This window comes from Macaca mulatta, chromosome 17, assembly GCF_049350105.2.
Source record: "Macaca mulatta isolate MMU2019108-1 chromosome 17, T2T-MMU8v2.0, whole genome shotgun sequence".
Taxonomy (NCBI): domain Eukaryota; kingdom Metazoa; phylum Chordata; class Mammalia; order Primates; family Cercopithecidae; genus Macaca; species Macaca mulatta.
In genome coordinates this window covers 2,789,598-2,861,686 of record NC_133422.1, presented here as the reverse complement: position 1 = coordinate 2,861,686, position 72,089 = coordinate 2,789,598, and the positions used below count along the sequence as shown (strand labels likewise).

The 72,089-nt window shown below is 46.1% G+C and overlaps 2 long non-coding RNA genes across 2 annotated transcripts; both read right to left on the bottom strand.

The window, feature by feature from the left end:
• Positions 1 to 15,741: 15,741 nt before the first annotated feature.
• Positions 15,742 to 24,218, bottom strand: LOC144336205 (uncharacterized). The gene is made up of 3 exons (XR_013407794.1): positions 23,892 to 24,218; positions 16,505 to 16,558; positions 15,742 to 15,873 (listed from the first exon to the last, which is right to left on the bottom strand). It is a non-coding gene; the product is annotated as an uncharacterized LOC144336205 (long non-coding RNA).
• Positions 24,219 to 38,151: 13,933 nt separating this feature from the next.
• Positions 38,152 to 53,849, bottom strand: LOC106994200 (uncharacterized). Its single transcript, XR_003724200.2, has 3 exons — positions 53,686 to 53,849; positions 45,214 to 45,527; positions 38,152 to 40,639 (listed from the first exon to the last, which is right to left on the bottom strand). It is a non-coding gene; the product is annotated as an uncharacterized LOC106994200 (long non-coding RNA).
• Between the last annotated feature and the right edge of the window lie 18,240 nt (positions 53,850 to 72,089).

Sequence of the window (72,089 nt, the reverse complement as noted above, 5' to 3'; positions counted from 1 at the left end):
ATTATCCAAAGAGCTTAAATACAATACATATCAGGGCCAGGCTCCACTGGCCCCACTGGCCCCACTGAATGTGAAGTGACCCATCTGAGAAAATGCTACCATCTCCTGTCATGGCTGGCATTTAGCTAGGAGTAAATGAGTACCCAGGCAGAGTAGGATGAGCCCGTACACCCTACAGTGCATAAATCTGCAGCGAGCTGCAAGCTGCAGATTGAAATATACATTCCTCACGCTGTCATCACTGCAGAGCTCATGAGTCCCCCCTCCCCTGGCTGACTGGAGTCTACAGAACTGAAGCCAAGAAATATGCCTTTGCAGAAAGTCTTGTACAGATTCTGACCACAGCCACTGGGTCAACGCCCTAAGGATTCCACTCAGAATTTGTATGACTGCACCAGTGTGGGTTGGAATAATCCTGGTTCTGGGTCACTCTGAACCTGATCAGGAAGTGCCTGAGTGGCCACCAAGGCACTCCTCAAAGGTCACTGTGGGCTGACAGCCACAGATGTTGACAACCAAGACAGGAGGCTGACTCCAGTACAGCCACCAGGAGCTCGACAGGTTTTTGAATAGCAGGAGGAAGCACTCCAAAGCTATAGACCAGCAAAGTGGGTTTACATCCCCTGTAATGTTTCAATGTCTTTAGGTTCCAACAAATAGTATAATTATATGAGGTAGGGAGCAAAGAGTCATGTGAGAAAAGAGTAACTAAAACCTTTAAAAAAAATCCTCTTCCCAGGACTTTGGGAGGCCGAGACGGGCAGATCACGAGGTCAGGAGATCGAGACCATCCGGCTAACACGGTGAAACCCCGTCTCTACTAAAAAATACAAAAAAATAGCCGGACGAGGTGGCGGGCGCCTGTAGTCCCAGCTACTAGGGAGGCTGAGGCAGGAGAATGGCGTAAACCTGGGAGGCGGAGCTTGCAGTGAGCTGAGATCCGGCCACTGCACTCCAGCCTGGGCGACAGAGCAAGACTCCATCTCACAAAAAACAAAAAACAAAAAACAACAACAAAAAAAGGTCATGCCCATTGGGAACGATAGTATGGGGAGTTAAAAACAAAAATTCACACCCAAACAACGTTCTGAGGAAGTACCAAGCACTCATTTTTTGCTTTGTTTCCCAAGAAAATACAATTTTAGTCAGATATTTAAGCCCTTTTGGAAAAAGACTCCATCCCAGTTGGCGCAGCCATGTACGAGGCACTTTTAACATAAAAATATAAATGCAATAAAAGTCTGATACAGAATTCGAGGATATTTCTGAAGATGATTCCTCAGGAAAGCTTTCAAGAACCATAAAATTATAGGTGACTCATACTCTCAATCCTTATAGCTAAAAAGAAGCACGTGGCCAGCAGTAGGCAACCAGCACTGCACAGAATCCCTGCCATACTCACAGGTTTCTTTGAATTGGAAGAAATCCTTGCTCATTTAGTTAACATAAGTTTGAATGTTTGAGCACTTCGTGGTTGTCAGAAGCTATATGACAAACCTAAAATAAAGAATTAGTTTGTATTCCAGAGGGTTTTTTTTTTGTCTATGAAAATAAAACCAAACCACAAAATCTTTTCAGATTCTTGAGGCCAGAAGGCCTCATCGAAACCAAAGCGAGGGTTCTCTTATAAATCTCTATCCAAAAATTGTTCTGATGAATGATAAATTGCAGCCAGTCTCTCTCCAATGCCAAAACAGTAAGAAGAAAATTCATTACTTGTCTAGTCTTCTGAATCAACAAGGCCCATCCTGGTCTCCCAGCCTGCAGTGAACACTTGATCCTGATGAGGTCCTGGGTCTCTTCAAACCCTGGCTCACTATGGTCCCTCACACAGTTGGTACCTCCTTGATATGGTTCAACTCTGTGTCCTCACCCAAATCTCACCTTGAATTGTAATCCCTATAATCCCCACATGTCAAGGGCAGGACCAGGTGGAGGTAATCGGATCATGGGGGTGGTTCCCCCATGCTGTTCTCATTATACTAAGTCTCATGATATCTGATGGTTTTATAAGCATCTGGCATTTCCCCTGCTTGCACTCATTCTCTCTCCTGCCACCCTGTGAAGAGGTGCCTTCTGCCGTGATTGTAAGTTTCCTGAGGCCTCCCCAGCATGTGGAATTGTGAGTCAATTAAAACTTTTTTCTTTATAAATTGGAACTGAAATACTCAGTCTTGGGTATTCATAGAAGCGTGAGAACAGACTAATACAGTAAATTGGTACCAAGAGTGGGATTCTGTTGTAAAGATACCTGAAAATGTCAAAATGACTTTTGAACTGGGTAACACGCAGAGGTGGGAACATTTTGGAGGGCTCAGAAGAAAACAGGAAAATGTGGGAAAGTTTGGAACTTCCTAGAGACTTGAATAGCTTTGACCAAAATGCTGATAGTGATCCAGACAATGAAGTTCAGGCTGAGGTGGCCTTAGATGAAGATGAGGAACTTCTTGGTAACTAGAGTAAAGGTCACTCTTGCTATGTTTTAGCAAAGAGACTGGTGATATTTTGCCCCTGCCCTAGAGATCTGTGGAACTTTGAACTTGAAAGAGATGATTTAGGGTATCTGGCAGAAGAAATTTCTAAGTGGCAAAGTGTTTAACAGGAAGCAGAGCTTAAAAGTTTGGAAAATTTGCAGCTTGACAATGCAATGAAAAAGAAAAACCCATTTTCTAGGGAAAAACTCAAGCCCACTATAGAAATTTGTATAAGTAATGAGGAGCTGAATGTTAATCACCAATACAATAAGAAAAATGTCTCCAGGGCATGTCAGACACTTCCAAGGCAGCCCCTACCATCACAGGCCTGGAGGCCTAGGAGGAAAAAGTAGTTTTGAGGGCAGGGCCCAGGGCCCTCCTGATCTATGCAGCTTCAGGACATGGTGCCCTGTATCCCAGCTGCTTCAGTGCGCCAGTTGTGGATAAAAGGGGCCAAGGTATAGCTCAGGCCGTTGCTTCAGAGAGTGCAAGCCCCAAACCTTGGTGGCTTCCATGTGGTGTTGAGCCTGTGGGTGCACAGAAGTCAAAAACGGAGGTTTGGGAGCCTCCACCTAGATTTCAGATGATGTATGGAAATGCCTGGATGTCCAGGTAGAAGTTGTCTCCCTCACGGAGAACTTCTGCTAGGGCAGTGCTGAAGGGAAATGTGGGGTTGGAGCCCCCACACAGAGTACCAATGGGGGAACTGCCTAGTAGAACTGTGAGAAGAAGGCCACCATTTTCCAGACCCAAGAATGGTAGGGTAGATTCACTGACAGTTTGCACTGTGTACCTGGAAAAGCAATACTCTCAAAGCCAGCCCATGAAAGTAGCTTGAGAGGGGAGTTGTACCCTGCCAATTCACAGAGGTGAAACTGTCCAAGGCCGTGGAAGCCCACTTCTTGCATCAGCATGATCTGGATGTGAGACATGGAGTCAAAGGAGATCATTTTGGAACTTTAAGGTTTAATGACTGCCCTATTGGATTTCAAACTTGCCTAGGGCCTTTATTTTGGCCAATTTCTCCCATTTGGAATGGCTGTATTTACCCAATGCCTGTACCCCCATTGTATCTAGGGAGTAACTAACTTGCTTTTGATTTTACAGGCTCCTAGACAGAAGAGACTTACCTTGTCTCAGATGAGACTTTGGACTTGGACTTTCCGGTTAATGCTGGAATGAGTTAAGACTAACACTTTGAGGACCGTTGGAAAGGCATGATTGTGTTTTGAAATGTGAGGACATGAGATTTGGGAGGGGCCGGGGGCATAATGATACGATTTGGCTCTGTGTCCCCACCCTTGAACTATAATCCACATAATCCCCACATGTCAAGGATGGGACCAGGTGGAGGCAATGGGGTCATGGGGGCAGTTCCCCCATGCTGTTCTAATGATAGTGAGTGAGTCTCACAAGATCTGATGGTTTTATAAGCATCTAGCATTTCCCCTTCTTGCACCCATTCTCTCTTCTGCTGCCCTGTGAAGAGACGTGCCTGCACCATGATTGTAAGTTTGCTGAGGCCTCCCCATCCATGCAGAACTATGAGTCAATTAAACCTTTTTCTTTATAAATTATCCAGTCTTGGGTATTTCTTCATCAGGGCATGAGAACAAACTGATACACTCCTTTCCATTGAACCTAGAACAATGTCACCTGATGGCAGCCTTGCTCCAAAGGCCTTCACATAGGCGGTGTGGCCTAAGGAATCTGTGCTGACTTCATTCATGATATATGACATCTAACATCACAGTGTTCTCAAGTATCTAGTTTACTCGTGTTTCCCAACTCACATAATGCCATGTGAATTATATGTGAGTAAAAATTTGAGTCCAGATTCATACCTACTGCTTGTACCACCAGTATGGACTCAACTCACTCTGACATGGGGAGAATTAGGGCAAACCTTAGCTCTCTTAAATCTTCTGGGACTTCCTGCATACCTTACTTTCCCTCTCTTCTCTACACAGGACTAGCCTTAACTGGAATTTCCCTGAAAGTTCTTATTTCAAGTATGACACAGGCAGGGAGGGTTGGTTGCCTTAATGACAGGAGATTTCAGTAAAATAAACTCCAGAAGGCCTTCTCCTTAAAGGAGATACTTCACCTAGCTGCCCATCGTATGGTATTCAGCAGCACATCCCACTATTTGCCCTTCTGTACTTGTGTTGCATGTAATTAATTGGCACTCAGCATTCACTCTCAACCCTTTCTAGGGTGCTTTCCAGCACTGTAGACCCTGAGAGGCTAAAAACTACATTTCCTAGACTTCTTTTCAGCTAAAGATCCTGAGAATATTAAAAGTCACTGAGATTTTAATGGGGGAAGCCAGGTAGAGGAGAGATTGGTGCCCTTTGGCTTCTTATCTGCTGATAACAATGTCTTAGGAACATGAGGTTTCTTCCTGTGGCTGTGCTCCAGTGCCCCATCTCCAGCTTCTAGGGTAATTAGAGGCAGTTACAGGTGAGACAGGGACCTCATTCTGCTTCTGAAAGTCCATCTCCAGCTTTGTGGGTGTAGGGAGGCCACTGTAGCCCCAGCAATAGGGGCTTCCCAATCTATCTATGGCTGTCAGCCTTAACGGTGTGTTCCTGAATCTTACAGGCCCAGAGGTCAGCACCAGACTCTCTGGCACCTGGGCATTATTTTCAGAGTTCTAGACTGGAACTTGCTTCTCCAGCCTTTCCAACAATTGTGTGAGCACTCAATTCATTAAAATACAGTCATTTCTGCTTAAGATACCTTAAGTAGATTCTGCATTCTACCCTGAACCTTGACTGGCACAGGAAATAGAACAAATTCCACATCTGTAATGTTGTAATGTTTTATTGGCTGTCTTGTTGGTCAGTTTGTGCAGCACCAAGCTTGAATACGCCAGGCATCACTGTGGAGCCTAAAGCCCCACTCCTTGGATCTGATCCACGATGCTGGCTTCTGATTAATCCCTGTTCCAGGAACGCCTCTAAAACTTCTGCTTTATCTACCGTCACCATCAATCCTGCCCTTAGGTCAAAAAAAGAACGTTGACTGGACAGGCACGGTGGCTCACGCCTGTAATCCCAGCACTTTGGGAGGCCAAGGCAAGCAGATCACCTGAGGTCAGGAGTTCAAGACCAGCCTGGCCAACATGGTGAAACCCCATCTCTACTAAAAACATGAAATTAGCCAGGCGTGATGGTGGGTGCATAATGGCCCAGCTATTCAGGGGGCTAAGGTAGGAGAATCACTTGAACCCAGGAGGCGGAGGTTGCAGTGAGCCGAGATCACACCACTGCACTCCAGCCTGGGTGACAAGAGCGAGACTCCGTCTAAAAAAACAAAAACAAAACCAACCAAACAAACAAACAAAAAAACCTTGACCATAAATCCTGCTGTTAGGCAGATTCATACAGCACTCTCGCCTTTCCCTGAGGGGTCGCTCTGGTGTATAAGCCCTGGCTCTGGGGGGTGATGGCACAGGGATCCATCATCCTGTCTGGCCACCACCCGAGACCCTGGCTTCTGTTCCTAAGTCCCCATTAAGTGTTTGTTTCTGAGAAAATGGATGTGTCAGCCTCTTCCTTCAGCCTCTCCGCTTCCTTGGACTTTGGTGGTAGGTTTGCATAGCCCTACTCACTGTGGAACAACTGTAGACTGTTTAAATAGGCAGGTTTTTAGTGACCATGCCATGGTTTGCCAAACACCGAAGTCCCAGGAACCATCTTGGAAAATGCACACCAGGTAGTAGCCATGTTGTGAGGACTCTTTTTTTCTTTTTCCTTTTTTTTTTAGAAGAAGGAAAAAGAAGTATGGAATAAGCTAGTAAATTTTGAGAAGATAAGTGTTAGGTTTTCAAAAATCAGAATAACACAGTCAAGTGCTATCAATACCAGATTTAAAAGCCCGACTTAAAAGCAAGTTAGTAAAAAAAAAAAGAAAGAAAGAAAGAAAAAAGAAAGTTAAGCCAAAGCCTTGGTGAAGCCTTGTATGTCTTTGTGAGAAAATAAAAAGCTAAAATCACTTCCTACAGCTAGACTGATCCTAACAAATGGTAGGTGCATCATGCATTTCTATAGCGTAAGAAACTCAGTTCACTGAAGTAAAATATTGCCTGACAGAATAAGAGACTGCAGATAAACTCCATTACTTAGTGTCCATATATTTATAGGACAAAGATTTTGTTTCTTCTTTCTATTCCCAGAGCCTATCATTATGCAAGGCACAGAACAGACCTTCAATAAATATTTAATTAGGGAAGGATGCTGGAGATCAATAAGGGAAGAGGAGAAATCAATACATTTATTTTGAATTTATATTCACCCAAACTCCAAAGTACAATGGAAGTTTCGTAAGAACTAAACATATGTAAACAGAACAATTTAAAATAAAAATCTAATGAAAGTAAGTTTAGAAGAGAGATGTGGGATCAGGCCAATTCACTGAAATTCATTGAAATGACCAACTTATGGAATGCTGAAGATGAGTAAAGTAAGGAATGACCTAGAAATAAACAATAACAGCAACGGCAAATACCACATCCAAATGAATTTTGCTGTCAAATCTTGGAAATAAAGGAAACTTGATGTGCTACTTGAGAAACTGAAAAAAATCCTAAAAATTCCAAAACTTTGGCAAGCTAAGAAATGACATCAACATAAAGTCAAAGGAAATTGTCATATACTGAAAAAGGTCAGATGAAATGTTGAAATTGTGGTTGCTGATAATAAAAATCGACTTTTCTGAACATTGAATATATTCATAAGAAGTCTAAGTTACCTCAGGACTCTTTGCAATCAATAAATTAAATATTCCTTAAAATGGTACCCTGAAGATGTAACAAAAAGAGTCAAGTGCAACTGCTGAGATATCTTCAGAAGGTGGCCAAGAGCCGTGGAGTCCATCCTCTACCCCAGCCACACTGGTTTCCTTCTGGATGCTTGCAGGCAAGCTCCTCACTTCCCAGAGATGCCTCCCCATTAGGTGGTTCCCTCCCCCTCCTCCTACCTCCCTCACCTGACCTAATGCAGTATCATTAATTCATTGCTTCTGTAACTTGCACACACATTGTAAGATCCCTGAGAGCCGCCACTGCATGCCCCCTCTGTATCCCCAGCGCTGATTGGAAGGCCTGGTTCTCAGCAGCCTCTCAACATTTGTTCAATGAAAGGATGAATGAATGAACAGACAAGATCCCTACTGAGGGATAGGAAGCGGGTGGGAACTACAGGGTCTAGGACAACGTCTGGCCCAGTGGGGAGGGTGGTGAGGTCCCAGGTACACCTTAACAAGATCTGAGCACCTGGAGAAAAGTCTCCAAAGAAACCAGTGTTATAACTTTGACTGGAGCCTACCTTAGGTGTAACCAACGCCAAAACTGCAACAGGCTCTGAAGTTGTAAATACATCTAACGACATCCCTAGAAATGGGAAATAGGGAAAAGATCTCAGAGAAATTCTTTTCATGAGATTCTGTGCTCAGAGCACCTTCCATGGGCTTCATTATGTAACATATATCAAAACTCAGCTTCAACTGCTGAAGCCCCAAGTAAGGTAGGGCTGCTCCAGGAGCTACAGTGCTTCCTAATAAACAGAACCATGACAGGCAAATGATCTGGACCCCCAGCTGTCCCCTCAACACTGTGTGGATGGTTTCAATACGGTGTTTTTAAAAGCATATTTTACATTTTAGATAAAAGACAGTCCAGATGCCCACTTTCATCTGGTCCCCCTTGCCCAGAATAACAAAAGGAAGACGAATTCCCTCAGTGGCCAGGATAAATATAGGAATGCTGTTTGACCATTAGACCTGCAAGGACTTCCCAAAAGAGGTCAGCTTTAAGGAGAATTTAGAAAACCAGGAGTGTGACTTAGACAGACTCCAAAGTCAAATGCCTAGAGAAACATGAAAGAAAGTAAAAAGCAAAGATAAAGACACAAGTATTTAAAGAGCTGTTTGAAGGCTTAAATAGGAGCATTAAACAAGGGCGATCCCTTAGGATTATGGTATTATTTCTGGCTTGGATAGTGCAAGATATTAAATGAACTCATGCTAATTTCGCTTTCTTAAAAATAAAATGGCCAGATCAAGCAGAGAATATTTAATTTAGGATGGGCTGTCCATGGCTGTGCCCATCACTCATTTGTGTCTAAAGCCCTCTCCTCCAAAAACAACTGAGGGACCTCGCAGATCAAAACGCGCCGATATTCCATAAATAAAAAGCCATCAAAATAGACATTAAAGATAACTGATACAGGCTTCAATGCTTCTCTCCTCACACAGACAAGTTATTATTTTAACAGAGTTGTGCAGTGGATGCTTTCACCTGTCCAAACAGCAAAAGCAAGTCTCAGCAAAGCACAAACCGGAGTTAACGTGAACAGACGCTCTGAAGATTAACTGTACGGAAATGGAGCTGTCTGGTGGCCGACACGCACAGCTTTCTGTATTCAGGCATCAAAGTGACAGTCCTTTTGTTTGTAAATGTGCATCGCCTCAGATTAAACACGTTAACACCACCCAGGGACAAAGCTAAACTTTCAGATTTTCTAACCTATCTCAGGAGTGTGCGTGTGTGTGTGCGCGTGCGTGTGTGTGTGTGTGGTGTGCTCACATGTGCCTCCACACACTTAGCTGTGCTCCAGTATCAAGAGGCATAACCTGGACTAACTACATGTTCAAAAGAGGAACGTGACACCTTACGGTGCCCGCCCGTGTGCTGTACGCTGGCTCATAACAGTGCCTGTACAATGCTTCCCAGAAAGTGCCACAAGAGAGACACAATCAGGTTGGTGGCCCGGACAGGTTAGTGGTGTTGTGTGTGATATCATAAAAAGGACAGTGTGCAGAGCACCCTCCAGGGACTTTTCATGTGAGTCACACATCTCCTGAAAACATTTCTCCTGTTTAGGGCCCTGGATTTTTCTCTTCCTCTGCAGCTGTCCTAACTATGAAAAGCCTGGGAGAGACATCAAAATGCAGTTATTTTTTACATGGAGCACATTCCACAAAACCCAAGGCTTCTCTTCTGGAGTTGACACTTCTTTCCTGCTAATCCTCTACCTCTCATCTTTCTGCCTTTCTCATCTCCCTAATCCATCTGGTTCAATTGCTATCTCCACGCTTACCTTCTGTGGCCCCAGGCTTTTTGTTCCACCCTCAGACCCCCTTGTACCTAAAAATGGCACCACCGCGTTCACCCAGAATGGCAGGGCCACATTCTCTCTCTGCCTCCCCATCTTAGACTCTCAGGCTGTGTCGGCCACAGCTCCCACAGAGGGTTCACAGCACTAGCTCTGTCCCGTGTTGGAATGCAAAGATGTGCCTCTATTTATGAAAATGTGAGGATCACATAGCTATGTATGAAACCAGACACTTTTACCATTAAAGAATGGATGTAGACCAATGACTACAAACCAAGCAAAGTGCTCAGAAAGCTCTGTGGCTGGGGTTCTGACTGTGGCTCTAGCCAATGACGTAACTTGCCTAATTTGTCACCCTATGTCGTCATAAAGACATATCAGGATGCAGAACTTATCAGTATCTTTTGGGATTTCATTATCATTTTTTTCCCAAGCAACGTTAACTTAAATAGACCTAGGCTGAAGAAATCATCACCACAAGTGACTGTTGCATGATGTTCAAAATGTAAAGCGACCATAGGGAAGAAGTTGCTGATACTCATCCGTCTGCAGACAGGAGACCTAGTTCTGTCTCACGCCTTGGCAGGGTACGGATGTGCAGTGGAAAATGAAAATGTCCGGTCTTGTCATTGCTTGGTCCTATTGGTGACACTCACTCATACCGAGCACTGCCATTTATTTCATGATTGTGAAGATTAATTAGGAAATGTTTCTGACATGCTTGGAATTCGCTAGGAAAATGCAGGCATGGACTTTTGAATAGCCTCAGATACAGTCACATGGGGGCCGTGGGGAAGAGCAGCTCTGCACTACTGTTGTTTCACATAGCAACCTTGGCATGAAGTTATGGGAAGTGTTTTAGTTTCTTTGGAGAGGGGGCACTAAATTAGGAAACAAAATATTAAATAGGTGTTACATGCTAAAAATATCTAAGCCACAGCTGCCTCTTTCAATCCATGCTATCGACTGCATTCATAATAATACACCAAATGTGTCCATGAATCCAATCAACATTGCCCTCGGATGACTGTGGATCCATCCTTCCCGCATCGTTTCATTTGTAGGCTCGATATATGCTGGTCCATGGACTTCTGACTTGAATATCTTCTTAGGCAGCACACACTCTCCCATACCTGCATACACACCTAAACACACCACCCACCTTCCCTACACACATGCCCACTCTTCTCTAAACACACACACACTCTTCCTTACACACACCCCCACTCTTCCCTACACACATACTCTCTTCCCTATACACACACACTTCCCTATACATACACCACCCATTCTTCTCTATATACACACCCACCACCTACACCCCCTACATACACACTTTTCCACACACACACACACACACTCTTCCCTACACACACACTCTTCCCTACACACACACTCTTCCCTACACATACACTCTTCCCTGCGCGCGCACACACACACTCTTCCCTACACACACACTCTTCCCTACACACACACATATCTTCCCTATACACACACACACACACTCTTCCCTACACACACACACTCTTCCCTACACACACTCTCTCTCCCCTACACACACACACACACACATTCTTCCCTATACACACATACACTTCCCTACACACACTCTTCCCTACACACACACTCTTCCACACACACACTCTTCTCTACACACACACACTCTTCCCTACACATACTCTTCCCTACACACACACACACACTCTTCCCTACACACACACTCTTCCCTACACACACACATACACACACTCTTCCCGACACACACACACATATCTTCCCTATACACACACACACACTCTCTTCCCTACACACACACTCTTCCTTAAACACACACACACATTCTCTCTCCCCTACACACACACTCTTCCCTACACACACACACACATTCTTCCCTATACACACACACTCTTCCCTACACACTCTCTCCCCTACACACACACACTCTTCCCTACACACTCTTCCACACACACACTCTTCTCTACACACACACTCTTCCCTACACATACTCTTCCCTACACACACACACACTCTTCCCTACACACACACACTCTTCCCTACACACACGCACACACACTCTTCCCGACACACACACACTCTTCCCTACACACACTCTTCCCTACACACACAAATACACACACTCTTCCCGACACACACACACACACACTCTTTTCCTGACACACACTCTTCCCTACATATACACACTCTTCCCTACATACACACACTCTTCCCTACACACACACACATTCTCTCTCCCCTACACACACACTCTTCCCTACACACACACACATTCTTCCCTATACACAAACACTCTTCCCTACACACACTCTCTCTCCCCTACACACACACACTCTTCCACACACACACTCTTCTCTACACACACACACACTCTTCCCTACACATACTCTTCCCTACACACACACACACTCTTCCCGACACACACACACTTCCCTACACACACACATACACACACTCTTCCCGACACACACACACACACTCTTCCCGACACACACACACTCTTCCCTACACACACATACTCTTCCCTACACACACACATACACACACTCTTCCCTACACACACACACACTCTTCCCGACACACACATACTCTTCCCTACATACACACACTCTTCCCTACACACACTCTCTCCCCTACACACACACACACTCTTCCCTACACACTCTTCCACACACACACACTCTTCCCTACACACACACTCTCTCTCCCCTACACACACACACTCTTCCCTACATACACACACTCTTCCCTACACACACACACTCTCTCCCCTACACACACACACTCTTCCCTACATACACACACTCTTCCCTACACACACACACTCTTCCCAACACACACACACTCTGTCTCCCCTACACACATACACTCTTCCCTACACACACTCTTCCCTACACACACAAACACACCCTTCCCCCCCACACATTCTCTAAACACACACAAACACTTTTCCCTACATACACACACACACTCTTCCCTACACAGAAACACACTTCCCTACACACACACACACTCTTCCCTACACATATGCACACACCACCCAGTCTTCCCCACATACACACATACCACCTACACTTTCCTACACACACACACACACACTCTTTCCTGTCTTGACCCTTTCTACTCTGATCACTCCCTCCTGCATGCTTCTGACAATGGAACACTTTTTGGGGGAAAATAAAATCTGTGTTTTTCTCAATACATGGTTTATAATGTTTTTTCTCTTTGAAGCTCATGAAGAAGACAAACTGTAAGTTAGACAAGATTCAAGTTCTACCTCAACTCTGACTTGGGTTGCTCTGTGGCCTTCCAAGAGTGACTGACATTAGACTCAGTTTCTTCATCCACTAATACAGATGGTGACCCTTATCTCAATCCTCCTGCTAGGGCACATGGAAAGACTGAATGGTGTAACAAACATAAACAATTTTTGAAAAGCATATAACATGACTTAAACACACTATGTATCTTAGTTCATGGGTGCTGCTGTAACAGAATACCTGAGGCTGGGCAATTTATACAGAACAGGAATTTATTGGCTCACAGTCCTGGAGGCTGAGAAGTCCAAGAGCATGGCACCAGCATCTGCTGACGAGGAGCTTTCTACTTTGTCATCCTATGGTGGGAGGTGGTTGGGCAAGAAAAGGCAAGAGCAAGAGAGTACAAAGGGGGCTCAAACTCACTTTTATAACAAACCCACTCCTGCAATAATGAACCCACTCCCTCAATCACAACATGAATCTATTCATGAGGGCAGAGCCCTCCTGACCTAAACACCTCCCATTAGGTTCCACCTCCCAACCCTGTTGCATTGGGAATTAAGTTTCAAACACATGAACTTTGGGGAACACATTCAAACTGCAGCACTGGGCATGGTGTATTTATTTAATTAAAGACACCTCTCATATGTAATTCTGTCTTTAAGGCAGATATTATTGAGGGTAAGTGCTCTTCTTTCTCCTAAAGCATTCCTTGGTGTAGCTGTGAAAGAGAGAATAATGGGCTAGAAGGACAATAGATCTCATCCACTAAAGAATCCTGGGGTCCTCCGAATTAACTGCTCTGGAACTGTCCAGCCCATGCCTTCAGCTCTCAAGAGTGACTCGTGTGTGCCTGTGCCTCTGCCGAGGCAGATCCAAAAGGCATCCCGAGGCCAGGTGCGGATGCCAGTGTGCAGGTCTGAAGGTCTACATTTTATAAGCTTTCTTTTAAGGAAAAGAAAACAAAATTGCAAGTCCAAAATTTAGTATAAGATGTTAGAAGGGGTCTGAGCAAGTGAGTTCCTAAAGTGTAAGTTCCATTAGCATCATGATAAATTCGCCTCTACACTCAGGTTTTCCCAATAGGTGAAAAGTTTTACTAAGGACAGGGCCTGGACCTTCCAGAAGTTTAGAAAACTTCTTGGCCGGCTCACACCTGTAATCCCAGCACTTTTGGTGGCCGAGGCGGGCGGATCATGAGGTCAGGAGTTGAAGACCAGCCTGATGAACATGGTGAAATCCCGTCTCTACTAAAAATACAAAAATTAGCTGGGTGTGGTGGTGTACACCTGTAAGGAGTGCTGAGGAGGAGGCTGAGGCAGGAGAATTGCTTGAACTTGGGAGGCAGAGGCTGCAGTGAGCTGAGAATGCACCATGGCACTCCAGCCTGGGCGACAGAGTGAGACTCTGTCTCAAAAAAAAAAAAAAAAAAAAGAAAACTTCTCATGCTCCTCAAGGTTCCATGGTCTGCAGACAGTGAGTGCTTAGAGCATGCTATGGCGCAGTTAGGAAGTCTTAGCCAACACCTCTGTGCATTGTCTTTCTGCTACCTCATCTGACAATGCATGCCAAGTCAGTCCTTCAACAAATATTTTGAAGCACTTCAGTTCAGAGCTCCGTGCCAGGCCCTGAGGCAAGGCAGGTGCAAAGATACAGCAGACAGGTCCCGGCTCTCTGGGGGCAGTCAGGCTTGGTGGAGAGGGAGATGTACAAACAACCCAAACACAAGCAGGCAAGCTCTAGACCCAGAGACGCACAGCACTGTGGGGCGAAGAGCAGATTATGCTATTTTCCTACATAGGCGGTGACATTGAGTCATCCTGTAAAGGACAAGTATGAAGAGAAGAGCTCTTCAGACAGAATGAATGGAGCAAGGAAGCATGAAGCCAACCAGGAGGCCCTGGAGCACTTGATTATGGAAAGCGGTGGAGAAAGGGATGGCAGCCGAGTGCAGAGAGTAATCCAGAGGAGACAGATTGGGATTGCCGACACGCAGATTACAGAAGATGCCACATCCACCAGGTTCAACAGAACACACCGTTATCCCACTGGAGTTAAACTGGGAGTGGCAGCCAAGACACCCGTGGTCATACATCAACAATCCACCAATCCGCATTTACTAGATGTGTATATAGCTTTAGTCTGCTTTTCCCTGAACACAGAAGAAGTGAGGGATGTAATCCCCACAGACCTTACAGATTCATTGGGAGGAGAAAACCAGTGTCCTCAAACAACACAAGAACTCCTCAGTGTTCGTTTGTATGGCCTGAACTTTAAGTGCAAAACAGTTCAAAAGGGGACAGATTCCAGTAGGCCGGAGTCATGGAGGAGAGAAACTGGAATTTGACCTCACAGGAAGGAGGGCCTGAGGCCGTGTCTGGAGGGCACAGGCGGTCCTGAGCTCTAGGTCACATCGGCATTGCCCTCTCAGCTTCAGCATTCCCTGGTTTGGAGGCCTCAGACAGGTGACTTAACCTCTCTGCACCTCAGTTTGCGCAATTACAAGATGAAATATATTAGTCCCTTCTAGCTACAAATCCTGATACAGCAAAGAGTGTCAATTATGCACTGTACACATATTAAAAGTCCTAAGGGGAAGAAAACTGGGACAAACAGCTATTTTTAAAATGTGGGGGTAAGGGATACCGTGATTTGGATGATATTTTATCTGCTGAGTTACCGAGCAGCTGCAGCCTGCACCAGGAGCTCAGGAGCAGGAAGAAGTGGTTCAAGGAGGCCCTAAAGGAGGGATGAGCCTCCTTCCCGGGCTGCACAGAGCCCGTCGTCGGCCGGGAAGCTGGGTGAGCAAATGGATGCCCGGCTCAGATGGGCTGACTTGGGAAAGAACAGCCCGCAGCTCTGGCGGTTAGTAAGCCCCCTGCCAGCAGAGTTCCCAGGGAACTCCAAGCGAATCCTTAAGGAAGTTAGTCTAAGAAATTGTTTACTTACGGGTGGTTAGATTCTTCAGGGCAGCCAGCCTTGAGCCATCTGGGTTTCACTGAGTACCTGAAATTGGACCTTAATGGAATAAACCGTGCAATGTAAACAAACTAGAAGAGAAGTATTTGTGACTAAGACGAGCCCCTCACGTTTTAAGAGGGGCTGGTTCTGTGTGTGTTCTGGTCTGGACTGAATTTTCTTTCAAAGAATTCAATTTGCTTTCCCGAGCAGGTGAGGAGAAGGAATGTGAAGTAGAATGATCAAATTTCATCCAAAACGTACAGAAGTTATGGAATCGGCCATTACATTAATCCTCATCTTCAGACAAATTTTTCTTGAAGTCAGCAGGTGGCAAGAGAGTGGGCCAAAGGTGACAACTGACGAAACCTGCAATTTCCTTCTCCAAAGCCTACTGCAAAATCCACTATCCTTGCCTCAACCATGCGGGGAAAATTGCCCTTTTGTGTTACGAATAATAGGCCCTAGTAATTAATTCTTGTTAAAATCCTCCATCCAGTTGTCTGTGGTTAAATTTTCCTTAATTTGCGGGAAAGTTCTGCAGCTGCTCTAAGGGTGGGCAGGAGGCGGTGGACAGCCGGTGGGACTGTGGCAATATTTCCGGGCAGGGAGGCGGCCTGTGGGCAGCAAGATTTCGGGGCCAGAGCAACTGCCTTCAAGGCCTGGTTTTGTTGCTTACCAGTCATGTGGCTCAGACAAGATGCTCCCGTTGTCCAAGTCTCCGTTTCTTCATCTGTAATTTAAACATACTCTGAATTACCTAAATAGCCAGCCCTTCCTACTTTGAGGGGGTCATTGGAAGGACCAAAATGAAGGCAATGAGGATCCTTGATATTCTTACATCCCTAAGATTAGAGGATTCCTGATACTTCTTTCAGGTCTAAAATTCCGATTCTAACATATATTAAAGTACCTTGTAAGCTGTTCACTGTTACATAAACACAAAGTATTGTTAGTAACATTCTCCAGTAGCCCAAGGGCCTGAATTCAGGGGATAAAATGGAACCAGACACCCCCCAGTTCTCACCCCGCCCCCACCACTGGGTCCCCGGGGGTCCTGCCAAAGAGATTCCTGGAGGGCCGGGAATTGGAATAACAGGGAACAAAACACATATCCTCAGCAAAGATGTTGGTTTCCTTGGACTGGGTAAAAAGGGCTTCCCAGGAAAGCGCTTACCCTTCAGTAATTCCTCATTTGCACTGTCCAGACCTCAAACCCTTTCCTCCTCAAAGCTACTCATAGAAAACTGCTTCTGAAAATAGACTTCGTAGGGCTTAAATCAGTCCACATACAAACAGCAGCTTTATGTCCCAAAAAATTGACCTTTTCCGCAGACCTTGTAACACATTTGACCAATTACAATGATCATTTTGCAACATCTGTGGCAAAGACCATTTATTTTTAAACATTCGGTAGGCATTTGAAGAGCTCTTAAAAAGCAACCTAGAGAATTTGTAAAATACTATGTTTCTCTTCATAAAGTTCTACATAGTACAGAGACAAATATTGGCCCTGATAAAAATCGGAGTGGGAATATTGGAGACCCTCTTAAGATTCCGAGCTTCTCAGATACTCCCAGCACCGTACCGCTAACAACAAAGAACAACAGAGGGGCGGCCCCAGGACTCTGGGGCCAGTACTGGAAGTGGGCTGATGGGAGGCAAACCGTGCCACTGCAGTCAGTGCTTAACTGTAACACTCCAAAGACAGTACTATTCAGAGAGCTTGTTTTCTATCTTGTACACCAACTCAAAATTGGGACGGCTTAAATTAAGATTTGCCCTAATCTATTCTAGTAGTATGACCCTCAACAGCCAACTTTCCATATATTCACAAGTATAAATAGGATAAAGGTGACATTAGAACACACATGTAATTTTTATCTAAGTATGAAATAATACATGGGTAATGAAGTGGTAACACTCACTGTGGGATTACTTGATCCAAAACCATACTTTCAGACTGCATCATTTTCTTACCAGTTACAAATATATTATTTTACAAATGATCGACTTTCTCCGATTCTGACATTGGTTTTACAATAGAGAAGAGTTTTGCAGGGTGCAATAGTGAGCTCCCTCACTTCCCTCCCTCCTACTCCGTCCCTTCCCGCTTCCTTCCTCCCCCATCCCTCCATCCTCTCCTCACGTCCTCTCTTACATCTCTCCTTCCTTCTATTGCTTTTCACTCCTTTCTCTCCCCTCCTCCTTTTTCCATCTTCCCCCCCTTTTCCTGTGCTCTCCTCCATCACCCTCATGAATATTTGCTGAGTGTCTATTCTGTGCCAGAGCTGTGCTACCTTTTGGTAATGAGACCCCGGAGGCACAGGGGAAGCCCCAGCAGACTGTCAAGGTGACCACCTGCAATGACTTCAAGAAGGACACGTGTGCGGAGCCTCAAGAGGAGACAGCCCAGACAGTGACCAGCAGCGGGGGCTTCCTGAGGAGATGACAACCTGGAGACCCTGGAGGTCCGCCCACCCTCTCTATTTTACCCAGGCTACTCCTAACTCCGCAGTCCTTAGACCGGGACCAGGCCTCCTGCCCCCAGCCCAAGGGGGCTTCCTACTACAAGTCCATTTTTCTGCTCCCCACTGTACCCGCAGCCAGCTCCGCCTGCCCATGTATGGATGAGGCCTGAACACCTCCAGATTTGTCTTTCTATCTGGTTAAGGTTTTCTGAAAGATCCTTCCTGTGAAATTCTGTCCTTCCACGTGTCTGTCCTCACCTCCCTGTGAGCCACATGGTGAGATCTGGTCTGTGTCCCTTGTTAAATAAACGGATCCTTCCCCTGTATAAAAGATAAAAGGCTGGGCATGGTGGCTCACACCTGTAATCCCAACACTTTGGGAAGCTGAGGTGGGTGGATCACCTCAGGTTGGGTGTTCAAGACCAGCCTGGCCAACATGGTGAAACCCTGTCTCCACTGAAAATACAAAAATTAGCCGGTCATGGTGGTGGGCGCCTGTAATCCCAGCTACTCGCTACTGAGGAGGCTGAACCAGGAGAATGGCTCGAACCTGAGAGGCAGAAGCTGCAGTGAGCCGACATTGAGCCACTGCACCCCAGCCTGGGTGACAGAGCAAGACTCCGTCTCAAAAAAAAAAAAAAAAAAAAGGATAAACAACATCCCTCCTCCTATAGAATTTTTTGAAAGCCATATTTACATATTTAATTAAGGAGTTTCCATGCTAAAGAAAAAGGCAAGCAGCATCTTTGACTCCATGACAGGGCTTACCTAGGCAAGCTGTTTGGAAAACGACACTTTTCAGCAACTGAGTTTCTCAGGGGCCCTGTGTCCACTGCAGTCAGGACGGACCTACTTTCAGGAGGCCCATCCGCCCTCAGTCACGGCCATCTGTGTGGAAAATGCATCCCATGCGGCCACCCAGCAGGCCCTAACGTGGTGCAGCCGTGAGAGAAGTCCCAGCAGAGGAAAGCAGAGGAGCCAGCAGGGAGAGGCCGCCCAGTGTGGCAACACCACGGTGGAGGTGGGATTACAGCGAGGGCACATCAGAAGCCAGGCACAAGGCCACGCCCTGTCCATGAGCTGCATCAGTGAGCTGCCAGAGTCCCAGGGAGCCGCTTCGAGGACTTTGTAAGTCAGATGGAATTTATTCTTACAATGCAGCCACCTCTAACAGGCTTGCTTCCTTTCCCGTGAGCCCTGTGAGCTGCCCTCCCCACCAAAGCAGCACAGAGAGGGCACGTGCACATGCGGCCACACTCTTGCCAGGCATCCCGCACTTCATCTGGGCCTCAGCCTTGAGCTAAAATTGTTTATTTTTCCCGGTAAATGCATTACCCTCAGGTGAAAAAATATAAGGGAAACAACGTTCAAAAGTCTTGAATCCTGAGGCCTCGCTCCTGTATCAGTGGATAACTTAGCTAATGCTGGCAAGAAGATGGGGGGAAAGGGGCATGGAATACCTTCAAATCTGGGTCCTACAACCAGAAAAGATGAAAATTTTCTCCGAGCTGTTAAAGAGAGTGAAACAGAACATCTGAATTGCAAAATGCTTGAAGATCAGCATGCTGTTACCCACGGGAAGCAACTGTTTATTTTTATCCCTCAGTAGAAAAGGTGACACTGTAGTCACCAAACACTTGGGAAAGCATTATAGACTCTGTCATCATTAACATTACTTTTACAGGCATCATCCTGAAAGTGACTAATGGATAAAACAAAAGACAAAAAAGTATACCATTGTATATCTTTGACTCTTTTTTTTATAACAATGACAATAATAGCTAACTTTTATGGAACACTAGATTATAGGCCTAGCATTTGGCCTAGCATTTTATTACATGATTATCTCCTTTCATTTCTAGAAATAATGAGCATTAAGGAGAATTTCTTTAGTGACTATGAATCAGATCTACTAAATTGTAGGTTCCTTAAGGGCAAGCACCAAGCTTCATTCATCCTAGCTCAGTGCTAGGAGCAGAGTGAGCTTTCAAAGAATGTTTTTAAAATCATTTTTATAAAACCTCATGAAGGATTTGCTAGTTATAAGCTGGTTGAAGTATTCACCTACGTCGTTTGAGACAATGCCTTTAAATAATGTTTGTGGAACTTGTTTAACGCATTTTTAAAGAATGCATAGTTAGTGCATCATTCCCTTTTACAAGGTACTGAGCACTGCTGCAAAAGAAAAAAATATTTCATGGCAATTCATTAAGCAGAACATTGTCCACACCTAGCATTTCAATGTCTCAAAGTGAGTATTCTCTACAAATAGAAGACAGCATCTCAAATACCAAATGCTAAAATTTTCCATCAGTTTTGTTTGTTAGACAATTACAGTACCATAAAAAGGACCTCTTCAGCCTATATCTTATCCATGATAAATCCTCTGAAACCATTCACTCAACCTGACAAGTACAGCAATTAGAACTAATTACAGAAAGATTGGCCTAAATTAGGGCAAAGATTGAACTATACAATATGTCGGTTAAAAAAAGTATACACAGGCCAGGCACAGTGGCTCATGCCTGTAACCCCAGCACTCTGGGAGGCCGAGGAGGGCGGATCATGAGTTCAGAAGATCAAGACCATCCTGGTTAACACAGTGAAACCCCGTCTCTACTAAAAAATACAAAAAATTAGCCGGGCATAGTAGCAGGCGCCTGTAGTCCCAGCTACTCGGGAGGCTGAGGCAGGAGAATGGCGTGAACCCGGGAGGCGGAGGTTGCAGTGAGCCGAGATCGCGCCACTGTACTCCAGCCTGGGCGACAGAGTGAGACTCCGTCTCAAAAACAAAAAAAAAGGAAAAGTGTATACAATTTGAATGTTGATAAGACATCTACAAATATTGCTAGTGCAGTTGCAATCCAAAAATAACATGTGTAAATTCTTATTGGTAGTTTAGAACATATTTTCCCATGACAGTGAAGTTATAAGTGACAATTACTGTGTGATGATATGGAAAGATTTTTGTCCAAATCCTAGTCCTTGATTAGACACTCATCTGGATCAGCCACAGGTTCTCCCTCTCTGGGGTGGAGGGCAAGGAAGATAGCAAGGACAGATGCGCCCTGTCTGTTACACACATGTCCAGCCCCTGAGCTGGCTGATTTAGATGGGGACAATATGTGGGCCACAGGGGCTCTACCTAATGAGCCGGAGCCTGGACTGGGAACTGATTTACTTCTGTCTGTTTCCTCTCACCCCACGCACTGGTCCTGGTCTTTGGTGGAGCAGGGAGTGTGGATGGTGCTTGTATTTGTCTGCTCAGGCCATCGTGACAACGTCCCATGGCCTGGGGTGCTTAAACAGACATGTATAGTCCCACAGTTCTGTAGTCAAGAAGTCTAAGATCAAGGTGTCAGGAGATGTGAGTTCTCCTGGGGCCTCCCTCATCCTTTTTGCTGGGTCTCCACATGGCCTTTCCTCTGTGTGAGCATGCCTGGTATCTCTGTGTCCAAATGTCCTTTTCTTATGAAGACTCCAGTCAGATTGGAATAGGACCCAACATACTGCCCCAATTTTAACCTAATTGTCTCATTAAAGGTCCTATCTCCAAATAAGGCCACATTTTAAGGTACTGGGGATTGGGACCGTAGCATACGAATTCGGATGGGGGACGTGAGGGATGCAATTCAGCCCCTAACAGAGCTCATTTCTCTTCAGAAAAGAGGCGCAAAGGGAAGATACACACTTATTTGTCCCTCAGATCTAGAGCAGAGCTGGAGGGAGCTCCTCACATCGAAGGCAGCCCAGGCCCACACACTCACACTAACTCATCCTTTCACACTATGTGGGAAATAATATATCTACATGATATACTTTGGATGCTTGTCCCCTCCAAATCTCATGTTGTAACGTGATCCCAGCATTGGAGGTGGGCCCTGCTGGAAGGTGTTGGGGGCACAGGGGTGGGTACCTCATGAGTGGCTTGGTGCCCTCCCCACATGAATGAGTGAGTTCTCACTCTATTCACTCCCACAAGCGTTGATGGTTTAAAAGAGCCTGAGAGCTCTCTTGCTCCCCCTCTCACCGTGTGACACAACACACCTTGCTCCTCCTTTACCTTCTACCATGAGTGAAAGCTTCCTAAGGCCTCCCCAGAAGCAGATGCTGGTGCCATGCTTGCACAGCCTGCAGACCGTGAGACAAATAAACCTTTTTCCTTTATAAATTACCCAGCCTCAGGTATTTCCTTTATAGCAATGCAGAATGGACTAATGCACGATAAAAGGACCAAGAGCTAAAAAAACACAATCCCTCCCTCCCACCCCCGACTCCCTGAAAGAGGGTGATGTCAACAAGCATAGCCCTGAGGACCCAAGAGCCCCTAACCACTTGCCTTTCCCCACCAGCACCCCAGCCAGGAGACTCCTTGGTCTTGACACAGGACAGTCTGGAGAGGGATAGGGTAGAGGGTTGCCAGGTAGGGGAAGGACACTGGGGGCTGGAGCTCCCTCAAGAGGCTGCAGTGAATGACTGAGAGTCATTTTCTTAGGCTATACACCAAAAGAGTATTGAATCCATAAAGTAGGTAGATTGTTTTATGAAGAATTCTGGTTCCCAAGAACATGGAATCACCATTAGAAAGTGAGAGCAAGAAGAGAAAGAGTGTCTCCTCCTTCCATGCACTGCTCAGGGTGGACCCTGTGTGAGCTTTGGAAAGGAGGTGATTTGATTTCGCCAGTCTTCTGTGCCCTTTACCAAAAAGCCCTCTCTCCTGGTGTTGCTCATTTTTGTTGAGACCCTCAAATGTCCCCACTTCCAAAATGAGTATGTCTGCTGTCCTCCCAGAATCCCCCACGCCGCCCTGTCTGCTGTCCTCCCAGAATCCGCCAGGCCGCCCTGTCTGCTGTCCTCCCAGAATCCGCCAGGCCGCCCTGTCTGTCCTCCCAGAATCCCCCACGCTGCCACGCTGCAACGCCGCCCTGTCTGCTGTCCTTCCAGAATCCCCCACAAGACCACGCCGCCCTGTCTGCTGTCCTCCCAGAATCCCCCAGGCGGCCACGCCGCCCTGTCTGCTGTCCTCCCAGAATCCCCCACGCCGCCCTGTCTGCTGTCCTCCCAGAATCCCCCACGCCGCCACGCCGCCCTGTCTGCTGTCCTCCCAGAATCCCCCACGCCTCCACGCCGCCCTCTCTGCTGTCCTCCCAGAATCCCCCACGCCGCCACGCCGCCCTGTCTGCTGTCCTCCCAGAATCCCCCACGCCTCCACGCCGCCCTGTCTGCTGTCCTCCCACAATCCCCCACGCCGCCCTGTCTGCTGTCCTCCCACAATCCCCCATGCCGCCACGCCGCCCTGTCTGCTGTCCTCCCAGAATCCCCCACGCCGCCACACCGCCCTGTCTGCTGTCCTCCCAGAATCCCCCACGCCGCCCTGTCTGCTGTCCTCCCAGAATCCCCCGCGCCGCCACGCCACCCTGTTACAGTCCCCACGCCTCCATGCAGTCCTGTTATAGGGAAAGGAGTCTGATTGAAGCAAGCCCACCTCGTGATATGCCTGCAAAGTACTCAGAAGTATTTCCATTGTCAAGGATATCCGAAAATGCACATGAATCTACACAGGAGGAAATGAAGAAGGAACCACGAAATACTCACCTGTGCATTCCTGGAATCAAACAGGCCTGGAATGCAATGAACACCTGTTGGTCTGAACTGAGCAAGGTCCACAGAGCGCATTCCTGCAGGATGTTCCCCCAAGCACTCCCTGCCTTGGGCAGCCTTCTCCTTTCTCCCTGGCTGAAGGTAAAGATTATCACAAAGCTCCAAGCAACCCTTCCAGTGGCAGCAGGTGGAGACAGAAGTAGAGGCAGGAATGGAGGTATTCCATGTAAACCACGAATTAGCACATTTGACTTCTGTTCAAGCACCAAGCAGGTCCTAGGAGCCTTATGAATGCCAGCCCATTTAATCTTCATGAGAATCCTGCAAAGTAAGAAGCGGAAGCACATAGAGTTTCAATCAGTTTTCCAAAGACAGAGGTATGATTCCAACCCAGGCCACGTGTTCTTGCCTCTTAGCCCCACATCTCTATGCCTTCAGTTTACAATCAAGGTTGAAAGTTTACAACCAACTCTACAGGTACAAATACAACTGTATCTCTATCAGTTTCATAAGACCAAAGTAAGCAATAGTGATGAATTGATCAATAAATGATTACTGAAAAGTTGCCACAAGGAAGACAATTGTCCCTGCACAGCACGTAGTCGAAGTCTCCTCGGGGGTTTCTCAGCCTCTAGGTACAAACGGAATCAAAATCACTGCTCTTGTGGAAACCACTGCTAGTCCATGTGGCACCCATGTGCATTTAGAATAAGCCAACCCCTTTAATGACTGCAGCGGTGCCCAGCTGAAGCTTCACAAGCAGATAGCAGGGTGGATTTTGAGCCCATCGCCCCACAGCCAGACACCTTGTGCTCTTCACAGCGAAACAATCATGTCCCACAGCCTGCTTCCACCCACTCTGGACCCACGAAGCCTCACTTTTTTCTTCCTGTGAGGTTGGGGGGTGTTTCCGTGAAATGTCCGTGAACAGTCTGTTCCGTGAACAGGGTGTTCCGTGAACAGTCTTCACTACCTGGTATTCTCCACATTCTTCTTAGACGCGCTTTGTTCATGAATGCTGTCCCAGGACTTCTCGAGGGCCTTCATGGCCTGGATCAGCATGACAGTTGAGAAGGGTGTCACTTGGGTGGAGTGTCCTGGGACTCTCAAAGCTGCATTTCCTTGAGGTGATGCTCAGACCTCTATATTCCTCAAGTGTTCTTCCTTCTTTCCTTTTCTACCTCTCCTTCCCAATGAGTGCATAATCATTGAGTACCTACTGTGTACATTGCATTCACTAAAACTGTACTGTGCCCCATGTGGAAACGAGAATGGTCCTTTCCCTCACCTTGGGTCATGTTTGGCTACCCCAGAGGACTTCTTGTGCCTTCAAGACTCTCAGACTCTTGGCTCCTTCAGTTGTGCCTGAAGCCTCACTCTCCAGTGAGAGGCTCAGACTCACACTCCTGGTGCAGGGCCAGGGGACCTGTCTCCAGGACAAACATCACTGGCTGAGCTCACCACTTCATGCTCCTGCAGTCCTCTTTTCCTAAATAAAGACCATGCAAATCTACAATGACTCTGAGCTTGCCGCAGTGAGTTCATCAGACGCCCAGACACATCTGTAACTCCAGCTTCTGCTCAATCTGGAGCCTCCACTACATATGAAATGTTACATAATGAGATAAACAATAAATACTAGGTCTTCACGCCAGTGGAGAAGACGTCCCAGGCAGCACAGAGTGGAGATGAATTTCAAGGTTGAATGGTATCTTTGTGCCCAGGTTCCTGGGCTGTTCATTTTCTCCATGAGGTGCAAGAGATAACAGGAACAAAAAGACCAGCCCACAACCCTAGAGACTGGCTTTGGACAACAGAAGAATCTTCCCACTGTTGCATTTCTGGTTATAAAGGCTGGTTAGGGAAGAAAATATCTGAGAATATGATTCCATCAGGAGGAATTGCGATTCCAAAACTTCCACGTCTACTTTATCTTGCAAAGGAGTGGAAAACCAACGTGACGGTCTAAAGGAGGCTCAAACAGAGATTCAGTAAGAACCATGGTCCTCCACCACCTCAGACCTTCAGAACACGCTGTGCAGGGTGGTACTGCGGGTGGCCATTCAGGGGACAAGGAAGTAGATAGCTAACCAGCAGGGAACAAAGCAGAGCTCAAAAAAGAATGGAATGCCCAGGACTCAGGAGCTGGTTAGGAAAGAGACCAGAAGGACAGAGCCCCAGGGACTATTGAGGGGACTGGGGAGTGGTGATTGCTTTGTCATACTCAGATAAAGGGCCTCTCTCATCAGAGCAAACAGGGAAGGGAACCTAACCCACCAACCCAGAGGCAGCGCAGGAGGGGAGTCACAGGGTGCTGCGCTTCAGGGTTGGCTGTGTGATGAATTAGCCGCAGAGTCATTGGCAAAATGCCCTCTTGAAGCCTCAGTCTTCTCAGCTATAACATGGGGATTCTTGCTTGAGCCTGGGAGGTGGCGGTTGTGGTGAGTCGAGATTGTGCCACCGCACTCCAGTCTGGGTGAGAGAGTGAGACCCTTGTCTCAAGAAAATAAAATAAAATGGGGATTCTGCTCATTGTGATGAAGATGAATGAGAGTGACATAGGCAAAGCTCTTAGTACAACCTGTGGTCCATGCTAGCCATTGTTGCCACCAGTGATTATTTACGCTTACCTTCTTACCGGATGGAAGGTGTTTTAAAATTTTTTTCAGCATTTGGTTCAGTGTTCCAACAGTTCATCATTTATTTGTTTAAAAATGAGTTATAGTAATCAAATAGTCACCAAAAGAGTGCAAAGGCATCCTGCCCAGTTTTACAGCTTATTCTAGACCTTAGGGGTTCTCAAAGCCGAGAACCTTCCCAGACACCTTCCCAGAAGGAGACCTCACAGCTCCCTGTTCTCGGGGAGTTCAGGCTGCTGGATTAGGAAAACTATCCTTCCACACTTGCTCTGACAGCAGCGTCTCCTTCCATCGCTGAGCCCACAAGTCCCCGACACTTGTCCGTCTCCACTGCAGCTGGGCAAGGGCCTGTGACCAGCCTGGTTTGGGAAAAAAACACCTTCCAAGGAAAACTTCTGGGAGAGATTTTTCTCTCTGAATAAAAAATGAGAGACACACAAGGAGGGTGCTCTGTGCCAGCCTTCCTTCCTGCCTTTCAACATTGTCCTGTGAGGGAATGTTCGAAACTACCCCTAGGATCATAAGGACAGCCACCTAGACATTGTCGAACAACAGAACAAACCCTAGAAAATGCTCCTCTGTGGACTTCTCCTTAAGGTGTCAGTCACTTCAGTTGGATACGCTCTTACCTGCAGCCTCAGACATGCTCTCACTGTTTACGCGTCAGATACTCGTTTCTTGAGACTGTCTTTGCTGCTAAAAACATGGCACGGCTTTGCTGTTTTCTGGCTATGTGACCTTAGAAAATCTACTGAATCACTCTGATCCCTAGTTTCTTCTTCTGTTAAATGAGGATCATAATAGGATTACCTGGAAGGATTGCAAAAATAGAAATGCAAGCATGTAGACATCTGCAAGCACACGCTCCCCAGCTGAGACATCTGTAGTTTGTAAGCCATTTGCACTTGACTCGTGAGTGCTTCCAAGTGTTTGCACTGGAAACATCCTCTCTGAAGTCTTGTTTACATTGGTATTTTGCTTAACAAACCCTTTCATCACAGACTATGCAAATGGATGGTGTGTATTCCAGGCCAGCGGAAAGGCCCTGCAGCAGAGCTGGGGAGACATCTTGTGCTTTGATTTTAAACACAATATGTAAAATCTCCCAGAGCAGTTGCAGAGACAGAGCTGGAAGACCACGCTGATCAGCCACCTAACAGGCAGTGGCAGCTAGACAGCCCCAGACTGGGCTCCGTGTCCTTCTGACCTAAGCTGCAGAGGACTGATGAAGTCAGCTTCCTTTGCAGTTCCTGGGGTTCTGAGCAGCGACTTTTCCCTTTTCTCAGATAACTACAGAATGTCCACATAGATGGACCAGTCACTAACTAAACTATAAACTGGATGGCTTTGATCTTCACTTCTGTATTATCCCATTAATATTCACTAAACTCTAACAAGTAGCCTTGGGTTACACAATCTTATTGTCCTCTAAAACACAACAAAAAGCATACTTTAAAAGAACTCAAAATACTTTGAAATCATCTTTAAACAAATCCATAAGATTTCCCTAGAAAGTTAATAAGCACTTAAGGTAAGGAATGCATTAAAAGGAACAACGAATACATTTTAACTTAAATAAACAACCCAGCATTGGAGTCAAGACCAGGGCCTGGGAATCTCCACCCAACAGGAAAAGCTCAGATCTCCCCTTCACCCAGAGGAGGCTCCAGAAACAGGCCTTTCAAACAGAGAGAGAGAAATTCTGGTTTTCCTCTTCCTCCTTCATTTTCACTGCCTGAGGCTTCCTCTCCAGGGCTGCTGAGATGAGGTAAGGACAACTGACCTGAGTCAGTCCCAGCTGGAGAACCAAGGTAACCCCCTAGAGAGGACTCCCCTTGAGTACTGGACCGTGCCCCCCAACCTCAGGCTGCGTTCAGTCTCCTTCCTTCCTTCACGAGTCACATCTGGATAGACAAGATGGTCAGTGGTTGTTATTTTGCATAAGTTCACCCACAACAGCTATTGCACATATTCTCCATGCCAGGCACTGCTCTGAGTTTCTGCCCACATTATCACCTTTGGTCCTTACAGAATGTCTGACTGGGTGGGGATGCTTGTTGCTATTTTACACATGAAAAACGAAGACTTGTGGAGGATAAAGAACCTGCTAAAGTCACACAATTCAGTCCAGTGCTGCTCCCATCCCGGTTTCGTTACAAGGAGTCCCCGCTTGGAAAGCAATGCTCTCCTTCTCTCTTAAGAACCCCCATCTACCTTCGTGGCCAGTCCTGCCCCCACTTGGGAAGAAGCTCAACATCTTTCTGAGATCCTTATCATGTGAAAAGCATCCGCATGGTGCTGGCTCAATGGAGGCTGAGGCTCGTTTTCACCTGCATGAGAGGATAGCTGCCCCCAAAGGACCAGAGGACCCAGATGATGCCTGCTGCACATGGTGCCCGGGCCACAGGCACGTGGAGCAGCTCTGGGTTTCTACTTCACTCCCAGCAAACACGGGCAAAAGCCCTATCGCAGTGTATCTTCTTCTTCCCCTGCCTCCCATATGCTCAGCACACCCACTTTTTGTCATGTTTTAGAGGAAAATAAGATTGTATAACCCAAGGCTACTCGTTCAAGTCTGACTTCCAGAGCTCTTCCAAGTCACCCTTGGTGAAGGGGAGTGACAAGATACCACGTGAATAATGTTACTTAAAGTCCTAAAGGGAAGAGGGGATTCTCCACAGTCTTCTCTTAGTGAGTTATCAAGTTCATCACCAGCCACACTGCTCTTCTGGAAAATCAGCAAAATTGCTGTAAATGTACTTTAAAATACTCAAAACATCTTTCTAAGCAATAAAATATCACTAAGAAAATAAGTGTCTGTGCTGTTATTGACAAGTAAATCAACAGGCAATTTGATAGAAATAATTAAGATTTATACATAGGTAGTAACTTGACCTCACATTTGGGTATTGCTTTTTTCCTACTTCCTTTTCATCGCAGATATTAGGATTATAGATTTAATTTATTATACATAAAATAAGCCTTCCAAGAGGAAATGTTCATTGAGGATTTAAATGCCCTTCTATGCTTTCCTACTGTTCACCTGCTTGATCTGAGGCCATGCCTTTCTGTTTCAGAAAGGAGGAATTTAAAAAACACCCTCTAAGATACTTAAGATCATTTGAACTGTATTAGTTCTAGAAAGGGGACTTTTACTCTGTTTCCAATAACCGAGTGAGTGCAGAGAATGCGTCCGCTGAGTGAGATCACAGAGAAAGGAGAGACTGGGATCCTATTACAATCTTGGGTTGGCCTAGATTCATCTGTTCAATGCATATAATAGCTTTGGGACTTGGGACAAGTGAAGTATCTCAGGGGCTCATTTTTCCTTATTTTATACATTCGACAAATATTTATGGAGTGCCTAGTAAACAAAACAAAGAGGTCTTACCAGATGACCCTCAAAGTCTCTTCCAAACCTAAAGGTCTGTGAACCTCTTCTGTGAGTTAGTATAGTCTAGAGTCTATACTAATGCCACACAAGTATCACTTTAATCAATTGTTGTTCAGTTCTTTAGTACATAGTGAGCTGTGAGCGCTGACTACTGTGCTAAGTCGAGCAGGAGTTTTTTTTTGTTTTTTTTTTTTTTTTTTAAGATAAGAGCCTCAGTGTCTCTTACTATCCTGTTGGGAAAATAATGTATTCTTAAAAAACAAACAAAAAAAACCACAGTAATTTCCAGTGTTGTGAGAGTTCAATAAAGGGAGAGGGCAGCCGGACAGGGAGTAATAAGGAAAAATTCCCCAAAGGAAATGGCACAGAAGTCAAACCTTGATGGGTGAAAAGAATTGTGGAAGAGGAAGGGAAAGGCATCCCCGTCAGGGGCTGAAAGAGCACAGCCCTCAAGCTGAGCAGAAAGCAAGTCAGCCTGTGAAACAGAAGCCCTGCGGGAAGGAGGGAATGTATCGAAGGCAATTTGCAGTTGCAATGCAATTCTCCTGCTAACTGCCTGGAGTTAGGTCAAACGTCATAGCCCTGCACAAGACTGCCCTCACTTCAGATGCCAGCTGCAGGCTCTGGGGTACCCAGGCCACCTGCACGTCTGACCAACTAGCTACAAATTCAGGGCTTCCCTTGACCCTCTCAGGTTTCATAATTGACTAGAATGACTCAAATAATTCAAGAAAGTGCTGTTCTTACGACAACAGTCATTAGAAAGGATGCAACTCAGCAGCAGCCCAATGAAGAGACACACAGAGAGGTTTGCAAGTGTCACAAATCAGGATGCATTCCTCTCCTGGCACATCAATGTGAATCACCAACCAGGTAAGCTCACTTGAGCTTCAGGTGTCCAGAGTTTTTACTGGGGCCTCATTGAATGAAGGATTGATTGAAGCACTGGCCATGTGATTGAACTCAATCTCCAGCCTCTCTCCCTCCCCAGAGGTCTCCCTCCCCAGGGGTCACTGATATCACATGGCTCAAAACCACGGCCCTCTAATCACATTGTTGGTCTTTAGAGCATGCCAGTCCCCATCCTGAAATTGTCCAGCGATGCTCCACGAGTCACCTCATTGGCATAAACCCAAGCATGGTCTAAGGGTCCCACCACAAATAACAAGGACTCCCATGACTGAGGAAATTACAAAAGTTTAGAGGCTTCCTTCCAGAAACCAGGGAAATGACCAGTCAAATCCTTTCTTATACAACGATAGTCGATTGGAAGTTAGTAGTAGTTGGGGGCTCAAGAAACTAAGGATGCAGTAGAAACATTAAGAACCTCTTTAATCTAGAAAAAAAAGTGTATTTAAATACATAGAGTACTTTAGCCAAACATAAAAGAATTAAAATTGTCTAGGAATATTATATTGTGATCCATAAAAAATAATTACAATTAAAATTATGAGATTTTTTAAGGACTACATGAAAGAAACAAAAAGGCAAGACCTTAAAACATTGAATTTTTTAAAAGATAGGGATTTAGAAAAAGATGGGAACTGGAAGTAAAAGGTATAATAAATGAAAGGAACCCAAAATATGTGATAGCAATCTATTTTAAGCCACAGTTTCACAGCTTCAAAGGGGCAGTTGAGGCCCAGGGTCTGAGGGCAGGAAGCAGGAAGGATATGTGACCAGGATTTACAGTCTCCACAGGAAGACCCCACTCCTGTGTTCAGAGCTCCCTTCCAAACCTTTAATGATCAATTTTACTTTGGAAATTGTTATAAAAAATTGTCTCAAGAAATGGAGAATCCACTTTGTCTTCCAAGTGATGATCATCTTCCCTTCCACTTCTACAGACCCCAGCCACAGCGATGTGGCTATGAGAGGGGAGAGGGCAAGAAGGGGACAGGGCCCAGAATGTTTAGGAAGCACGGATCTGGGGACACTACATGAAGAAGAAGAAAACTAAACACAGGATGGCTTTGGTTTCTGGCTTAGCTGACTGTGTGGACAAATAATGATTCTATTAACCAAGATGAAAAATGTTAAGAGGAGGAGCAAATATCAAGGTCAACTTTAGAACAGGATTTTGAGACATCAACATGGAGATGGACAGGAAGCAAGTAGAAAGACAAATCTGGGGCCGGGGGTCCACACTGTCATCTGTTTTTAATTACTTACATGGAAACTCTTTAAATTTAAAACAGACCCTTTCAGCTGGAAGAAAGGTTGCTCTCCCAAGTTTAATTATTTGTATTTATATGTATTGTGTCTGTGTGAGGGGGGCATGGATGGATGGATGATTGGATGTTGGATAGATAGGTAGACAGATTAGTGTAGTAACTACCATCTTTGTCGTCAGAATTTTTATCAGCCAACTTAACACAAATTCTGGGTTTCTGTCTGTAGTAAAACATTTGTATTACTTCCAAATTTATCAAATAGCAAAGAAAACTGACAACCAGAAGGAAATTAATCTTTACGAAATTCCACTTCTGCCAGGCATTTATTCTTGAGCCATCTCATTTAATCTTCATGATGACCCTGAAAATCAGCCTATAAATCCTATTTTCTCATGTAAGGAAAATCAGCATCTGGAGGGTTCTGCTCCAAGTCCCACGACCAGTCAGTGTCAGAGCCAGCACTGAAATCCAGCAGGTGAGGGATGGCCAGGAAGGGGAGCGTCAGACAGGCAGGTAGTCCTTGCAGTCTTTCTAGTCCAGTGGGAGTGTTGAGATTGAGTTGAGTGATATGATACTTGAATGAGATAAAAAATAACTGAGAACAAAAGGAAGGGATGCCAAAGTGGACTTAGGAAGGCTGTCGAAAAAGCACTGAGGTGAGCCCAAAAGGAGACAAGGCTGCTTGCATGGGCAGCCATGGAGGAGGAAAGAGCAGACAGAGATCATTAGAATATAGAACAGAGGCCCTGTATCTCCCCACCTGTCTGTCCTCTCCAACACATGCTACTGGCTGCCAGTGGCTCCCGCCTCCAATGCATTGATTGCAGTCCATCCTACCACAGTTAGGCCTTGTTTAAAATTCTCCTGAAGGTCATCATCACCTTCATAGAAAGTCTGAGGCCTTAGCATAGCACCGAGGCCCATGGGACCTCTGATTCCCCTGGGCCACTCCATTTCCTGCTGCCAGTGCCAAGCACACTGCGCTCTCCTGGCTGGTCCCGACACGTCTGGCTTTCTTAGTTCTCCGTGTCTCCGCACATGTTCCCTTAGCCCCAAATGTCACCACCTGCTTTTCATGTCAGTGCCCTCTTCTCATTTAAATTTCAGCTCGAGAATGTGGCTTTCTATGAAAAGATCTCTGACGAGCCCAGCCCTCACACACACACACAGGCACATGCACACACACATGCATCTGTGCACATATGGACATGCCTCTGAGTCCACTTCTCTTGATAAACTCATTGCACGGAGTTTTTGTCATGCTGAGTTTTTGCAGTTGGACAGGAACTATAGTTTTTTCTGCTTGTGTCTAAAGTATGTAACATGCTATGTTTTCAATACATATTTGAGGAAGATGCCAGGGACAGAGGATGGAAATGGGGGAAGGAAAGAGAAAATGACTAGCAGAGAGAACAGCAGTCCTCTCCTGAATCCAGGTAGAGGCCTCACCTGGCCCCCATCCCCCCAGTGGCAAACATAATGTCCTCAATCACTAGATGCCAACTTAAAAATGTTTAAACTATTTTTCATGTATTGCTTTTTAGAATGTAACTGCAAACACTGTAAAATTGTATCATTATTTTCCATTGCAATATGAGTCAAGATATGAGTTAAAGGGTTTTTGCAGCCTCATCTAGGCATCTGACCTTCATGGTAACAAGTACTAAATCATGGTAAAAATCATAAATATATAATAATTACACAGATTTATAAAATAAATGAGTCCTGAGTTCCCTTTAGCAGACTTACAAATTTACTCCAAGCAGGTGAATTAGGAGCAGCACGGTTGCCGGCCTTGGAGAAGTCCCTCCATTTCCTGTGACTTTACTCATCCATCCACAGAGCAAAAGGAGTGAACACTCACCATTGGAAGGGCTTTGGAAAGCTGATTTGCTCACTGGATATTTCTGCTTCCATTTTTTATTTTTATTTTATTTCATTTTATTTATTTATTTATTGAGACAAGGTTTCACTCTGTTGCCCAGGCTGGAATATAGAGCCACGATTACAGCTTATTCCACCTCCTAGGCTCAAGTGAACTTCCCACCTCAGCCTCCTGAGTAGCTAGAACCACAGGCACACATCGCCACACCCAGCTAATTTTTGTATGTTTTGTAGAGACGGGATTTTGCATGTTGCCCAAGGTGGTCTCAGACTCCTGGACTTAAGTAATCTGTTCACCTCAGCCTCCCAAAGCACTGGGATTACAGACATACAAGCCACCGCACCCAGCCTGCTTCCATTTTTATAACTCCTCATCATGAAGCCATCTGACTCCTGTAGATCTTACTGTCCCCCGACAACAGTGAGAGCCTCCGGGTTCCTGGGTGCTAGCACATCACAGCCCACCGAAGGGCTGGCGAGAGGGTGGGCTCAGAGCAGGGGCCCTGGGACGTGCGACCCAGCTGGCTCAAAGTTATTCTGGGGCAGGAGGAATGGCTCCCCCCAAGACTGGAGTGTGGGGTGGGGCTGGTGGAAGGGCTCAGAGGTGCCTGGTCCTGGGAAGTCTCAGGCACACAGCAGGAGCCAGCAGAGCCTCTCTCTCCCGGCTGGGGCCTGGCTGGGCAGGGCTGTCCTGAGCTCTTCTTCCCAGTTACCTTGCGTCATTCTGCTCTCTCTCACCCTAATCCAGGGAAGGAAACAACAGTACCTCCCAGAGGAAATGAAATAAAAGGACTTTGTTGGAGGCTGAGGACAGAGGAAGCCACTCCAGGGATAAACAGGTCACGGAGAAAGGGATGGTAAAGAAGCGAGATCGCATGAGCACGAAGACTTTATTCTCACACCTCTGCTACCGTGATCTGGGCTCTAGAGGGGAACACACGAACGTTCCTAAGCCGTTTCTACCAAACACACTCACATGTGAAATGGTTCAAGTACGATGAAGTGTCATCCAAGTTCAGTGATAGCTGATGTATAACAACACTTTCAGCGTTTGCCGTTTGCCTGCTCTGACAAAAACTCTCATGATATTTGCTCGTGGATGAAAAACAAAGAAGGCTCCAAATTATTTATTTTCCTACCCCTTTGTCTGCCAGGCATTGGACTCAATATTACTCCACATATGTTGTTCTGGTACATCATTATTCCCTTTCTTTTGATGAGGAAATGGAAATTCAAAAGCACTAAGTAACTTTTCTCAAACAACACACCTTGTCAATAGCTGGGTGTGGATGCACACAAGGGCCTCTTTCTCCCCAGGGCTCCCAGATGGACATGCACCATGGCTCACAGCAGGGCCGGGCACACGCAGACCCGTACAACTTGGAGTGTCATGTGAGTAAACATTTATTACATGTTTATGCTTTAACTCTTTATGGCAAATGAGATTACTTTTCCATTTGCAGTATAAGTTTTCCTTTAAAAAGAAACCTTTATTTAAATTTTTTTATGTTTAAGAAAAACATCAAGAAGTTATACAAACGACTGACACTGGCCAGCCCTACACGACCTCACCTTCCCTGGCCCCAATATCAAGCACAGGCTTTGAGGTTTCAGCTGTAGTTTTCCATGGCTTCTGAGCATATACAGCACTGTGTACGATGGTGCTTGTCAGTAACCCCCATCACCCTGAATGACAACCTGTAGTTCCTACACACAAGGCAGGTATCTAGGCTACCTTGGAAATAGCTCCACACGCCCACTATGAATTATGCTTATTCGGGCCACTGAAGGCTGGGAAACCTCAGAGTTATCCAGAACCGATGCTTTACAATGCGAATAGAAAGCAAATGAGGCTGAGCCAGAAGCATCCGCACAGCCAGCACCTTTTCCACATGCAAGCGGCACTCAGAACCACACAGGCGGCAGTGGGGGGCCGGGGGGGTGGGTGGACTGGGCCCCAGAGGGACACCCAGTGGCTAATTGGGCAACTGGGTCCCTGAGTCCTGATCCTCTCAGTAACAGCCGAGTTAATAATCAGTGAGAATTCGCCGATGAGTCACCCAACAATTTCCATTTGTCGCTTACCATAAGGCCAGCATTACGCTTAGTGCTTAGGAAATCTGTAAAGAATAATCATGGTTCCTGATTTCAAGGGGCTTTCACCCAAGTGGAAGAATAAAAGTTAACTAACAAAGTGAGTAAGAGAAATGTGCTAGAAAAGTAAGAAGGAATAAGAGAAAGAACAGGAGGAGGAGGAGGAAAGGCCTGTGGAAGAACTGGCGGGGGAGGGGAGAGGTCACTTCCAGCTACAGCTCTCCAGGAAGGTCTGAGCTGAGTCTGAAAGAGGGCACAATTTACACAGGTGGAGGCAGACTGGAGGGTGAACTGCATCTGGGCTTGCTACAGGCTTGCAGCTGGAGTCTGGACCTACCTTAAAAGCCCCCAAACTAGGGGCATAAGAGTCCAAGAGAGCAGATACCTTAGTAAGTCATGCATTTTAAGTGTCTTAAGCAACCGAGCTTTCCTTGTACTCTCGGGAAAAATAACCCTTAAATCCTACTCATATATTGATATTTTTAGTCAGTGAAAATAACCACCTTTGGCTAAAAGTGACCCTGAGATTCAAGAACAGAAAAACATCTCCTGGTTTGCTATACAGTTCTTGTTTTGTCTTGTTTGTTTATTGAGATGGAGTCTCGCTCTGTTGCCCAGATTGGAGTACAGAGGCATGATTTCACCTCACTGCAACCTCCACTTCCCTGGTTCAAGCAATTCTCCTGCGTCAGCCTCCTGAGTAGCTGGGATTACAGGCATGCGCCACCACACCTGGCTAATTTTTTTGTATTTTTAGTAGAGAGGGGTTTCGCTATGTTGGCCAGGGTGGTCTCGAACTCCTGACCTCAAGAGATCTGCCCGCCTCGGCCTCCCAAAGTGCTGGGATTATAGGTGTGAGCCACTGCACCTGGCTCTGCTGTATGTATTTGTTAGCTAAAACCACCACACAGACTCACACACAAGAACCTCATAACTAAACTACTGAGAGCAAATCCCGCTCAGCAGTCAGTGACACGTTCTATCAAGATGTGTCAGCACGCAACAGTCGCCAAGTGGGATCCTCCTGAGTCTGCCAGGGCAGGCAGAGGAGTCCCAGAGCCAGGGCGGGCACTGCTTTGCAAAGTTCTGTTGGTAGCAATTCATGCAGAGGTGCCAGCATGAGAGCACAGAGAATGTGCATGGCATTATCATATTTTGAATCAAAATAAAATGTGTCCATCAAATGTCTCCCTCAGAAGCAAACACACTGATGCTAATGTACAATCCGATATTTCCTCAGAATCAATAATATCTCTGCTTCTAGGTCTTTGTCACTGTAAATCTTGACAATGTTTTGTCAAATGATCTTCAAAAGGCCACAGCCAAGACTGACCGCGGCCCGATGATTTGGAGGGACATGCCTCGGGCTGACCACTAGGTCTCATGGACTGGCGACGCCTGTGCCCACAGCAACTTAGTGACGAGAAACTGACTCGAGTTGATGAGATGGACACCTCCAGGGACTTATAAGAGCAGGAACGTAGGCGCACGTGGGGGAGTTCTGCTGAGGAGTCAAAAACACTGTATTCTCTGAGGACAGGGAAGATGGGAAGTGGGGGCCTTTGCTCTCCCTCAGGAGGCAGCACCTTATGATGCCACGGGCCCAAGAGCAGCCCTGGAGCGAGGAGGAAACCCACCACAGCTCACGTGCCACAGGAACATGACCTGGGGCAGCCACAGCAAAGCAGGTGACACGGCGACCTCCCTCCTAAAACCTCAGGTGAGGAAGCTTGGGGGTCCACGTGGTGGCAATGAAGCCTCCAGGGGTAGCGGGAAGGGAAGGGCTGGCTCTCCATGCTGCCCCACAGCCCAGTGCCCTCCAGACCCAAGACAAGCTCCCCTGTGTGCTTACCTTCCTGCACTCATTGCTCTCTGGCCCACCAGCCACCAGCGAGCTCCTGGGCTCCTGTCCTTCTTCACCCACATCAGGCAGGCACGTCTGAACTTCCTTTTCCATATCCCGCAACCCTCCGCCGCACTCTTCCTACCGCCGCCCTGCTTCAGACTCCCACCCTGTCCCCTAGAATCCCACAGGCACTTCCCACCCTCGCCCTGGCTCTGGTCTCCAACGTCTCTCAAAATCCTGCCATCCACGCTGCAGCCAGCGTGGTCCCGCCACAGGGCAAATGTGCCTCGTCTCTCCTTCCTCCACAGCTCTCCGGGGGCACCGCATTGCCTGCCCTGAAAAGCCGATTATTCACTGTGGCTTGTCAGGCTATGCATTGCACGAGGCGGTACATTGGGTTCAGATGCTCTGCAGGTGCGTGAGTTATTCACCAATCCCGTTCATTAAGACAGCTGCCGTCTCACACAGGCTGAGCCATCCCGTTAGGTTTGCCGGGAGGAGAAACCACTCAATAACAGGTACCAATCACCTCGACCACCCGCGGTGGTTCTTCCATTCCTTAATCAGAAACAAGTTCGCCAAACACAGAGTGACTCCACCGAGCGTTTGTTCCAAGAAAATTTGCCTTGTACTGTGATAAATAACTTGTTCCTTTTTACCCCCAAAATATCAGCCATCAATCCTCAAAGCGTAATCCTGGGTCTTCACTGGAACCACGTGAGGGCTTGCAGAGATGTAGATTTGCTGGGTTGCCTTCAGCCTTTTTGACCCAGCATCACTAGGCACCAGGCCCAGGAATCTCCGTATTTAATGAGTCCTACGTTTTAGCACACACTAAAGTTTGGTATCATGGATGTGTCTCCCTAAAGTATAATGTGGGCTTACCCATTTGTATTTCTGCCTACGTGGATTGAAGTGGAAAGTGTTCAGGAGCTTTGAACTGCACTGGCCGGCCGCAGATCAGAGCGCCACCGTGCTCAGGCGCAGCCCACAGGCCCTGGACTCCTTTCTCCTTTACTGCAACACGTGGGGTCCCTTGGAGGAGAGAGCGTGAGACAGGACCCAGCCGACTACCTGCGTGTGCCATTTCAAGAGAGCCGAGCTACGTTTTGTGAAAGGGCATCATGAATTGTGTCAGAGGCATATAGAATGATCTATTGTCGCATTTTAACATTAACAATCTCAGGACACACCTGGGGCTCATTGAAGGCACTGTAATGAGAAGCCTTCGCATTCACAGACCGTAAGACCACCAATTAGATTCCGAAAAGTAGACAAAGGCACAGTGTCAGACGTGTATAGGCTGTTCTGCCAGGATCTGCCTTTTCATACTTTTCAGCTCGTCAATGTAGCTTTGCCCAGCTCCACTCTATTTGCTGTAGAAATTCTTGCTTTGGGGATCAAACACCTACTGTTTTGTTTTGTTTTGTTTGTTTGTTTTTAGAGACAGGGTCTTGGTCTGTCACACAGGCTGGAGTCCAGTGGCATGATCTCGGCTCACTGCGGCCTCAACCGCTCAGGCTTAAGCAATCCTCCCACCTGAGCCTCCCAAGTAGCTGGGACTACAGGCATGAGCCACAGTGCCCAGCTAATTTATTTTTTACATCTTTTATAGAGACAGGGTCTCCCTATGTTGTCAAGGCTGGTCTCAAACTCCCGGCCGCAAGTGATCTTCTGGCCTCAGCCTCCCAAAGTGCTGGGATTACAGGCATGAGCCACCTTGCCCAGTCAAGTGTTTCTAATAATCTCCCCCAAACTGAAATATTAGACTCTCTCTTTTCTGTGGAAAGGGTTAGGGAATAGAGTAGGAAGGTGTGTTGAGTGTGGAGGATGCAAACAGGAACACTGGCCCCAGGGTCAAGGGAGTAAGAGAAAGACACGTGTTTGTGCCAGCGCAAGGCTGAACATGCTTACAGCGTGATTTCGCGTGCAGCACTCCACGTGGGTGTCACCACAACCATGTTGTGATGTAGGACGGACAGCATCTAACATAAGGGACGTGTCTTTATGTCCTGGGGGAAGACAGCTGGTTTCGAGGCGAGGGCTTGGCCTGGGGTCTCACAGCGGTGGGGCCGAGGTTCTGCGGCCTGAGTTTCACCAGGGTGATCAGCCATGACAGAGGGGGCGATTCGCTGGCCGCAGGTTTGCGGACACTCGGGATATATCGGCTGCCGTTCCGGGGAGCCTTAGACATCTGTTTTCCTGAATCTTTGTTTTTTTCTGTGTCTCCCAGACATTCTCCATACTCCTCTGCTGGAAACAGAGCAGAAAGGGCCTCGAAGCACAAGCACACGCCCCGGGTTCCTGAGACTGCAGCAAGAAGCAGGAGCTGTTTTCTTCCATTAAGCCCTGCCCTGAGCAGAAAGAAATCATCTCTAAGCTCCTGTCTTGGGTGACATGTTCCCTGACACAGGGTTGCTTTTCCTCACCTGTCTAAACTAAGTAAAGAGGATCCAGTATGCACTCAACGCTGATCTTTTCAACAGATACTCAAAGGATAAAGCAAGGATAATTTATTCTCCTTCTGTTTAATCCCATAGAGTGGACTGTGAACTTCCAAACACAGAGACAGTCTTCTGAGGAGAGAGCCCCCTTATCAGTTTGGCCCTGTCCAAAATAACGATAACTCCACGTCGCCTTTGCCTGCAGGATGTATTTGTCCCGTCAATAACTAATTGTCAGGATTGCATTTGCCTCTGGAGAAGGGAAATCTGAAAAACATTTACATAAACATAAAAACATTTAGAGCCCAGGCTTCTAAATGCACGTGGGTTACAACCAACTTCCCACTTTAATTATGCTCCCAGTATAACCCTAAGAGCAGAGGGGAAGGCAGCCGTCCTTCCCTTCACTTGGCTCAGCTTGGGTGAGAAGTTCTTAAGAAAAAACACAGACATTCCCAGTTTATTTCATGAAGAAGCTATTTCTTTTGTAAGGCATAATATCCAGGTGGGTTTTGCATACTTCATGAACAGAACATTTAAGTTGCTCTTAAATTGAATTTTAAGCACAATTTTTAGATATAACCACAGATTATTTGTTTGTTTGTTCAAGCTAAAATTAAAGCTGGCCGTCTACATAAACCGTCCATAGAGCGACAAGGATTTGCGTTCTGCCACCTGCCCAAGAGGTCCACCGGAGACCAAATACCGAGGCAAACCAGCAATTTGGTGTGGCTGTGCGCGCACTCGTTTCCCTGACTGAGTACTCTGAGGTCATTAAGGGGTGCTGGGTTCTTTAGGAAGACGTTCTCATTACGTGAATGGTGTCGAACTGCAGTTTAATAGCAGCCTAGGCATAGGCGTCCACGACACACACACACACAAACATACGAACACACTCACACACAAAAACATACAAACACACACACTCACACTCACAGAGTCACACACGAAAACACACACACAAAAAAAAACACAAACACTCACACACAAAAACACACACGCTCACACAAAAACATACACACACACAAAAACACAAACACAAACACACTCACAAACACACACAAAAACACACACACACAAAACATACACACACACAAAAACACACACACAAAAACATACAAACACACACACAAACACACAAACACACTCACAAACACACAAAAACACAAACACACACATACACACAAACACACTCACCAACACACACACACACAAAAACATACAAACACACAAACACACACACAAAAACACACACACAAAAATACACACACAAACACACACACAAACACACACACACACAAACACACTCACACAAAAACATACACACAAACACACACAAAAACACACACACACAAATACACACAAAAACACAAACACACACAAACACACATAGAAACACACACAACACACGAACACACACAAACACAAAATGATTTACTTATACAAGTTCTATTTAAAGTATGCCTACATGCAGTATATATGTTGCAAAACTATTCCCCCCTACAGGCCAAGGAGGTTGTTTTTCTCATCTTTAAATTCCTAGAAGTGAGTATTCAGTTAAAAATTATCAGCATATTTGGCTCCAGTTATATTATCCTTGATTTCTGAATTTATTCATTCCGACATATCTACTGGGCACCTATTGTGTTCCAGACAATCTACAAAGCATATGGATACCAAGACAGTCTTCTCAAAGAATATTTCATCTGCCAAACTGAGTATTTTGATCTTACAAATGAATCCATAAGGGATTATGGATATTAAAGAAGGGTTAAAGATCAGTAGAAAAGTCCAAGTATTTTTTACTTTGAACATAACCCCCTACATTTATACTGTTTGTGCAGAAAATAATAATAATAATAATAATAATAATAATGGCCTCTAAATCCTTCCTTTCTTGTCCATTTGTTTTTTAACTCTTCACTGGAGTGTGAAACCCTCGAGGGCAGAAACTCAGGCCCAGCGGCTTCTACATCTCCAGCTCCTGGCCCCTGGCAGGCACTCGCTGCCGACAACCTGACCGACTTACTCAATAAACCAGTATCGACATTTTCATGAGATACCAGGACACAAGCTTCTAAAAATGTTCAGCATTCAAAATACCAGAATATGAGGTAGGATGCTCCAAAGAAATAAATCAGCCTTCCCTCTCCCCAGCCTCACCCCTGAGAGAGATGTGCCATGGGAAAGAAGAGCTTCCAACGCTGGGAAAACCGCGCATCCTGGCACTGAAACACAGGAATTCCAGGAATCCCTTCATTGCATGAACAGTCTGAATTTGAAATAAGTAACGTGAATGATGACAACACAAGCCATACATACTGGCACTCACATGCCAGCCCCAGGTGAGGGCTGCATGGCAGAGCTGCAGGCCAGTTGGAAATGTGAATGACTGCACTTCCCATGTGTTTTTTAGGCTGCTAATTTTTACAGCCAAGAGATTTGCTATTAGAAGTTCACTTCAGTGTGGCTGAAAGGAATGGAAATGAATTGACAGATGTTACAGGTTTTCTTTACCTTTAATCTATATGCATAACTACGCCCTGGACTGAGACCCCTTTCAGATACATTGATCCAAGGTAAACAGTAATATACTGCAGGTCCTCAAATAACATCGTGTCATTCAATGTCGTTTCATTATAATATTGATAAGAAAAAATTGATTCCAGCTGGGGCCACTGTCAGTGTGGTGTGTGCGGTTCTCCCCATGTCTGTGTGGGTTTTCTCCGAGTACTCCCGTTTCCTCCCACATCCCAAAGCTGTGCACATTAGGTTCACTGGCCCGCATCTGAGTGAGTGTGGGTGTGGGTGAGTGTGTGTGCCCTGCAATGGGATGGCATCCTGGCCAGGGCTCGTTCCCCCCTTGCACCTTGACCCTGAGCTGGAATAAGTGTGTTAGAAAATGAATGAATGAATGACACAAATTTCACAAATTCTTGTAAAATAAAAATGCATCAAGTCTACCATAACCACACAGATGCACAACAAGAAATATGCGGTCTGAAAAAGCTCAACAAGTCCCTCGTATTCATGATGGCTTGTTTTTGCACTGCAAGGAGGTGCTCCTTACAATTTTTACTTTGCAAATATTTCTTCCTTAGTTTAACCAACTACCACTATGACCACCCTCACTCACTGTTGCAGCAAAACTCGGGTATATTGTCTTGTTGTTATTAATTTTTCTTAAATGTATAGCTCACATTTATTTCAACGTTTAATATTTGCGGTGTTTTGGGTCTTTATTTAGAAGTTTGGTGATGTTTTTGTGACCAGAAATATGTCCCAGGAATTTAACTCTTGTTTATATCAATTGGCCTGTGGTAAGGCTGGATTTATTGTATGTTACTTTGCGTAACGTCGCGGTTTCCAAGAATCTATTGGTGACCTCCAGTGAGGACTTACTGTACGTGAAGCTATTCATTTATAAACCTTCAGTGACGATGGAGAAACAGTCCCGAAGGAAGGACAGCTGGAGGCCTGCACCACCCGGAACCATCCTTCGTGTCGGTATCTGAGTCCATCGTACCCAATGGAACAATAATTAATGGCAGCTGGCTCATGCCTACCCAGTTGTCTTCTCATTCTGAAGACAGGGAGGATTAAATTGTTTAGCCCTTCTTTTGTAGGTAGGACTGAGAGACTCCATATAGCCAACGAGTTGTGATGAATAGTGACTGAAATGCTTCGTCGATAATGGAAGATGCTCCATTGCTCAGTTTCCTTTTCATGGGACCTCAACATTTGACTTGGCAGCTGTGTTATCATCCGGGGCCCCTGAGAAACGACCGTGAGCATCACACATATGTGAGACAAGTACACGGTGTGGATGAGAAATACAGAGATTTTGTAAAGCTGCTGAGATTGAGGGCTCTTTGGTGGTTGTTATGCAGCGTCATCCAGCTGACCCTGCCTGATATGCTAGGTTGCTCGCAGAGCGAAAGAAGGGGTTAGGGCCAAAGGAAGGCTAAGTCCCAGTGCCACCAAGCCGCTCCCTCCTCTGCTTCCTGGGAGACAGGCTCCATCATCAGCACGGTGCAGTGTGCAAATCAGAAACTTGACACTTAGATTCAGTGCTGTTGCCAGAATAAGGTATGTATGGTTCCTGTGGGCTCTTCTGTGGTCTCCTGAACACAGTGAATGCTGAGGAAAGGGTAGCAGTTATTACATTAATTTTTAGTTACAAGATGTTTGGCGCATAATATGAGTCTAGATAGGAAGGGACGACAGCCCTAGACCTGCATTCAACATCAGCAAATATTGATTTGAAAGTCTACCAATCACTATCTAGGAGTCCTTTCCTAAGCAAAGCTGAACAGGCTAGAAGAGGAGTCCGAAGCATAAAGTACAGCCTAGGGGAGGTGGCCTCTAGTCGAGAGAAGTCCAGGTCGTTATGTGAGTCCTTGGGTATCTGTGAAGGCTCCCTGGAGGAGGTGATGTGGCAGCTGAGATCTGTGAGATGAGTCAGGACAGTCTGGTATGAAGAGGGGAAGACGAGCTCACACAGGAGGAACGGTATGTGCAGAGGCTGCGGGGAAGGAGGGGTGGTGCATGCAGAGAACTGCAGTGGCCATCTGGAGGCTACAGTGACTCCATCTAGAGGCTGATTCGTCATGCTGGCTTCTGATTAACCTCTGTTCCAGGCACACCTCTAAGATTTCCAGTCTGTCTATTGTTCCTTGAATAAGAGCAAGTACTTACTGTAAATCCTGCCCTTAGGTCAGCCAACCTTGATGTTATCGTACTTCAATTGTCCTGCAGCTCCCTTGTGAACCAATCCTCCCTGTGATCTCCAAGCCCTGGGTCTGGGGGTCTTGGAGCAAGGACCCACCATCTTGTCTTACCTGAGACGCTGACGGGCTCCTGTTCCTAAGTCCCTATTCATGTTTCTTTCTGAGAAACTGGATACATCAGCTCCTTTCTTCAGCCTCTTGGCTTCCTCGGACTTTGGGAGTAGGTTTGCATAGACCTGCCCACTGCGGAACAGGCCAGAAAAGAGAATGTGAGGGGCAGGTGATGAGAAACGGGGCTGCAGCCGTAAAAGGAAATCAAGCCACACCCAACGCACGCCTAGATGTCTTCCTATCGCAGCAAGTGAAACTTCTCAAGCTCCATTTCTTCTCTTTGTCCACAAGGAGTAATTTGAAATGAAGTCCTGCTGGGCGCAGAAGACAAAAAGATGTTAGGTCTCCCAACATCTGTGTCTAATCATTCAGTAACTTGCCTCAAAGCTTACACGGAGCAGGGCCTGGTACGGCGGCATCGCGCTGTTCTCCTGTTCCAGAGAGATGTTCTTATCTCCCCTCCTCCCATCTGCCATCGGCTTTATGGAACCCAAGTTCTCAGGCTGCAAAGCTTCCAAAAGATGTCTGAGAGGAAACTCTCAACTTGGCAGTCGACGCCTCTGAATTGCTGAGCAGTGAATGGAATTTCTGCCTCTCACCCCACCCACTCTGGAGAACTCTGGAACCCAGGAATCACATGATACTGCTTGCACGGGTAATGTGAGCAGGAGAGAAACCCATCCCTTCCTCACCCCACCCCGTGCACGAGGACATCCAAGGATATACAAGGTTCCCCTCTATGACTTTAGATTGGCTCTCCATGCCCAGGAGGAGAATTCGGCTCATCTTCTCCTGCCAGCTCCAAATTATTTCTGGCTGGCTCATCCCTCCCCCTGAAAGACCCAGAGGATTCAGAGACATGGCAATGCCTTCTCATGGACATTGAACTCACTGACTCGGCACGCACCGTAGCAAAGGTTTGCACAGAAACTTTACACCCAGAGCCAATAAAGTCCGTGCCATCGAAAGCAAGTCAAAACACAATGGCATCCAGCAGAGCAGCCAGCAGATTGTCAGCCTGTCCTCTTAAGCAAACGTTCTGCAGGAGAGCCAGCGGAGAAGCTTGAGAAGGAGCCAGGAAGGGAGTGAGCTCCACATGCCCCACGCTGCTCCTGCCACCGCTGCCACGGCTGCTGCTGGAAAAACACATTCCAGCATCTGGCATCGGAGCCTGGCAGCTGAGGCGCGCCCCGCCTGTGTGGCCAGGAGTGCCCTCTGAAATGCACAGCCAAGAGAGGAGACGACAGGGCAGGTACAACCAGGGGTGCCAATCCCACGGGGCCGTGCCAACTCTGCCTTGCCATCCGATGCCAGCCAATTTCCTTGTGCCACAATGGCCGGGTTTAAGAAATGTTAACCTTGTGTTTTGAAAGTGATAAACGCTCCAGGATAAAGAGAAGTCTTTTCCAGCCACGCCCCAATCTACTCATGAGGAGCAGGGGCTGGGGAACAAATCTCCAATATGACAAATAACCTCAGAGCAGGGATGCAGAGAGGCTGGCAGCAGGCGGGACCTCCTCCAGCAAACACGTGGAAAGAGCCTAAAATCAGCACGTGGCTTCCAACCAACACTCCAGCACGCTCTCCAACCCAGGCCACGGTGGGGAGATTTGCTTCCCTGCTGTTTTCTTACCAGCAGAGCATTCTGACCTTCACAAGACCCTGCTTCCTTAAGAGAAAGCCAGGCCAGTGCTTCTGCTGCTGTGGCCTGTCACCTAATCTCTCTTTGGAGCTGGGCAGTCCTCTTGCCCATGAACAACCACACACCGCACCCCCAGAGGAGCCGAGGGAGGGAGCTCTGGGCAGAGGCAGCAGATGAACTCTGGGCGACGATTTCCAGGGAATGCCTCCCCAAGCACTGTTTGTTAACTGGAGGAAAGGGAACCACTGTGGCAAGAGCAGCACGAAAGATTTTTCAGTTGTGATAGATGTTTCATAGCCACTTAATTAAGCTCAGGTTAAGCCAAAACATGACCAAAGAATTGTCATCATGCATGAGCAAATTTAGAAATGCCATGTCCCTTAAGATTCTTTTTTTTTTTTTTGAGACGGAGTCTCACTCTGTTGCCCAGGCTGGAGTGCAGTGGCACGATCTCGGCTCCCTGCAAGCTCTGCCTCCCGGGTTCACGCCATTCTCCTGCCTCAGCCTCCCGAGTAGCTGGGACTACAGGCGTCCATCACCACGCCGGGCTAATTTTTTGTATTTTTAGTAGAGACGGCGTTTCACTGTGTTAGCCAGGATGGTCTCGATCTCCTGACCTCGTGATCCGTCCACCTTGGCCTCCCAAAGTGCTGGGATTACAGGCGTGAGCCACCATGCCCGGCCAAGATTCTTTATAGAAAAAATAAAACCAGGTGATCACTGCAAACGAAGGCATCTTCAGAAAATATGAAAGGCACTAACTTTATGTGACCCTGTGCAAACTGCTCTAAACCTGAAGGAGCAGCCAGCCTCCTGTCTCAAAGTTCTGCTGCATTAAACAGATGGCAGAGTGGTCCCAGACATCCCAGCAACTAGGCAGGTACACACGTTTCAGAAATGAGAGGTGGACCAATAACAGGTCCACAGGGAATGGTTTGGGCACAGGGCAAAGGGGACAGACAACCTCAAAGGTCCTTTGGGTGGACACAGAGGCCAGTTGGAGCACTTGCCACAGCTTCAGGATGCATCTTGTGTCAAGACCTTGGCATGCTGAAGTCAGCTAAAACAGAGCCAGTCACGAGTTATGATTATCCTCGTTCAGCTAGGATGGAGAATCCCATACAGACACCGCGGTCACTTTCCTTTCTGGACGTCCTATATTTAATTGATGAAGTCACTCGAGCTTCCTCTGTTTGAGCTAAGGTCCCTGAGTTTGGCAGGAGAGGGATGATGGGAGTTCCTGGGGAAGGAGGCTGATCTCAACTCCATTAAACATTCTGAGAGGGTGTAAAATTTGTCCGGCCTGTTTGCTTTTTTTTTTTTTTTTTTTCCCAAACTCCAGGCTAGTGGGTGGGATACAGTTCAGAGCAGAAAAACAGAAGCAGGCCTTGGAGGAAGGTCCAGCATTGGTAGGAACAATGGCAGTGGATGGGACCATCCAAGAGAAAGCACTGAACCCTACCTGAGCCTTGGGTGCTTCTTGGGTGAGCTCCCTGCATTCCCAACAGACCCCTGGCCAAAGGCGCTTTGAGACTGGGTACCAGAGCAGCTTCCGCAGCAACCACCACGCTCAGTCACCGGGCATGTCGCAGGCCTGTCCTTGAAGCTCCCTCCTACAAGCAGATTGAAATGCTGCTTTCCCGGGGCTCTGTTCTGCACTGTCAGTCTGCACTGCAGAGGATGCTTCAGCCGGAGGATCAATTCTGTACTCTCCGCAAAGAGCTCTGGAGCTGGGGGTGGGCCTGGAGATGCCAGCACTTTTCTGAGTCTGAATCTCACTTTGTAAAAATTAGAATGACTCAGGGCAAAAGGAGAGAAAAACATGTATATTCATGCAAGATAAAGTTTTAGAATCCATGCAGGGAAGTTATGATCCACAAAGCAACCATAATTTAACCACATTACATGCCAGAATTAAGCTGTAAATTTAATAGCATGTATTTACAAAGTAATGAAAGTCTACATATCATGTTTTCAAAAATAATCCCACAAATCTGAAAGTAGGTTGATTTGACTGCTGGACATTTCTCTGAATATTTTGCTACTTGTGAAACCAAATTCTCCTCTTCACTGGAGCATTGATGTGGAGGCATTTTATGGATGCATGATAGAAAATATGTGGAACAGGTGAGGAAGTGTGGGAGGGACCTGATGACATTGTCTTGGAAGAGGTCACATTTTCTGTGAGCTGAATGGGCTGATGAATCACGCCTGCTGAATCCTGTCACAGTGGAGAGCACTACTAATATTACACGGTGGAAGGAGGCCTGCAACTCCACACCAGACTAAAATGCACTCAAGGCATGATACTCAGGGTTCACTTTAGAAGACCTGATTCTAGTCTGCTGAGCTCAAATAAATTTCATTTATTCAGTGCCTCTGTGCACTCAGCACTAGTCATTAGTGGCTGAGCAATGCCAACTTCACTTTTTTGTAGCAGGGGAAGGAACAAAATCTGTCTTCTTAATATCTTCCTATAGATATTATTTACTGGTCCTTTTGTGGAATCAAATGTTTTGTTGCCCTAAAGAATAGAAGGATGAACCTTTTGAAGCTCCTTTTATATTTTTTGTAAGGTATTAGTAGATGCTTATAGTACAGGGCTATAGATGTGGGAAAACAGATTTGACAAAAGTTCTGGAAGCTTGTAATGCCATTTCATTAGGCTCTTGGTACAGCCTGAATCAGCACAAAGACACGAGGTCATTGCAAGGAGGATGGACAGAAGCTCCAGCAGCCTCTTCCGGCAATCATCTCTGCAAAGGCTAGGCCTGACCAGGGGAGGGTTCTAGATGCTCCCTGGGGAATCCAGATGAGCCAAAGAACTAGGACTTAATTTGAATCACAGCTGATTTTTGCAAGTCTCTCAGAATCCTTATAATCGGGATGGTGGCACTTGTAAACCTCCTGTATGGTGGATGCCCCCCCAGACAGCAGAGGGTCCCAGACGTTCCAGCAACTAGGCTGGGACACACATTTCTTTCCTTCCTGAGATTTGCAAAAGGTCAAGAACCAACAGCCTGGATCTTCTCAACCAAAAGAGAGTCCTACTAGAAAGAACCACTAGGCTGTAAGCCTCCCACGGGCAAGGATTCACATCTACTACTTACCAACAAGGGCATGTTGAAGGTGCAGAAGAACGAAGGAAGGTGCAAGTGGGTTGGAGGGGAGATGTTTTGCAGAGAAAACAATCAGTTTGTCTAAAATAAAGGATGAAACGCTAGAAATGCAGAGGCCAGGATGGAAGGTGGGATGGGTGAAGGACACCATCAGCGGGCAGGGACGACGAGAGCACGTCCTTGGATTCCTCCCTGCAAACAAAGGCTGCCAGCAGCTGCCGCCTGTGGGTTCCTGCTAAGCCCTCATCCGAGTATTTCTGCCTCAGTTGCAGTTAAAGAAATAAAGTGCTGGAGGAAGAGATGGGATTTAGCAAAAATGACTAGTGCTGAGTGCACAGAGGCACTGAATAAATGAAATTTGATTAAAAGGGTGAATCTGAGCCAGGGAAAAAAAAACCGAGCCAAGTGTTGACAGCGGAAAAGCATCCTCAGAGGCTCAAGTGCTCAGGCCTCTCTGGCTCTTCCCTTGGAGCCCTGTGGTCATCTGGCTGTGCGTGTGCCTCTCTCCTGCTTCCCAGTCCCTTATCCTGGCAGATTTTTAAAAAAGTCAACAGAACGATGCTGCCCGTTGCTCAGGCAAAGGCCCCTTGAAGTACCTTGGGGTCCCCGTTAATTCTTTCCATAAGCGTTTATGAAGTGCCTACTAGATGTCAAAGAGAAATCAAACCACAGCCACAGTTAGAGCCTCAGGCATTTCTGTTCAGGAACTCACAATGTTATCGGGTTCACTCAAGGAGATGATTTATTTTAGATCTTGACTCTCACTCCAGCTGCCCCACAGGAGAATGACATTTAAATCAGAATGCCACGTTATCCATTTACAATAGAAAATATGTATTTGCAGAGACCATAATATTTCAGAACCTGGCTACTCTAAGGGTGGTCCACGAATCCACAGTGTTGGCAGCACCTGGAAACTTGTTAGCAAAGCAGAAATTCAAGCCCCAGCTCAGATCCACAGAATGAAAACTGCATTTTAACAAGATCCCCAGGTGATCCTTATGTGCATGGAATTGGAGAAACAATGGTCTAGAATCGTGGTTCTCAAACAGGAGTGTGCATCAGAGGGAGGGATGGTTAAAACCAGGGTGTGGGGGTCCCACTCCAGCGTTTCTGCTTTGGGGGGTGTGGAATAAGGCCCAAGAGCTTGCAACGTCTCACAAGTTTCCAGGGCCCAGACTTTGGGAACTACCGATCCAAACATCTAGACAACCCCCTATGACACCACAATGCCTGACTTAATGCGGTGGCTGAAGTTGCAAAATTAATCCGAAGCCCTCATCATCCTCACATCTGAGCTGTATCAGCCTCACAAGGAGGGTATGTGTATAAAACAGATCACTGGTCCCCATCCCCAGATTCTGTGTGTGCCTCATTGAATAAGAACAGACTTACACATTTTCACATCATCATAAAATTTAAGACTATCAAAGACAAAAAGAAAATTTTGTGGTTTTTTTTTTTTTAAGAACTGATTGAATTTCTTGAAGTTTCTTAAAACTCAGAAGGCAAGAAGTTAGTTGTTTAGTAACAATTTTAAAGTTTCAAGTTAGCTACGTTGAAATGTGCAGGTGTTGGCCGGGCGCGGTGGCTCACGCCTGTAATCCCAGCACTTTGGGAGGCCCAGGCAGGCAGATCATCAGGTCAGGAGATCGAGACCATCCTGGCTAACACGGTGAAACCCCGTCTCTACTAAAAATACAAACAAAAATTAGCTGGGCGTGGTGGCGGATGCCTGTAGTCCCAGCCACTCGGGAGAGTGAGGCAGTAGAATGGTGTGAACCCAGGAGGTGGAGCTTGCAGTGAGCCGAGATCACGCCACTGCACTCCAGCCTGGGTGACAGAGCGAGACTCCATCTCAAAAAAAAATAAAGAAATGTGCAGGTGGTTTTTTGGACAGTGCAAGAGTGCTTTGGGTAGAAAAGTAAGCACATGTTTCTCTTTCCACTTTTCCTCAGCAGCCTTGATATGATGAACGCTATCACATATGCCACTATCATTCCTGCACATCTGCGTGGCAATAATAATTATTGATGGTAGATATAGCAAAATCCTTGATTTTTCTTCTTGGTGTCCTGGACCTTTGGCCTTGCCTGCTGTCTTCACAAATGTTCTTGACTCATGGCTGCACCCCTCATCAAAGTGCAGACAGACTCTGGACTCACCAGGCCCGCCACTCCAGGCTTTGGATAAAGACGTGGGGAGAAAAGTGGCATGGTGGTTTTTAAAAATAACATTTTTAATGTTTTTAAAAAAACATGAATAGGGAGTGGAGACTTTCAGAATAAAAAAAATAAAATGTCAGTGAAAGTAAAGGAAGGGCTAGTCCCCTCTTTGAAACAATATTCTGCAACTTAAAGAATAGCTTGTGAACAGGGTGTGCTAGGGAGAATTTAATCCAGAGAAGGCAGAAGCAAGACAGGAAATGTCTTTTCCCTCCCACAGATTGGAGCAGAGGGGCCGACGTGGCTGTGGATTGGTGGCAGGGGAGGCCCTGGCTTCGGCAACACTGTTCTAGTGTTCACTGACAAGATGTTCCTATTTAGACCGAGGCTTTCAAGTGGCCATTCTTCTCTAAAGTTATTTTTATCTATAGTGCCTCGCCTGTACATAATGCTATAGGTACACGTGCAATCAGTGCTTAAAATAGCACCTCAATTCTATCATGATAGCTAAAAATAATCCTGGGGTTCCTTTGGAGCTCACCTGGTGGCTGCCCTCGGCACACAGGCACGGATCCTTGTCAGGTCTGCCTTCCCACCAGATCTTCAAAAGACTTTCTCCATTCCCCTACCCACCCCCCCACCCCCATTGCTTCCTGGAACTCATTTCTTCTTATTGCTTTGTGACGCAAACTTCTCAAAAAACTTGCACAATCACAAACTCTGGTTGGCATTCCTACCCGCCTTCTGCTCATCAGCAAATGTGATAATGAAGGTGTTGCTTTCTCTTTCTCCCCGTTTCCCTCCTTCACTTTACAGCTCTACTGGGACAGATGTTTATTGAATCTTCCCTTCCACCTGAGGAGAATTTATTAACAAGAAAACACAAAACAGACTTCACTTGGGACACCCAACAAATTACTGACTCCTCTCTTCGCCCAGTAAGTCGTGGGGACTAGCTGTGTTTTCCCGCGTCTTCAGCTGTAGAGGGTTAGCGGCAGCGTTCTGCCTGTCCTTCCAAGGTTTGCCACTCCCTCTTATTATCAGGTCTCTTTGAGATAGAACTGCTGATCCTTACATATTGCCAGATTCCCATCTGAGCACATAAATCCAAGCCTCAATGGGCTCCAAACAATCTTCAGATTTTCATTCTAGAAACTTCGAAGGATAGAAACTTGCTCCCTGAAAAAAATTATTTGTTCAACATCTGGCCCCGCTAATCTGCAGCCCCAGAGATGACCAGATCATTTCATGAGAAAACCCAATTTGGGGTTTTGATTCTCCTTCAAGTTTCAACTTCTTAGAAAGCCCCTGGACTTTCTGGCCAGCATCACCTGGGTCTTCAGTGTGGCCCCCAGCACAGCCACCCTGTGACTACCCAAAGGACACACAGTGAATACTGGAAACTCCTAATGGCCTCCTTACCGATCCCAGCTTACTTTCATTCCGTCTGCACTCTCTGTCCCGTGAAAACAGGTAAGTGGCATCTGTGACCATGATTCCAAGCTGCTTTTAACAGCAAAGTATCCAATTATAGACACCATTTTACCTTACAGGGACTCCATTATGTCTGCTCAGAGTGCAGCTCCACGCATCCCCCTCCTGGAACGCCACAATCCGCCACCTCCACGCTGCACGTAGTTCTGAAACTTCCTCATAATCGCATGCACTGGCACAAAGCCTCAGCAATTAGTCTCAAACAGCCCCATAAACCAGCACCTGGCTAGGTGTCATAGACCTAATGAAAGTCAAGTGCGTCAACGAGATGCTTATTATATGGTGCCTCTCCCTTCTTTGTTAATGTTGTTTGGACCTCATGGAAACCCGCGTGCATAGGAAAATACAGGCAGCTGTTCAGGTCCCCCCAGCTTAAACCAATGTTTCTGTCAAGCTATAGATGAAACAGTGAGCAAACGGCCTTCATTTCTGGAGCCCTCCAGAAACATTCCCAGAATTCCAGAATGAATGTCGACTGCAATGCTGGGGGAGAAATAGACCCCTCAGGACAAAGGACCTCCAAGCACTGCCACCAACAATACAGGATTTTTCTCTTGTTTTGACTTGGTGGAATATGTTGGGTCACAGTGCAGTGACCTTGGAGGGTTTGATGATTACAAAGAAACAATAAAATTTAGAAAAAAAGAAGAGAAAGAAAAAAGAATGCTCTGGGGGTATGAGAACAGCAGAGGACGACAGCAGAAACAGTTTTGGAATGAGGAAGGTTTGGGCATTGTGAGCTCCCGCCATGGATAAGGAGCGCTTTCTGGTTTGTACTTAACGCCCAGGGCTCCCCATCCACTGAGTTCGCTGCCGGGTGTGTGTCAGGCCCTAAATCTCCTGCATCCCCGCAGCCCACCCTGTTAAGTCCAAGCGGAGAGACCAGGGCATGAGGAAAGAATCCGGGCCACGGTGGTTCGTGCCTGTAATCCCAGGCAGGTGGATCACCTGAGGTCAGAAATTCAAGACCAGCCTGGCCAACAAGGCCAAAACCCCGTCTCTACTCAAAACACAAAACTAGCCGGGCGAGGTGGCGGCGCCTGTAGTCCCGGCTACTCGGGAGGCTGAGGCAGGAGAATGGCGGGAACCCGGGAGGCGGAGCTTGCAGTGAGCTGAGATCGCACCACTGCACTCCAGCCTGGGCGACAGAGCGAGACTCCATCTCAAAAAAAAAGAAGCTGAATGCCCACCATCACTTGGTTTTCCTTTTGTCAAGGTCATTGTCCAATTCTTTTTTTTTTGTTTGAGGCGGAGTCTCGCTCTGTGGCCCAGGCTGGGGTGAGCGGCGCCATCTTGGTTCACTGCAAGCTCCGCCTCCCGGGTTCCCGCCATTCTCCTGCCTCAGCCTCCCGAGTAGCTGGGACCACAGGCGCCGCCATCATGCCTGGTTAATTTTTTCCTATTTTTCAGTAGAGACGGGGTTTCACCGTGTTAGCCAGGATGGTCTCCATCTCCTGCCCTTGTGATCCGCTCGCCTCGGCCTCCCAAACTGCTGGGATGACAGATGTGAGCCACGGCGCCCGGCCCCCAATTCCTGATGCAACACGGTGCAGTGGAGCTGAGGGCCCCACACAGATGCGGCAGCAGCAGTGCTGGGTTCCAGGCCTGTCACAGGTGAGTCACAGGTCACTCTCCGGTCTCCAGTCCTCTTAGCAGCAAAACAGTCCCAACTCCACAACTCCTGAGCCCTAACAGCATCCCTATCAGGGAATCTGCGTCTCAATCGCTTCCTTCCAATGGGCGTTTCCCTAGAAGCCCCCATCTCTCCTGTCACCTGCCACACCCCGCAAGGCCCCCCCTGGCCCAACCAAGACCTCTCCGTTAGCCTTCTGCCTGCACAAGTCCAGATGCTCCCCATCCCCTCATCACAAAACATTTGGGAATTCCCGGTCTTTTGCATTTTAAAATCCACTATTTTAAGATGTTCTGCAATCAATGAATCCTCTAGAGGGAGGGATTTTTTCCTGGACTCCTGTGAAAGGCAGCCGCCTCCTCCCCTCATGTAACATTCTGCTCCCTTGTTTGTTCCATGTTACCTTTGCTTTGCCCAGTCACATGGCCAATGGCTGTGGAGGGAGACAGGACACTCAGCACCAGGGAGGCTGATGAGGAAGGAGTGGGGGGAGCAGGGCGCCACTGGCTCTAGCCCAGCCACACCAGAGCCCTGCTGCTTCCAGAAGCCTGAAGGTGGCCGCTTCCGCTGATTTCCCGATTTTCCTGTTTTTAGATGGTCCTGGACCTAAAGCTCCAGGAGGTTAGACCACAAGAAGACAGACGGCCTGCACACCACCACCAGTCAGCAAGTGAGGCTTCACATGGATGCAAATATCCAAAACACGCTTGGGCTGAATCACACAGCAAGAGAGAAATCTTAGTGAGGATGAAATGTTGTCACCGTCAGCCCAAGGGCAGGAACGTAGCCAGTGGCTAAAAGACAGAAACATGAGCTTTGTCTGGGCTCTCCTGCCTGCAGTCCCTCCTTCTGCTCATCCTTCCCTTCCTCTCTCACCCTCTCTCTAACCCAGCTCCCTCTTCCCGTCAGGCCTATGCAAGAGCAGGTGCCCTGTGGTTCCCGATCTCCTCTGGAGCCAGTCACCTGTAGAGGATCAGGACTCTAGCTCCCGGAGCCTGCGGCAAGAGGCAGGTCAAGTCAGCGTCTGCTCCTCATCCTACCAGCAGGCCCCGAGGATGGAAGGGTGACGGAGGGGCCCATTGTGAGCCTAAGGGGAAACCGAAAAGTCAGGAAAAGGTTTCCGTGACAAGCCGTTTTCTAGGAACTCTAACAATGGGGAAATAATATCATCCAAACCTAGAAAAGAGAAGACAGGACTACAAGAAGAAAGGAACAATGATAAATGATACTACCGAAAGCTAGTATCATTCCGAGCTTAAAGAGCGAATGAAACAGAAAAGGCAGCAGCTGCTAGCTGAGGACGCGGCCTGATTTTAGGAGGTCATGCCCTTAATTGGACACAGGAGTTTGTTCATGGGTTACCCCCCTTCCTGCACCTTCCGTGGTGGCAAACATTTGGGTTTTACCACCACCAGAAGTTTCTCTATCCATCAAAAATCACAAGACAGTCCACAGCACCCTACAGGCTCCCCATCCTGCCCTGGGCCGGGATAGTCCTGAAGTTCTTATCATGAACAAGAACCAGAATGTTCCAGGACAGTTTGCAAACAGTATCACTAAAAAAGAGGCTAGTGCCACAGATGGTGGGTTATGGTTATATGACAATAAGGCAAGGGTATATCTGTGTATTGTGAATGTGTGTTATGTGTATATGTGTGCATACATGTGCATGTGTTGATATGAGTGTATGTGTATGCATGTGTGTGTGGTGTCCATGTATATGTGTACTGTTTGCACGTGTGTATGTGTGTGCAGCTGTGTGCACATGAGTTTTGTACATATGCGTGCATGTGTGTGTGGGCAGGTGTGGGTATATGTATACATCTGTGTTGTGTATGTGTAGGTGTGTGTGTGTGCATGTGTTGACGTGTCTATATGTGTAGAGTGCATGTGTGTATGTGTGTGGGGGTTGTATGTGCAGGTGTAGATGTCCATGTATTATGCATGCATTTATGTTCTGTATATATGTGTATCTGTGTGTGCATGTGTGTATGTGGGTTTGCATAAGTATGTTCTGTGTGCATGTGTGTATGTGTATGTATGCATTGTGTTCTGTATGCCTGTTCTGTGTGCATGTGCGTGCATGTGTGTGTGTATGCATGTGTGTTCTGTGTGCAGTGTGGATGTGGATGTGCATCGATGTGTATTCAGTATGCATATGTGGATGTGTGCCTGTGTTCGCATGTTTGCTGTGTATGCGTATGTGTATGTGTGTGGGTGCAAATGTGTGTATGTATGAGTGGGAGGATTGTGTGTGTAGCTGTGCATTATGCACATTATGTAGGTGTGCATTATGCATGTGTGCTCTGTATGCAGTGTGTATGTGTATGTTGGTGTGTGCATGTGTAGATGAGGGTGTGTATGTGTGCCGTGTGTATACATAGAGTAAATTTTCCTTTCTACACAGACACACACACACATTTACATGATCCAGTATGGTCCTTACCAAAGCCCACAGACACCTGCAAAGGACGCAGCACTTGCCAAGCCACTAGCCAAGCCATACGGCTCAGAGACAAGTATTTATGGTAAAGTCATCTGTTCCAGACAGCCTGTGTCTTTAATAGAAATGCCAAAAGTGCTTTGCGCTGGGCAGCCTGGGGTGTGTCCTAGTCAGGAAATCTCATCAGATTGCTTCAAGATTTCCTCAGCCTTCACTCCAAAATACTAACTGCATCGCAACCATAGGAAAATCAAATCCACAAAGTAGATGGGTCTGTTTTGAATTTTTATGTAATTGGAAAAATGAAATAAATTCTTTAAAATTTGATTCTAATTTGCCCTCACCTTTTATGGATTTTGGAGCTAATCGACCAAGATAGCGCTTATTTCATTCTTCCCTTAAATCTGGGCTATATATATATATATATATATCTCCATTATTTGTGAATAAAGATGATTGATAGATATTAGTATTTTCAGGGATTGCTGCTACTTAAATTTATGTACTTTTTATCAAATAGGAAGGAGAAGAAATAGAAACTATTTGGCTGTCTAAAACATACTGGAAAATGATCTGGAAATTTATGTAGTGATTAAAAAAATTACCATTTTTTGCTTTCATTTGTCTAAAACATGAGGGATTTTTTTTGGTCCATTTCGAGAGCTGTAAGAGCCAAAAATTAAGAAGAAGGAAAATGCTTCTCTGAAGGAAAACCCACTTAACATGACGGCAACTGCTAAGGATTCATATATATGAGCAAAAGAATGGGTCTTTAACACAGGAAAGAAAAGAATGAAGTAAGTCTTTAATCCTTGCTAAAACATAAAGTAAACCTGACTTTAAGACATCACTACCATGGTGGGATCTTCCGGCCATTTTTGAGCCACAAAGTGTGGTTATACACTCATGAATAATATTTGAGCACAAAAGCTGAATCAAATAAAATAAATGATATAGGTTCCAAATTTACTGAAGCAGAACTAAATCGCACTCATTGTTTCTTCGTTTTTAAAACGTGAGGCATGACGCTTGGTTTAAAGCCGGAGGCTGTGGTCGACATTCCCACAATTTAACGCCCCTTTCATCCAAAGCTGTGTCACGCTCTAGGTGGTCCACGATTTTCCTTGATCCAACTCTTTCTACAGCATGCTCCTAGCTCCTGGGACTTTTTTCAGCCTTTAGGACAAAACTAGAAATTTTAGCAAGAAAACCGAAGGCCATCGGTGTGCAAACCCAAGCCTGAAATTTCATGAGCACAGCGATACACAGCAACAGATTTTTTTGCCTCTTTCAGACAACTCATTTTCCATTTGCAACAAATAATTTATAGTTAGAACTTAATGCCTGCTAGACCATGGTCATTGAAAACATATGTCAATCCTGTTGAGGCTTCAGAAACAATCAGAAGTCATTTTATTTCCCATTTCAAAGACCAAAACAGTAGCTTACATTTTTTAATACATGACCAATTGTTTCAAAACATCTGGAGAGCTATACCTTTCTGCATTTATAGACAGATTCTTCCTTTAAAGGCAAATAGGAAAATCTTATGAGGTCTCTTTCCTCCAAATCCAATACTCTCCACTTCACTGGAGAATTCTTTTGCCCTTGTTACTCACTGTTTCCATATTATTCAGACTCAGAGATACATCAGGAGTTTAATGTTATTGCAAATAAAAATAATTCTGCCTTGGATTGCCTATGAAATATGAAGCTCTTCTTTTCTTCACCATGAAGCCTCATCAAAACAGATATGCACAAACACACATACACACACACACACACTCAGATGGCAAAGAGCATCAAGAAACTGGATGGCAGCCCCATGGGACCCTCTATCAAGCCATACCATTCGCCCATAAACAACCAGTAACACGCCGGAAACACTGGCTCTGTTGGAGAAAGTGCTTCCCAGAGAGGTGACAAGTCTGCAGGGCTTTAACTGCCATTCATGAGCAGATGTAAGGGTGTGTGTGTGTGTGTGTGTGTGTGTGTGTGAGATAAAGGAAATTCTCCCATATATTTGTAACTGTCCTCCCAAGTCTCAACTTTGTACAGTGAAGTCTTTCTTTAGACAACAACAAAAAAAATGTGTACTGAGTCCACGCGAACTCTTAGTGACTTTATTCTTTCATATTACATTAAGGCTTTTCCAACTTTAAGTGCAAAAAGCAATCTATCATCAGTGTAGTGGAATCACAGTTGGGGTTTTAATGATAAGAGAAAATTACCTGGATTCCTGTTTTGAAAAGTTGGTTTCCCAATGTGCTTTGTACAGCCTTGATTCAGGAAGCCAGCACTACAGGCAGACTTTGTACACTTCTGCTAATGTCTCTCACTTTTTAATCCTACTCTCCAATTGAGTAATTTTAATTACTCCATTTTAATTTTACTCTCCAATTTAATCTTACTCTCCATCACCCACAGGTGTAATGTAATGTTCCTAGGTTTTCCTCTTTTGCAGACTAAACCACCACCACCAACACCCATCACCAGAAGAAGATTCTAAGCTTTTGTGTATATAAATGTATTCATTTTCAAAATACTTCGGTTAAGCCACTGCAATAATTACTGTTAAGATTTCAGCATTCATCTCCAAAAAATGGTGTTACTGATAGCTTCATAGGAAGATGCAACTGAGAAGACCAACAAGCAAAGACTCTTGCCCACATGTCCTGCCAGCTAGCACGATCCCTTGGATTAAGACTGGAAATGCCATCTTGAAAACTACATGCTGTTTGCAACATGACCTTTCTGAGTTGAGCTCTTTCCAGTACTGTGTTCAACCTCCTATGAGGCAACAAGCCTGCTTTGGTGAATCAACCTTCCACCTGTTATCACTTTGTTCATCATTTTTATTTACTAATGGCCAGCTAAAAACCAATTAGGAGAAAAGTTTAGAAACATCCCCAATTCCAGAATAAGACACCATCCTTGAAATAAACGTTATGAGAAGACATCCTAGCTCTCATTTTATGGCACCAAAACGACTGGCTCCTTTCTTCTCTTCTTTCTAATGCTTGAAGCTGCTGAGAATGACAGAGAACAGTGCTCTTTTTCCTCCTCATCGTTTTAACAGTGAATTCCCCTCCTGACAACATGCGCACCCAAACGCATTGCGAACAGTTACCAGGGCACCCGAGGTCTTCTCTACACTCACTTCATCTGACCCTCCAGGTTACCTCTGAGTAGCCCAAATGGTGGGTGCCCATGGAGGAAACTTTCTAGAATCTAGAGAGACATCCGTGTGACAAGGGCTAAGACAATTACGGAATGTTGGTAAAATTTATTCAGCTCCTTATTTCTACTCTAAGCCCCAATTCCTTCCTCAAATTCCCAATAAGATGTAAGCATAGTTGCCAGTGTTTCTCAACACTCAGGCAGCTAACTGCTGCCTGGAAGGGCCACTTTGGCAATAGGCGTCTCAATCGTAGTGTGTCCCAAACTGAACACACACACAATCCCTCGCTTCCTGTCACTGTCTCTACCTCAGAAACGTCCACACACGTATTTCAGGGCCCAGGCCTTGGAGTCACCCGTATCCATTCTCTTTTCCTCATGATCAGGACCAACCCACCCACAGTTTCTTGTCTTCACATCACATCCTAAATACGTCCTGAATTGGATCACTTCTCACCATCTCCACTTCTGCCACCCAACCCGGCCATCATTCTCTCTCCCCGGACAATCGCGGCAGCTTCCTTGCAGAGATCTCAGCCTTACCTTCTTCAGACCCTCCGATGGCTTCCCAGAGAAATAAGCCAGGATGCTCACGGTGGTCTGCCACCTCCTGCCACCTCCGAAATCACCTCCCACCAGCTCTACCTGCTTCCCAGGTATCACAGTCCTTGAAGCTTTTCAGAAGGACCAAGTCAGCTCCCACCTCGGGGTCCTCGGACTTGCCACATCCCTGCTTGGAATGTCCCCCTCAGAGCCCAGCCCAGCTATCTGCCTCCCTTCCTAATCAAAAATGCCTGCCCCGACTACCCCACCCACAGAAGCACTGCACACCCCTTTTCCAATACTCCTTATCCCTCTACCCTTCTTAATCTCTCCCTCCAGTGAGAACTGCCCTCTGCCATATTGCGTATTTATGTCTTTATTCTCTCTCTCTCCATGCTAGAAGGTAAATCCACAATGGCAAGGACTTTGCGTGGCTCATGGGACAATGCCTGGTACTTGCCAGGTGCCTAGTGAGTATTTGTTGAGTGAATTCACTCATGATTGGTGCAGTCACAAGGAGTTAAGTTCAAGCAAAACTGTCTGAGTAAAGCAGTGGTGCTGACAAATCCACAATTTACTTCCATGCTGCTATCCTTCTTGCTGCCTGTCCACTCCATGGACTACCCAGCATGTGAATGAATAATGAGGATGGTAGCAGGTGCTGAAACTCTTCGCGTGCCATGAAGTCAAACTATCTAGCAATGAGCTCTTCTAGAAAGCCAGTTACCAAGCAAAATCAGAGCAAAAACTGGAAGGACTCTAGAGCTGCTGACTTCCTCTTGTAAGGGCCTTGCAGCGTCCCTACCACTCTGATTACTATTTTACAGATGAAGAAACCAAAGCTGCTACAGGTTAACCTCCTTGACCAAGGTCACAGAACAAAGCCAGGGCTTACTCTGGTGTCCAAGCTTTGGCCCATGCCCCATCTTTCAGGTGTGGTGTGCTGGCCGCCCAGGCTGTCAGCTCCCTGAGGCTTCCTTCCTTCTATTCTCAACAGCTTCTGCTAACCCCAGTCGACACTGGTCACCACACAGAGACTCAGGAGCAGCCACTGAGTGTGTAGACAGATTCAAGGCATTCTCCAGCGTAACTTGGAAGGAAGGAATGCTCTCTTAAACTGTCAACAACTTGGAATTGTTGTAAAGGCCCTGCTTACCGAAACAGCCAATCATGTGTCAATGTTTGCCCATGTACATTTAATGCCTGTCGACTCCAGTTTGAGACCAAAGAGAGTTGGATAGTTTTCAATAGTGTCCTAAACTTCCCCCCTCCTGTTTGTCCTGTAGAAATTCCATTGTGAAATAATGCGCAAACTGGAGGTGACCCAGCCCAGGAAGGGCTAAGAACATCCTCCTGATGGGAAAATTAAAACAAGGAACGATGATTTAGAGTTCCAAGTATGCAATCCACTCTCAGATCCTCTCCCTTGCCTGAGCTTACTTTCCAAGTCAGATCTGGATATAAACTGTATTCGGTGATTATAAACAATAATTAACACAGCCCGACGAAGAATGCATTTTGGGTTCCCCAGGAAGCTTCTTTCAATAACATCAGTAAGGAACATGAACTCGGGCTGGGAGGGGCAGGAGTGAAGGGCTGTGCCCAGGAGCAGTTTGTTTACCATAAAGGCCCAGTGCAAACACAACATCTGCTCCTCAGTCTCAGGTCCTCACATCTGATTTTACAGCTGCCCTGACTGAGAACCAAGGACTGAAACCAGTTTGTTTGATGTCAGAGCTTCAGTGCTGTGCATCTCTACGAGACTCAAAACCCCTGGCACTAATCCCCGAATAAAAGAATGATTTAGAATCCATCTGGATTCATCAAGTCCCACATAACTAGGTGAATTCACTCATCATTTTCTTCTGTTCCTATCAAAAATGTACTATTTTTTCATTCACTTTCTGGTCTCTCCAAAAGACTTCTAGAAGTTCCATGTGCACAGACTGGGCTAGGTAAACTCTTCTGATTCCAAGCCACCAAAAGTAGCCCCTATGGACTAATTCTTCCTCTTTCCCCAGTCCCAGAAAATGACAAATTGTCCTATAAATCTGTGCCGTTCTGATTCTGAGCCTAACAGAGCAAAATAAATAAGTAAACACACACTACACACACACATACACACACACACAATGGCAGATACAGCTTCAGAAACTGACTCTTCACTGAGTAATCAGAAAAGTGTAATCGCGATCTCCAATAGGACTTTGAGTCAGGCTAGAGGAAATGGGTGACAGAGAGTTATCCACAGAATATGATCGGTTTTCTTACCAAGCTTTAAATGGATTATTTCACTGGGATGTGTTGATTAGTTACATATGTCCTCTGTTTTCCATGAGGATAGAAGAGGCAGGTTTTATTTCTTAATAGTACCATACATAAGCTCTATACAGGCTGTGAGCATTTAGCATATTTTACTTTATACAATAGCAATGATTATTTTTCTGAAATATTAAAATCTGAAAGTAGCTGCGATTGTACAGAATGTTTCAAGGATTTCATTGGCTCGACTGATCGTTTTCAGCTCACAAATATCAACTGCACCTCTTCACTTTTTCCCTTGCCCAGAAACACGTCTGCTCTTTTTATTCGTGATTTACAAGGCAAATTTGGCATGCAGTTCACTTACATATGCTGATCTAGGCTTATTGAAGGCAGGTGCACTCTTTAATATATGTGGGCATAGGGACCCCCTTCCATCCCATAAAAGAATACTGGGCATGTTCTCAGGTGGAATATCTGCTCTCTTTTATTCATAAACCTGAAAATCTGAAGCATTTGTATTGCTTTTGCATATTACTATGAACAAATTAGAATAGAAGAAATAATGTTCCAACCCTGCAATGGTACCATATTAAAAGTGTCTGAACCAAATGCTGTCCTCTATTCACTGACTGAAAGGGATCCCAGAACTAAGCCTACTTCCTGCTCAGTGCTTTTGTATTAACATTGCATAAACACAGTCATACTACACCATAGGGACAGGTAAATGCAATACCGTATTTCCATCAAAGCAAGACGTGCATATGGCCCTTCAGTTGTCCAGGAAAATGAAGCAGCTCCGACAGACGCATTGTTCTGTGTGTTAGACTGAGCTATGAACAAGTGGTTAATGTGAGAAGACCTCACTGAGTGACCTCAGCAGTGCCTGCGTCATCCTGATAATTGATTCTAGATGTCAGTAGATGTGGCTCACAGGTGTAAGATGAGCACAGCTGCAGGTGACGGTATCTGATATTCAGAGGTCAATGTAGTAAACACCTCCTAAGTAGGTCTTCTCTGTCCCTGGTAGAGCCCAATGAAAGGCGAGAAGACAAGGGCAGAGTTGAGTGCCCTTCTTTTGTGTTCCTCTAACAATTTGCCTAGACTTTTAACATAGACTAGTACATGGCAGGAAAGTTGTTTGTTCACTTGCTAATATCCCAGTTAAGCAAAAATGGGCTTACCCATCTCTGTATACAGAGTAGCCCATATAGTGCACATAGTAAGTACTAAAAAATGTGTCTTGAGTGAATGAATTGAAGAAAGAACACATGCTCAAATGAATCACTGTTAAATATAGAATGAAATGGTAAATCCTGAGAGGATTTTAAGAAACTAAAGAGAGCCAAAGCCTTCATCTTGTAAAGGAATGGGCCCGAGTCCACAGATGTTCAATGAGACACCCAAAGAAGCACAGATCAGTCATGTGGAATAGAACCTTGATTATTTTTCTCACTTGTGTTTTATGTTGCTTGAAGTCAACACATTTATAACAGCAGAATTCATTAGTTAACACCTCTTTGATACTCTCCATCTGTATCATACCTGGACAGAGTCATGCAAAATGAGGGTCAGGATTGCAGCCTTGAAATCATGTGAGCAAGGCTGCAGCATGACTAGGGAGAGGAGGCAGGTGTGTGCGAGCTGTGGCTCTCAGGCAGCATTACACTGGCATACATGGGAGTCTATTTACAGAAACTGCAAGTCCCATTTCCAAGACTTTGTTCTTTGTCTTAACCTTTGATTTCTATTCCCCAAGAAGAATCTACCTGGATGTCCCAAATTCAACGTGAACAGAATTGAACCCATTACTCCTTCCAAAGCCACAACTCCATGGTGTTCCCCAGTGCGGGAGCCACCACCCTCCAATCCCTAAGGTGACCTGCAATTTACCTTTGCTTCCTCCCATTCTCCCCCTACACAGAATCATCCAACACTACTGAGAATTGAGACATCAGTTACTTTTATGGAAAGATGGCTAATAAATGTTGAGCACTCCACCTGGGTTATCTCATTTAACCCTAATGCCGACCCGACAGGTGGGTACTATTATCACCCTCATTTTATAGATGGGGAAACTGACTTGAAAATTGATCCACAATTAAACCTTAGTAAGCCAGGACTCAATCTCGAGTCTGTCTGTGTAGGAAGTTTAGTCCAGTGTTTAAAGTCCAGGAGAAGACAGAGCAGCACCACATCAACTAAACCGCAGATCAGGAGATGTTTCCCAAATTCCTTCTTAAAATGCCCTGGTTAGCATTGCACAAGTTCACATCATTCATGTATGCAGAAGTGTACTTACTCCTTCCATATTCTTCTCCTGACCAACGTCTTAGCAGCCTTTACGTCTATTCCATTCGCTTTATCTGTCACCCTGGCATTCCATTTTCCCCAATAGAGACAAAAGTCCTACCACATCTAGAGAAGTTGTTTAAATCCTTCTGCCAGCTTCTTCAGAAATCTTCATTTTACAACCACAACATGACCACCACAACTTTGGCAAAAGTGGCCCACAAACTACATCTCAAGGTAAAATGAACACCTCATAAAACAAACTGAGAGCTCCCTATCATGGGGCATGCAACCATGTACAGTACAGCACAGAAACTGACCTGGGTTTGGAGTCCTGGTATATCCAGCAATCTTTTTTTGCACAGGCACAACCTTGGGTGCCCCTTCACAGTGCTCCTGAGACAATGGCATTCTCACACTCCCCAGGCATGTGCCCTGAAGTGGCTCAGATCCAGACAGGTTGTGTCCCCTCCAGAACTACAATCCATCCTTTCAGGCATAATCACTTAACTGTAGGATCTAAAATTCAGCTTTGTTCATCAATAGGTGGTGAGTGTGGTAGCATCAGCATCCTTTTGTTAAGACGTATCACTTCACATCACTTCATTTTCATGAGAGAGAAAGATTGGATATTAAATTCCCTTGCAAAGGACTGAGCATCCCCTGGAACCAGCCCAGCACAGAGCTGTTGCTCAGACTTGCCTTTGTTTCCTTCACACAAGGGTTTTGATGGAAAAGAAAAAGACTGGCTGGAAAATCTAGCAGGCAACAGAACTACCTAGAATACCTCTTGGCAGATCCCTCACATGCTCAGCCTCTCATGAGTCACATGGGGTACAACATTCATAGGGTTTCAAGTCATGTAGCCTAACCAAGTTTAGTTAAAGAGATACCAACATGTGCACCAAAATAGGGAAAGTTATCATCAGAAACCTAAGATTTCCATAATTAGGATATGTTTCCAAGGCTGCCTATGCATCGGTGATAAGGCATTTTCAAATGAGGACTTTCCCTCAGTAGGTTTCCTTTAAGTTGATAAGACTTGGGAGTTGGTTCCTAAAATTCATTTGAATCCATGGCAATAAGCAATAGTCAGATTAAGTCAGCTTAATCATGGTGCACTGTAATTAACTGAGACATAGCTGGGGGCCTGGGATAGGGAAAACTGCTCAGAAAAATAAACAGAACATATTTATGAAGGGCTATCTAGAGAGCACACCTGAGAAATGAAATTCCCTTTTAGACCACATGATGATATTGGCCTTTATCCGATGGGCAGAGTTCATTTCAGACACCCTGGGAGCAGGAAAAAAAAGAAATAAACAAGAGGGTGGTGGATAGAACCAGGTAGGTGGATGCTTTGATCTCTGATCTCCAGTCCTCTCTGGGTGTTTGGTCACTTCTTGCCTGGTACTGGTGTGGTACTCAATATACTTGCAAGGAGAAGGAGCAAAATGCGACAAGCAGAGGAGCAATAGCGGCTTCCTTTAAAACACAGAGCATTGTAAACAAATCGTGAGAATTTGTAAAGCAGTAAAGATTAAAGCTGCTCAAAGGATCTAGGTTACCAGAGCCAGTCCTAAGGATCCCCACACTTGCACAACCGCAGCATCAGGAGCCACTCCCGCTCACACATGGTTGGCTGCACCTCCCAAGCTTGGAGGAGGAGGCACACGATGACAAGCACAGCCTCCCTGAAGTCACACCGGCCAATCACTGCAGCTCAGCTGCTGTCTTGAAAACCACAGGACGCTGCTGCAGCTCCTTCCAAAGAGAGAAGAATCTCCAGGAACCCCAGACTCTGGGGGAGAAGGGAGTTCAAATGCAGAGCATTTTGCCTTCCAGGAGCCAGAACCAGGAACGTGAATGAGGCTGGCAGCCCCATCCAGGATTTGCAGGTTCCAAACAGGAGGCAAATTCCCTAACTCAACAAGCTGGATTCCGTGTGGGCTATGTTTTCTGATACCAATCTTCTGTGTATGAAGTTTGTATGACGCCAGTCATTACACATGTGTGATAATATGCTTTACCATTCACACACAAATAAAGGAAAGTGTTTTGGAGGCCATGACAAACAGTAGGGTCACTGTGGTGACTGCAAGGAAAAGAAACAAGATGCCTTGACCTGTGTCTAATGCCATGGCCACCAGAAGGAGCTCAGCTCTCAGCACTGGGGCAAACATCACAAATGTTCAGAACCAACACCAGACGTTCCGGGGCCCGGCCCCTGTGCAGATGCGACAGGCAGGCACAACATGAGCACGTGAACACAGGGATCGCTCTGTGCTGAACTGCAGTATTCACCAGAGCGCATCTGAAGCTAGGGCACAAACAGCAGGCACCTCCCAGTGGCAGGCCAGCATCAGAGGGCCTGAGCTGGATGCTGACCCTGGCACGGGGCTGCAGATGGCCACCTGACCTTGTCCACATGCTTTTCTAGGATGGAAGGAGCACTCGACTTCCTGGAACTTTTGCCCCTAATTGCATCATTTTTCATTTATATAAGAGATTATATGTCAAATTCCAAATTTATTTTTTTTCTCCCCATCAGTGTCCTGCTTCACCCCTTGTGAGCCAGGTGGGTTCAGGTGTAAAGAAGGGTCCATTCTGGAGTGTGACTGAGAGCCATAGGGAGGGGAGGGTGCGGCCACCTGTGCAGGTAACAAGTGCATGGGGACTCAGACATTGTCATATGCACCAGCTGCCATACCAGACAGCTCAGGAAGACACCCACTGCACTACTAGCAGCTCAAAGGGTAAGACACAATGCTAACACCCTGGGGTTAGCTTCTTGGAAACCTTATCCTCCCCACAAAAACGTTCATTATAAGAGATTCCAAGCACCTGAAACACTGTGATGAGGCCGTGTCTGTTGCCTTTGACAGCAGGAGGGGCTTGCAAGTGCACCTCACAGGAGCTCGCTGCTCTGCGTCAGTGCCGCCAGGGAGCTCCTTCAGGGTGGAGAGGTGAGAGCCAAGTCCATGATTACTAGACCTGAGGCGGTTTGCACAATTTTAAGAGCATCCCATTCTTTTCTATACATAGTAGTTTTTCTCTCTAAGCCCAGTGAGGATTCTGTGTGTCAGGAAATCTTTTTCATCCTAAGGAACAGCCTCATGAAGTGCACACACTCCCTGCACATGGTATGTTCTCTTTCTGGCCTGGGAAATGACTTCTCTGAGAATTTCATTTTAAAGGAACTTGCTGAGCTTTTAAGTGTTGGAGAGGCAATGAGGTCTAAGGGATAATAACAGTTGTCATTTATTGAGCACTTCATATTTGCCAGACAGTCGGCTACGTACTTAACATTTATTATCTCATTTGGTTCCCACATCAACACACAAGGCAGATAATATTATTATCCTCAGTTTTATGGATGATAAAATTGAGGCACAGAGAATGTCAGTAACTTGGTCAAGCTCACACAAGCAGTAAGGGGTGACGGTGAGGATTCAGACCCCAGCCTGTGTGAATTCAAAACATTAACCTGGGGTCACAGAACCTGAATTCCATCCTCCACTCTGCCCTGGGTCCTGTGTATCTTTAAGCAAACCACTTCCCTTTTTCTGTATCACATTGTTACTCAATTCCAACTAAGACCCACATTTGCTATCACTACAAGGTGCCTCTACTTGTCCAGTTAAAGCATTTGTGTGTGCAGAGAATGTTCATCACTGCTCCTCCAATTGAAATATTGGACCAACAAGCAAGGTTCTAATCTGTGCTCTCGTAGCATCACTACTGAATGCTATCACAAATCAGAGCTACCATTTTGATTTATTAATTAAGATCCCTGATTTTATTGAGGGCATTGAGACATGAATATGTTAAGAATTGTACCCAGTGCCGCTCAGCTTGTAAATGGTGGGCATGGAATGAAACCCAAGTATGGGACTCAAAAGTTGACTTTGCTGGGCACAGTGGCTCATGTCTGTAATCCCAACACTTTGGGAGGACAAGGTGTGAGGATCCCTTGAGGCCAGGAGTTCGAGACCAGCTTGGGCAACATAGCAAGACCCCATCTCTACCAAACGTTAAAAAAAAAAAAAATTAGCTGAGCATAGTGGTGCAAGCTTGTAGTCCCAGCTACTCAGGAGGCTGAAGTGGGAGGATCACTTGCCCAGAAGTTCCAGCCTGCAGTGAGCTATGACTGTGCCATTGCACTCCAGCCTGGGCAACAGAGCGACACTCTGTCTCAAAAAATAATAGTAGGCCAGGCTCAGTGGTTTATGCCTGTAATCCCAGTGAGAGGTGAAGCCAGTGGGACCTTCTGGGTCAGGTGGGGACTTGGAGAACTTTTCTGTCTTACAAGAGGATTGTAAAACGCACCAATCAGCACTCTAGCTAGCAAGCAAATTGTTAAATGCACCAATCAACACTGTAAAAATGCACCAATCAGCACTCTGTAGCTAGCAAGAGGATTGTAAATTGCACCAATCAGTGCTCTGTAACATACACCAATCAGTGAGTGCTCTGTAAGATGCACTAATCAGTGCTCTGTAAAACACACCAATCAGTGCTCTGTAAAATACACCAATCAGCAGGATCCTAAAAGTAGCCAATCATAGAGAGGATTGGAAAAAGGGCATTCTGATAGGACAGAAACAGAACATGGGTGGGGACAAAAAAGGGAATAAAAGCTGGCCACCCCAGCAAGCAGTGGCAATCTGCTCCGGTCTTCTTTGCAGCTGTGGAATATTTGTCCTTTTGCTCTTCACAATAAACTTTGCTGCCACTCACTCGTTGGGTCTGTGCCATCTTTAAAAGCTGTAACACTCACCATGAAGGTCCACAGCTTCATTGATGAAGTGAGTGAGATCACCGGTGGGAACTAACTCCAGACACACCTGCACTTTAGGATACTGAGGCGGGAGGATCACCTGAGGTCAGAAGTTCGGGACTAGCCTAACATCGTGAACCCCGTCTCTACTAAAAAAAAATTAAAAAAATTAGTGAGGTGTAGGGGCGGGCACCTGTAACCCCAGATACTCGGGAGGCTGAGGCAGGAGAATCACTTGAACCTGAGAGGCAGAGGTTGCAGTGAGCTGAGATCGCACCATTGTACTCCAGCCTAGGTGACAGAGTGAGACTCACTCTCAAAAAAAAAAAAAAAAAAAAAAAAGTAAAGTTGACTGGAGCACTGTGTTGTGCTGCCATCTGTGAACTCAATGACCACTTTCTAGGAGGGTTAGGTCACATTTTTCATTGAATTATTATGCCACTATTTCAAAAAAAAAATTCAGAGGGGAAATATTTCTTCTATTTCTGGCCCATTTTCCTCTATCCCCAGAGTCTGGAGTTGGCAGAGCCAGCTCTCCTTCACCAGAGTCAAATCATGGTCATCAGACACGTCCCTTTCTCACTCACCCCAGGGTCAATGCAGCGCTGACCACGGAGCACGTGCTCGATGAACGATGAGTGAGGCAAAAAACAAATCAGTAGATAGGCAAGAATTCATCATCTAAGGGACTAGAAGAAATGGGATATCCTGAGTTTCAGAAGAGCCCAGCAAGGGTCAGGGGATACCACTGCAGAAGAATCATTGTGGAATCACCGCCTAGGAAAACCCAGCACCCTCGGAGGGGCTCTTGTCCAAGGGCCCTGTGCTCTTCCTCAGCAGGAGAAGGGCGTGGCCAACCCTCGCCCACTGTCTCTACAGCGGGGCGTCCGCCTGGGCTCAACCTGCACCCTTCTCTGCAGCCCTGAAGGGAATCGACTGCCAGTTTAAGAAGTCATTGTCCAGTTCAGATTGCAGAACACGAAACCTAGCTGACGGGAAACAACCAAGGATGAGTTGCAACTTCTAGAGAAGAATCGTCTTAAATCCTGGCAGTGTGTTCAAGGGGGAGTTTGAGCAAGGAACGTTGCTAAAACAGTGCTAAAAACAGGAGCTCAATATCGGTAGGTGTCAGAAGAAAACGGAGACATTGTACTACATTAGTAGCAAAATTTCATGTCGCATAACAAAGTGAGCACAAATATAACGAACCAAGTAAGCCTGGACTTTGGAAGTGCGAGGAATCACTCATTTTAGATCAAAGCTGTTAAAGATAAACACACTATAGGGAAAGATTCGGTCACCGGAAGAGGGAGAGGCTGAAAC